The sequence below is a fragment of the Carya illinoinensis genome, chromosome 15 (assembly GCF_018687715.1).
Source record: "Carya illinoinensis cultivar Pawnee chromosome 15, C.illinoinensisPawnee_v1, whole genome shotgun sequence".
Lineage (NCBI taxonomy): Eukaryota > Viridiplantae > Streptophyta > Magnoliopsida > Fagales > Juglandaceae > Carya > Carya illinoinensis.
The window spans coordinates 31513682-31584860 of NC_056766.1; the positions used below are offsets into that span (position 1 = coordinate 31513682).

A 71179-nucleotide genomic window follows, 5' to 3' on the forward strand; every position below is an offset into this window, starting at 1 on the left:
GAAGTTGTCAAGAAGTTTCATTTTATCTTTTCTTTTAACACGCTTAACAAGTATATTATTAAATGACTTTACGGAAGTTGCCAAGGAGTTTCATTCTGTCTTTCCTTTTAACATGTTTGACTCACTTGCCTACAACAATTATATATAGATATTATGTGCATTTAAGTGTGGATTATTAAATGAAAAATAGTATATCTTATTAAATGATTTTACGGAAGTTGTCAAGAAGTTTCATTCTTTCTTTCCTTTTAACACGTTTGACAAGTATATTATTAAATGACTTTACAGAAGTTGCAAGAAGTTTTATTCTGTCTTTCCTTTTAGCACGTTTGACCCACTTGTCTATAACAATCATATATAGATATTGTGTGCATTGAAGAGTGGATTATTAAATGAAGAATAATACATCTTATTAAATGACTTTACGTAAATTGCCAAGAAGTTTCTTCTATATTTCATTTTAACACGTTTGACCCACTTGCCTACAACAATTATATATAGATATTGTGTGCATTTAAGTGTTGATTATTAAATGAAAAATAATACATCTTATTAAATGACTTTATGGAAGTTGTCAAGAAGCTTGATTCTGTCTTTCCTTTTAACACGTTTGACAAGTATCGTATTAAATGACTTTACGAAAGTTGCCAAGAAGTTTTATTCTGTCTTTTCTTTTAGTACGTTTGACTCATTTGTCTACAACAATCATAAATAGATATTGAATTTATTTAAGTGTGGATTATTAAATGACAAATAATACATCTTATTAAATGACTTTATGGAAGTTGCCAAGAAGTTTTATTATGTCTTTCCTTTTAACACATTTGACACATTTGTCTATACTATTCACTATATCATAGCATTATCAGAAAACCAAACCCCTTCATTGCTGATATGCAAATACGTAATTGCACCCATGTTAAAGTGCTGGTACTAATATTCATGCCTCAACTTCCACACGGGAGACAGACAGTAACAAGATACTTGGAATTAATTGGAATGGAAGTAATTTCTTTTGCTGGAATGCCATGTGGAGTAGGTAAAGACAAACGATCTTTGCTTGAATGATTTTTCGTTTTGTTAATTTGCTACGTAACAAGTTTTATCACTTTATATGCTACTTTGCAATCAAGTTTGCTTGAAATGATTGTGTTCTGGTACATGTTAGTGTTTTGAAAATTAGTGTTGAAAATTATCAGACCATCATTGTGAATGTAGGGTACTGTTATATGTATTAAAAAAACAAAAAATGTGAATGTAGAATCCTTATATTAAAAAGCTCATATGTTACTATCATTGTCAATGCAGTGTCCTTTGGGTAGAAACTTAATGACAGCAATCATAGCGAATGCTAGCCTATCTAGGTTCAGCTTGTAATTTTCTTTATTTCTTGTTCTAATTTTTATTCGTTCACATACGTTCAGCTTTAATAGGCTTTTGCATTTGCTTTCTAATGTTTCTAAGTCTCTATTTTGGATTATGTTTCTAATACTTTATTTTTAAAGATTATTTATAACATTTAAAAATATTTTATATATTTAAATATTATTTATAACATTTAAAAATAGTGAATATTATAAAAATATATTTTATTTTTAATCAAACAATCTTATATTATTCTTAGGTCCCATGACTCAGATATCAAAGGTTACAAATATTTGCAATGCAGTTCTCCATATTCCGCTTAGTCGAGGAATGGGGTTTTGTTAACTCTGTTGTTGAAAGAGTTGTGCGATCTCTTAGATTTGGGTCTTGAGAGATTTAGAGTCTAGATTCGACCATATCGATCACGGAAATATGTTGGGAAGCTATAAACGTTTGTAACTGTCTTATTTTTAATTCAAATTTGTATGTTCTCTCTATGAATGCTCTCTATGAATGAAAAGTGATCCGTTCTTAAAAATAAAAAATAAAATTAAAAAAAGGTAATGTTTATGTAAATGAGGGACGTGGGAGCTCGTGTGGGGACTCAGACCCACATACGCAGTTTCTGAACAACCATTACTATCAATTTCTAAACTTTGGTTAATTTTTAATTTATAGTAATTAATTTTTGCTTATAGACCGAATCAATCACTTTAAAGAGCATATATAAAGTAGAAAATGTATAATCATTGGGCAACATACGCATCCCCGGTACTCTCACCGTAGTGCTTCTAATTCTACTTAAAACCCATTACATTTATTAATTCATTGATTTTCAAATAATGAACTTTAAGGGTCGTTACCTAAAATCAAACTATCTTATCTTATCTTGTTTCATATCATGTAAACATTACAACTTTCACAAATTTTCATATAAAATATAATAAATAATTTAACTTTTTTTCAAATATCAAAGCAAAACTAATATTTAAATATTATATTATGATAATATTTTATTCAACTTAAAACAAAATATATTATCTTATCTCATCTCATCTGAATTGTGTAACCAAATGAGGTTTAAACTTAATTGTTGACCCTTATATGTACTTTGGTACTGCTATTTCATAAATTGATCGTCCAACATCAACCCTTAATTAATATTAGATGACGCCTTACAGAAGTTGCCAATAAGTTTTATTATGTCTTTCCTTTTAACACGTTTGACCCACTTGTCTACAACAATCATATATAAATACTATGTGTATTTAAGTGTGGATTATTTAATAAAAAATAATACATCTTATTAAATGACTTTACGGAAGTTGTCAAGAAATTACATTATGTCTTTCCTTTTAAAATGTTTGACCCACTTTTCTACAACAATCATAAATAGATATTGTGTGCATTTAAGTATGGATTATTAAATGAAAAATAATACATTTTATTAAATGACTTTACGAAAGTTGCCAAAAAATTTCATTATGTCTTTCCTTTTAACACGTTTAACCCACATGTCTACAACAATCATAAATAGATATTGTGTACATTTAAGTGTTGATTATTAAATAAAAAAATAATACATCTTATTAAATGACTTTACGAAAGTTGTGAAGAAGTTTAATTATGGCTTTCCTGTTAACATGTTTGACCCACTTGTCTACAACAATCACAAATAAATATTGTGTTCATTTAAGTGTGGATTATTATATAAAAAATAATGCATCTTATTAAATGACTTTACAGAAGTTGCCAAGAAGTTTCATTCTGTCTTTCCTTTTAACATGCTTGACCCACTTGTCTACAACAATCATATATAGATATTGTGTGCATTTAAGTGTGGATTATTATATAAAAAATAATACATCTTTTTAAATGACTTTACGGAAGTTGCCAAGAAGTTTCATTCTGTCTTTCCTTTTAACACGTTTGACCCACTTGTCTACAACAATCATATATAGATATTGTGTGCATTTAAGTGTGGATTATTATATAAAAAATAATACATCTTTTTAAATGACTTTACGGAAGTTCACAAGAAGTTTCATTCTGTCTTTCCTTTTAACACGTTTAACCCACTTGTCTACAACAACCATATATAGATATTTTGTGCATTTAAGTGTGGATTATTATATAAAAAATAATACATCTTATTAAATGACTTTATAGAAGTTGCCAAGAAATTTCATTCTGTCTTTCCTTCTAACACGTTTAACCCACTTGTCTACAACAATCATATATAGATATCTTATGCATTTAAGTGTGGATTATTATATAAAAAATAATACATCTTATTAAATTAATAACTTTTATTTAAAAGTAAAAATATTATTTGAAAATAATATATTTAATCAAGTTACTAATTTTTAAAAAATTAATTAACAGTCTTGTAATTTTCAAAACGAGTTTCTCTTATGTAGACACTTGACTAACTTCGTTATCTGATTATATTGCATAAAAAATAGATTTCTCACTTTGTTTCTTTATTTTTTGCTATATATGGTATTAAAAAAATCCAAAAGAGTTTATACATCTAATTATTAAATCATTAAATCATGGATCGAGAGGCATAACGTATACTTATTGTAATGTCTATGTATTTTGCTCTGTTTTCTATATAAATTCAGCATCTAACATCAGTGTCCCTCATAGAGTAATTACCTTTTTGTATGTTGTGCCAAAAATTACCATAAAAGTGCACCTAGATGATTTCTATAAGCCAAAATGGCATAACACCCAACCTCCGAAAGAGAGGTCGATAACTTCTATAAGATTACTCTGTGCATAGTATATTTAATACAGTCAGGACAAGAGCTTCTCATGTCTTTCCGAGAATGTTCTAATTTGACAATACCTAAACTTGTTTTATCATCTCAAGCACAAACATGCTTTGCAAGTAAGCTGGGTAAGCCTAAACAACCAGCGGCAACATCGACAACTGAATCCCAGTCTAGACAAAGGCATATAAGCTAACTCTTAAGAAAATTTATTTAAAAAAAAAAAAGTTACTGAACAAAAGTCATTTGATTTCCTTCCATGGTTGTAAGTTATTTGGAAGGGGGCATAGCACCAGTTAGAGAAAATGGTAGAATTAAGAAGAAACTAGTTTTCATGTTTTCTTTTAGTGCAAATTTCTTATGCAACAAATGGTCCTTTAAAATAGTAAGAGAGGAAATGCAATAAATGGGTAAATGAATGATCACATAAAGTGAGAAGGTTGGAATTGAAGGCACTTCACTCTTGGTGCTCTATCTTTTAATTTATTACCTCCCAATGAAACTATGTCTCTGTTCATATAGCTAAAGGGGAAGTAAGGTAGTGATGAAACATAACATTGAGTTTCTAAATTTTCAAAGGTTTCTTTCTATCAATGAATTTCTAAGACAAGTTTCCATGGCAGGTGCATATAACAGTAGCCTCATCTAAAATCAACCCTGAAGCAAAATATGCTAGTGCAAAATGGGCTACAAAGGAAGAAAATAGTGAGAAAAAAGAGTTTCCTATAAGCTGCATTACAATGTCGTTTTTTTTACAAGCGAATTTTCCTTTAAGATACTATGAGCCATGAGATCCCGAATAGATCTTTTTATCTAACTGTGTTATGCACGGACAAACAAAATTTCATGATTCACTACATATAACAACATTGCAATTTAATCTATAAGTATGAGGAAATATTTAATTAATTGAGCCAATTGAAACCTCATGTTCAGAGCTTTAATTACCTGTAGTACAGTTTTCTGAATAAAGTTATCAATGATGAGCGAATTGCTTTATCCATCAAGCAAGTTAGGTATCAAATACACTTTTATCTGATGGAAGTATTCGCCAATTAAACTCTATTGGTCAGAAATTCTTGATTTCGTCCGGAGAGTTTTCAATCTTGATAATGTAATGGCTGGTTCATTGTATGAATGCACAAATAAAAAAATTAATTTACAAGCTAATATAAAGGATACAGTACCATCCAAACTCTCACGTGTCAACAATATGAAATATATGTCATTCACGTCAACCTATGAGTAAAAAGAATCCACCATGGCAAGTGTGGACACAAACAAGATAGCTTGCATCTCTTGGTGTCTGATGTTAGGTATAACATATTCCTTCTTCACATGTTGATACCGTTTTATATTTTGGTATTGTGACTCTATCATATAGAGAACTACACTCTTTAGACTTCAATGAAATATGTTCATGAAGACTTAATTTTATCTTTGCCACTGAAATTAAGGTTTTCATTAGGGGTTTGATATTAAATTATTGAATTGATGGATTCTACGGTTGTCATTTGGGGTAACTCAGTTGGTCAGGCCTTATGTTTGCTCCCCAATAGTCACCAGTTCGAATTCCCCGGCCAGGATCACCGAAAGTTTACCTGGCCGTTAACTTTAGAGCTACATGGAATTAGTCGAGGTGGGCGTAAGTTGGCTGAACATCCATGTATATATATATACTAGTAAAGCAGCACGTGCGATGCACGTGTGCCCAGTCGATATTTTTCTTAAGCGTAACAATTTAAAAATTTTTCAATTTAGTCATAAATAGACAGAATTTTATCTATATTTTAACAACTTTTTTCCTCTTCATAATAAACATTATATACATTGTTTGCAAAATATTCATTGCTATAATACAGCACTCTAATAAACATAACTACAACTATACACGAGTACCCTGTCTTTTTTAGACAATGTGTCATCAAAATTGTTAAAATATCAGTGATTGGACCCCTGTCGATATAAACTTTCTAAATATTTAAATATAATTAAAATATCTTTTAACTTTAAGTTCTTTATCTAATGATATTATTTAATCGTTACAATTTTTAAAACTTTTAAAATAAAACATAAAAAAATGGAATTTATTGCATAATTTATAATTTTTAACATAACAGTATTGAGAGTGATGAATAAAAGAAGCCGGACATGATTAAAGCCACTTTTTAGACAATGTGTCATCAAAATTGTTAAAATATCAGTGATTGGACCCCTGTCGATATAAACTTTCTAAATATTTAAATATAATTAAAATATCTTTTAACTTTAAGTTCTTTATCTAATGATATTATTTAATCGTTACAATTTTTAAAACTTTTAAAATAAAACATAAAAAAATGGAATTTATTGCATAATTTATAATTTTTAACATAACAGTATTGAGAGTGATGAATAAAAGAAGCCGGACATGATTAAAGCCACTTTTTAGACAATGTGTCATCAAAATTGTTAAAATATCAGTGATTAGACCCCTGTCGATATAAACTTTCTATCCACCTTAGTATATTAAATTCAATATTTTTGTCTATAAGACAAGCAATTAAAGGGCTCGACCACCAACACACCATGTGATTTACGCGCATTATCGGCCCCATTCACCACCTAAAAGCTGGCCCACCAAGCCCACAAAGATAAGACTCCTCTACTTGGCGATATCCCATTGACTATTGATTTTATTAAATTATTTTTTCTTCATTCGTCGATTTTCACAAAAGTCAGTGTAATTCATATGCTTGGGCCCGCATTCCTTTATTTTTAAAAAATGTATTTAAAACATGGATTTATATTTGAAAGTGCCATGTATACTGTTTGTTCAATTATCCAACTACGTCACCTGCGATTTTTTTCTTAAATATATCTTATTTTATAGTTTTATAAAATGTCCAAGATCGGACACTTTTTTTTTTAAAATAAAATTAATTAATTAAAAAGTAATATAAGAAAGAAAAAAAATATATAATTTAATCAATAGAAGATACTGTTTACTTAAAATACAAATATATATTTTATGATTGAGGATGAAATGTCAATGTTAGGTTGATGGGGTCAATTCTATGATGCCATACATCCCTGTCACGTTACTAAAGCAAATTCCATGTTTTAAATTTGAAAGTGCCACATATACTGTTTGTTCAATTATCCAACTACGTCACCTGCGATTTTTTTCTTAAATATATCTTATTTTATAGTTTTATAAAATGTCCAAGATCGGACACTTTTTTTAAAAAAAAATAAAATTAATTAATTAAAAAGTAATATAAGAAAGAAAAAAATATATAATTTAATCAATAGAAGATACTGTTTACTTAAAATACAAATATATATTTTATGATTGAGGATGAAACGTCAATGTTAGGTTGATGGGGTCAATTCTATGATGCCATACATCCCTGTCACGTTACTAAAGCAAATTCATCGATCCCTACACCACTGTCAGTTGAAATCAAGGACCTGCATGTCAACTTGCATGCGTGGGCCTACAAAATAAAATAAAAAAATTGAAATAAATTCTTATCACTAAACATGTGCTTATCTCATCGGGCAGGATGTGTTATAGCACCAAGCACCAAAGCCACCTCCGTGGACAAGGACAAAACAGTTAGTGAAGAGTGGGGTCATCTCCATGACTTTCCTCTCACTTTTATTTTATTTTATGTTTTTTTTTCTTTAGTTCCCAGTTGTCCTCACGAAGCCACTGGATTTGCTAGTCTTTCACGCTGGAAACAGCATGGATGAGATGGAGGGTATCAGCGAGCCGTCGTGACCCACTCGTACGATACGTAGAGAGGGGATGCTTTGCCTGGGCTCAGAAGACAGAAACGGAGATTCCCTTCCAGTCGGCAACCATCTGGTGCATCGTGGTTACGTCGTGCGAGTACATGGTCTCATAGAGGGCGAGAACCACCCTTTGATTACTGAAATCGGTTTCCTCCAGTTCGTCGAGTCCCTACCAAGCATCATAAAAGATTATGCAGGAAATTTAGGAGATAATAAAGAAATTAAAATCACAGAGAGTGGAGGAATCGATTTTGGTGGAGCTGCTTCTCAGTTCTCTCGTTAGAAACCATAGAGAGAAATTAAAATCGGAGTACATGGTCTCATAGAGGGCGAGAACCACCCTTTGATTACTGAAATCTGTTTCCTCCAGTTCGTCGAGTCCCTGCCAAGCATCAGAAAAGATTATGCAGGAAATTTAGGAGATAATAAAGAAATTAAAATCACAGAGAGTGGAGGAATCGATTTTGGTGGAGCTGCTTCTCAGTTCTCTCGTTAGAAACCATCGATTTCGGCACTTCATTGCCTGTTGTTTGCAGAGGGAGTGGATCTTGAGGCTTTGGCAGAGAGCTGAGTTCGTGAGCTTCAGAGAGAGAGAGAGAGAGAGAGAGGTTCAGCAAGAAAAAAGTAGAAAGAAAAAAGTAAGCAAAAAGACATGGAGTTGAAATTACCACGATCTTCAAGCCAATCGGAGTGATATTTTCCTTCTTCTGCAAACAAAAATCACAGATCATCAAATTCATAAACAAAATAATAAATAAATTCAAAAACGGAGAGAGAGAGAATAGAGGATGAGTCTGAGTTTAGAGAGAGAACTTGAGAGGAATACGAAGACGAGAATGAAAGATTTGTGTGGTCTGAAATTCTTTTAAATGACACAATCTCACTAAAGACCAAAACAGAAATAAAAGCAAACTGTCCGTAATTTTGGAATAAAGTTAAGGGCAAAATTGAAAATAAAAATGTTAGACGAAAGTTCTGTAGCTCAAGCTATTGGCACTTATTAATATTAAGATATATATAAAAAAAAAAAAAAAAAATTTATCTTTGCCACTGAAATTAAGGTTATCATTGGGGTTTGATGTTAAATCATTGAATTGATGGATTCTACCCGTATGTTAGTTATTGGACGGCCAATCACCCCTAGCCTATTCCTAGCTCTTTCACTTGGGCGGTTCCCTTCCAATAATTTAAATTGTTAATGTGTTTTTTCTTCCTTTTATTCTAATTAATCTCCCAAATACTTTTCAGAAACTACTATAGATGATGTACTTGTTGCAAATATTTTCAAAATAATTATATATTATATATGTATTAATAATAATAATTTGGGTATTGTACACATTGTTTGGAACAGGGTTTATAGTAGTGTGGCAATGTAGAATTGACACCTTTTCTATAAATATATTTAATTTTGGGGGTGGTTAAGATTATAAATGAGAAATACTCTGACTACAAAGGGATTATAATTGGGAATACATAAAGAAAACTTCAGCTTTTAAAAATTATAATTGGGATGTATGATATTACAGGTAGTTCTTGTGTTCATTTCATCTTTATATAGTTAGCTAGGGGATAGATTGGGCCATTGATTTTGGGCCTAAAAAACTTCTTGTTTGGGTTGAATCCTTTGACCCAACATCCTATGATTTAAAGATCAAAGGCAATGTATGAGTCTAACCTTTGTTAACTATAACGTTAAACTTATTTATTGACCCTTATCTGTATTTTGATGCTGTTTTATAAATTAATAGAAAGTGGATTCCTAGACTTGTTTCTTGATTTCACAAACCATTAATTTGTTAAATGAATCCAAAAGATCTTATAATTTAAATCTAATTAAACCATTAATAGATGAGATTGTAATAAATCTAATTCCTAGACTCTTTTCTTGATTTCTTGCGGTATGTAATATAAAAGAAAAATAAAATACTTTATGCATATTTAAAACATTTAAAAGAATATTATAATAATTAAAAAGAGTGAATATTAAAAAAATATATATATTATACTTAATTAATCAAACATCTTATATTATTCTCAGGGGTTGGACTAGTTTCGCATAAATCAGACATCAAAGGTTCCAAGTATTTGCAAGGCAGCCGAATGGAAGAGTATTGTTTATGTAAAGGAGGGACAGGGGAGCAGTAGGACTCAGACCGGCCCACATACGCGGTTTCTGCATATACTATCGATGAGTAATGCTAGAAGACCCACTGAAAGATGGTCCCGACAGTATGTCTCGATTCTTTTTTTTAGTCATTGATTAAAGAAGTGTTTTTTTAATGATGTTGTAAATTTAAAAATATATATATTTAAAAATGATAAAAAAAAATACAATAGATGAAATAAGCTTCAAATGTATTAGTGTTGTAAGTCCTTTTTACAAAGATCTACTCGAAGTTTCTATTTATAGTAGTGTGAACTATAGACTTTGGTTTTCTTGATTGATTTCTTTTATCATGAGTAGCTAGTGTCTGCTTTATAGTGCTGTCATATGGAACCTATCAAAACGTAGCATTGAGATTCACAAAAGTATTATCATTGGAGAACACATAATTGCTCAGGTTGAAGGACCTACTTCTCTTTTTATATTTTTAATAGACTAGACGTTGCTGCTATTGCTGGATCAAAGAAAATTTAGCTACCTGCCTACCCGATTGAAACCCCGACCTTATACAATTGATCTTAATTATAATTTATAAACGATCCAAATTTAATCTTCCAAGTGGGATGATTTGGTGGAAATCAACATAGCAGATAATGGTGGAAATAGACTTTTACGATATTATATTGCCTACCTTTTGTAGTGGCCACGTACAGAAGACGGGACTGGTGAAAGCAAGTTGCTGATAAGAGGAACGATGCATGCCTTCCCTTGATCTCTTTATAATATTAGTAGACTGATGCGCATTCATGTATTTGTCAACATATATAATGATAAAAAATATAATATAATATAAAAGAAGGTGGAGAAGAGAGAAAGATGAGGGAAAGAGGCTTTGAAGATTACATCTTTGTTTTCTCATTTGTTATTGAATAAAATATATACATCTCTATGTATAAGAAAATTATATTGAGATGAGATAAGGTAAATATCTTAAAAACATTGTACTTTCTAAAAACTATGCAGAATCCAAATGGTGCTTGGACGAGTTATTGAAGATTCTTGAGTGCAGAAAAACATTCAAACAAACTGTTCTACCGATATTCTATGAGATAAAACCATCAGACGTACGAGATCAAAAAGGAAGCTTTGGAGAAGCATTCACTAAACTTGGAAAGAAAATCAAGGATGACATAAAGCTGCTAGAGTATTGGAAGGAAGCTCTAGAAGAAGTAGCCAAATTGGCCGGGTTGGAATATATAGCGTTCGGGTAAGCTTTGCCTATATGTTCTTCGCGTTTGTGTGTGAGCATACATATATATATATATGTATATATATATATATGATGCTATTGAGATATTAGGGGATCTAATATATATTACGACTACCACGTTAGTTTTACATCTAGTTCATTGGAGAAATAGAAGAACATGAGATAAATAAAAATACATATATTTTCGTTCTTTTTGCCTTTTGGGTCTTTTGATCATGAATTGCAAGCAAAATCAAGGAAATAGAGGAATCTATATGGAATTTCATCTATCAAATAACTAATCATCGATTGAAAAAGATAATTAAGAAGAAAGGTGGGAATTGTTTATTATTTGTGTTATAGCTAATGAAAGAATAAGATTTGGAGTACTGATGACAAGAAAAAAGGGCTTTAAATTATAAGGAGTACTGGTTTTTAGTTTCATTTTGTTTCAACATATAAAGACTCACAAATACTCTTAAATTAATGTAAGTCTGATATTCTAAGGGAGGGACAGATTCGAGAATGGAACCAAAAAAAGTTAAAAAGTTTATTAATAGATACAAAAAAGAATGAAAAAGTATGTCTACCCTTTGACGGCCAATGCACAATCTAATATTGAAACACTCAGATTAAGGATGTAGAAAGGGTACCTTTGTCACGGAGAAAAAAAAAAAAGTAGAAACAAGATATAATTTCACATAAATCATATTGATATATGTCATTTACCTGTGAAAAAAGTCTGACTCCTTAAAATTTTCTTCTCTTTTTTATTGATAGGGATGATGAGTCGGAATTTATCCAAAACATCATTGGGTGGATCAACTCAAGAATAGTAAACCAAACACCTCTAAGCGTTGCCAAATATCCAATTGGGATAGAGTCTCGTAAACAAGATATTTATCAGCATTTAAGTGTTGAAAAAAATGATATTATACGTATTGTAGGGATATTCGGATCCGGTGGAATTGGTAAGACGACTATTTCAAAAGATATGTATAACCAGATTTCCTCTCAATTTGAAGGAAGTTGTTTCTTGAGTAATATTAGAGAAATTTCAGAACAAGCAGGAGGTTTGATTCGGCTGCAAAATACCCTTCTTGTTGATATTTTAGGAACAAGTTTGGATGTTCGTGATACTGACAAAGGAATGAATATGATTAAGGACAGACTTTGTTCTAAAAGGGTTCTTCTAATTCTTGATGATGTGGATGAGTTGGTCCAAATTGAAAAATTAGTTGGAGATCGTAGTTGGTTTGGTTTGGGAAGTAGAATTATCGTGACAACAAGAGATCAACAATTACTAAAAATCTCCGAAGTTGATTTAATGTACGAGTTGAAGCCCTTGGATGAAAATGAAGCTCTTCGGCTCTTTAGCTTGCATGCTTTCAAGGAAGATGAACCATCTGATGAGTATGTGGACCTCGCTAAACAAGTAATACAATATGCTAAGGGCCTTCCATTGGCTTTAGCAGTGCTAGGTTCAGATCTAAAGGGTAAAAGTACAAATCAATGGAAGAGTGCATTGGATAAGTATAAAACCATTCCCCACAAAAATATTCAGAAAGTACTTTTAGTGAGTTATGAAGGATTAGATAATAATGAGAAGGAAATGTTCCTTGATATTGCCTTTTTCTTTAAGGGAGAACTTTTGGCTAATATCATGAAAATATTTCACAGTTGTGGTTTTTTTCCTGATGATGGTATCGACAGGCTTAAAGACAAGTGTCTTATTTCTATTGAATGTGGATATGTTTGGATGCATGACTTGCTACAAGATATGGGTCGAGAAATTGTTCGTCTGGAATCACCCAACGAACCTGGCCAACGTAGTAGATTGTTTTTCCATGAAGATGTCCGTCATGTGTTGGAAGAAAGCATGGTAAGTGTAAGAATAAAAATATTTAGTTTCACATTTATTTCCATTTTCAAAGTGAAATCTAGCAGAAAATTTTGGCCTTATGAATTAATATATAAATGAATATGTAAACATATATATAAATATATCCTGTAAATCAAAATGAATTTGTAGTTATATATAATATATCATTCTGTTTAATTAAGATTAGTCAAAGTCTCATCTGTATTTATTTTTAGAAAGTCGATGCTTAACTTTTGGCAGTAATTTTGGTAACACTTTTGTGTATTATCCTGCGTATCAGGGCACAAACAAAGTTTCAGGCATGATAATAGAAATGCCTGAAGGCGAGGACGCGATAAGCTTGAATCCTGAAGCATTTGTACAGATGAAAAGACTTAAAGTACTTATCAATCGTAATGCAAGTTTTTCAAGTGGACCTTATTATCTCTCCAACGAGTTAAGAGTACTTGATTGGTTTGAATATCCGCTACAATCTTTGCCACCCAATTTCCATGGAAATAAACTCATTATCTTTAAAATGTGTGGTGGCTTCATCAAGGAGTTAAGCTTCATCAAGTTTAAGGTATCTACAATTATAATCTTCAATAACTTTGTTTCTTTAATCTATGTGCTAAACTCCTTTCAATTCTTTTTTTTACAGAATTTGACAAGTATGTATTTCAGTGATTGTAATTTCTTGACAAAAGTTCCAGATGTTTCGAACATCCCAAACTTGAAGGAATTGATTGCCAGAAATTGTACAAATTTAATTGAGGTGCATGATTCCGTCGGATCCCTGGGGAATCTTTTTCTTTTGGTTTTTTGGAAATGCTCTAACCTCAGAATTCTTCCAAGAAGCCTCAAGTTGAGATCTTTAGATGTACTTGAATTTGATGGTTGCTCAAGCCTTCGTAGCTTTCCTGAAATTGGTTGTGAAATGAATTCTTTAACTAGTTTATATCTATCGGGCACTGCAGTGGAAGAACTACCATTATCAATTGGCAATCTTACTAAACTCGATGAATTATATCTAGATAAGTGCAAAAACCTTAAGCGTCTCCCAATTAACATTATTCTTCAGTTGCAACATTTAAGGAGGGTTGGGATATTCGTTGGTTGTACAAATCTAGTAAAGAAGATGGGGTCTACAACAATGGAAGATGAGATTTCATCGAATGAAGAACAACTCCAAGAATTGGCGCCTCCAACGAATTCAAGCAATGGAAGCAGTGCATTACAAGTGTTGAATCATCAGAATTGTTTCCAATCAGAATCAAATTTCTTTCCAATATCAAGTTTCTTTACCATGTTTAATTCTTCGGACACTTTGACTAATTTAAATCTACGGGGAAGTGAATTTGTTAGCCTTCCCACGAGCATCAAAGGATTTGTTGCACTTAAACGGCTCAACTTGGAGGATTGCAAGAAACTTGAAGAAATCTTAGAACTTCCACCAAATATAGAATTAGTAAATGTTAGCGGATGCAAGTCATTAGAAAAATTTTCAGAAGTGTCGAGGATAATGGAATTCAATGGAAGCCACATTAAATCGCTAGATAGAATTGACTTGAGTGGCTGCGACAAAATGCATGAGAAGATTTGGAATTATAAAGTGCCAAATCCATTACAGTGGAAGGTATGTATGTGTCTCAACCTCTCTCTCTCTCTCTCTTAATTATATATAGGATGCATGACTTTTAAATAATTGATAATGATGATATTGTTTTAACAGGGACATTATAATGGCACTGTGTTACCGGAAAATGAGATTCCAGAGTGCTTCTGGCATCAGAAAGAATTTTTAGAAAATGAAATTGCCAAGAGAGGGGATGATGATGTCCAATTGATAAGAAATGAAGAATGTGTAATAAATATTGAGGGGCCACACTATTTGGAGGATATAAACGGAATTATAATATATCTCGTTACATTTATTAAAGAAGATTTTAGTCAAATTCGTTTTTTTCCTGTTGTTGAGATATGCGGAATGTATACAAAAGAAAGAGTACTTTTGTCTAATCAAGATGAAGCTTATGATGATCGGTATAGAAGAAAGAGTATCATAGACCAATATGAAGTATGGATGTGGTACTTTGATTCAGAATCATTTGAGGTTAAGGTTTTGGACAATTTGAGGGTTGAACTTCGAGCTCATTTTTCTCCCGATCCATCTTGGGAGCAACTTTGGTATATAAGTTTCGGAGCCAATGTTGTATACAAGCATGAAAGTAAAAGAGAAAGTAAAAGAAAAGAAAAATGTATACAGGCATGAAAGAAGAGCACATGACAAAAGAAAAATGAAGTGAATTAAATGATGGCCAAGTGGAATTTCAGGTGAGATTTTCGTTTGTTCTCTCTGGTCTTTAATTAAGACTTACTTGATTTGGTATTTGCCATTCATTTATTAGCTCAATGATGTACTCATTTATTTTTGGATTTTCAAGAATGGATAAACCTGTCTTTATTTCTTTTGTAGATTTTGATAACCTGTCTTTATTTCTTTTCTAAAATGATCATTTTCAAGAATGCCAAGTCGATATTAATCATTTATGAGAATTCTGTGGTAACCATTAAAAGCTCAAATCGTGTATGCCAACTCGATACTAATCAAGGGGTATATTTGTCTAATTGTCAGGTAACGAATAAATTTGGATGCTATTATAAAGCAAGGTGTGGTACTCCCGGTGATAGTGCTTTTTAGCGGATGCCATATTATAGGAGTTGGGGAGCCAATATTGTATACAAGCACGAAAGCAAAGCACAGAAAAGATGAAAAATGGATTGAATTAAATGATAGGCCAAGTGGCCTGTTGCTACTATTTCTTTGGAATTTCAGGTGGGATTTTCCTTTCATTTTTGTTTGTGCTTTCTGGTCTTTAAGACTTGATTTGGTATGGCAAGAACAAGAAACTAGGAAGTTTGATAAATCTTGTAATTGTAGCATGATTTTTCAGTCCATCCAAATCAAAGGACAGAGAAGAAACTGAAGAAAGTGAAAATGGAGTGTTTGATGAAATGTCCCAGTTAACTTGAGAGCACCAAGAATCTTCATTTGGTAAGTCTTCATTTCTGGATATAGCAGTTGATGGATTATCGGTGTTATTAGATGGATAGTGACTCAAACTATCTCTTTATGGAGAGCTATACCGCTGTATTGTTGATACAAAAGTAGCTTTTGTGCATCCAGCATTGTACAAGAATTTTGGACTAACAGTCGAGGTAATGAGCAGCGGATTACCCACCTTTGCAACAGATTGGGGAGGCCCAGCAGAAATTATTGTTGATGGAATCTCAGCATTTCACATTGACCTCTATAATGGTGATGAATTGAGCCGTAAGATTGTTGATTTCTTTGAAATGTGCAAGGCGGATCCTGAAAATTTGACCAAGATCTCAAAAGCTAGTCTCTGGCCTATAAATAAATCGTAAGTATTTCACGACCAGATATAGAGAACTAACCATGACAATTTCCTTTGACACTTGGTTGTTCTTGGATTGCAGCTACACATGGAAGATTTATGCAAACAAGCTGCTGAACATGGATGAACCATATTTGGATAATGATGATGTAACGAATAAAGCCAGAGGCCAATATAATATTGGTGGGGCGCTCTGATTTAGAATCATTTGAGCAGCTGAAGGTTTCGGATAATTTGATGGTTCAACTTCATATTCTTCTCTATAATGGTGATCATTTGTGGGTACCATTTTATATAAGATGGGGAGCCAAGATTCTATACAAGCATGGAAGCAGAGCAGATAAAAGAAGAAAAATGGATTGAATTAAATGATAGGCCAAGTGGCCTGTTGCTACTATTTCTTTGAAATTTCAGGTGAAATTTTCCTATAATTTTTTTCCAACTTAATTTGGTATTTAGGGGTGTTTGTGGTATTGTTTTTGTTCATTCATTGGAAAGGAAGGATTATTTACCCTGCAATATTCCTACTTATGTTTTCTTCAAATTTTCCCTGCTAAATTTTGTAGGGCCTTCCATTCACTGCTATTGGTGTTGGGCTCAGCACATTTGACAAAGCATCTGTGAGTATATTATGCTATCTTGAATCTCCTTAACTTTCACAATTATAAAGTTGCATTGGATTAATGGGCCGGGATTTGTTGAATAATTGAATACATGTGTCGTATTTGCATTTAGGATTTATCGTATGTTAATTCGAGGAATTGGTAGACAATGGAATACAGGTCTTATTTACTGATAAAAAAAAGTGTAATGATCCAAGGAAAGTCCAAACCACAACTAGGCATATACTACAAAATCACTAATCAAAGTTAGAATTTGTTCAAGTTCAAATCATTATAAACCACAAGAACTTCTCCCTCTCAGGAAATGCATCAACCTTCTCATAAATATGTAACATGCCAAGTATTAAGTAATCGGAAGTCAGGGAGATGATTTTAGTTCAGCAAAACACAAGCAGTTTGTAGTTTCACTGATCCTAAATTACCGATACATTCTCAGTTTGTACAGAATCCAGAATTTGTGGATGAGGCTGTAGCTCTTTATCTGTTTGCATAATATTCATAATATTTATTTGTTTGGATATATATATATATATATATTTATTCAATAGGCCAAACTAAAAAATGTTTCTAGTAAACTGCTTCTTTTTTGTTTGCTGTTTCTTGCTTGCTTCATCTTCTGCAATTATACATGCATGTTTTGGCCATGCTATATCAGGAACATTTCTTATATTCTCTGGGATCAGGGGTTTGAGTGTTTGATTTGATTTGATTTAGGGTAATATCACAAAAAGAAGCTTGGTCGAATGAGGCATTTAATTTTGTCATATATGTCAAGTCATGATTCCATATATGATGTTCCACGTATATGCATTTTGATGCAATATAGGCATTTAAATCTGGGTTTTTTTTTTTTTTTTATCAAACCCAGATTTACAAAACAACAAACTAAACATAATTAATATGAATATTGTGCAAATTAAAGCAAAAAAGTAGTACTAGACCCAGGATTAATACAATATTGAAGAGAAAGAAATCAAACTGCTTGGTTTAAAAACGGACAATAAAGAGGCAACGGTTCAGCCATTTAAAAGATTATTTAGCAACTGAAACATAAGCCCAATTAATGATAAAAAAGAAACGATCAACTCATCCATAAGCACAAACTTTTATTAGTTGGAATTTTACTTCAACTCATCCATGTCCTAGGGATTGATTCTAAGACTCTGCATGAGGTAAATGCTACTTGGCCATGAGAACTAAAAGGCCTCAATTAAATTTGTGTGTGTATAGCTTCATAATCTAGCTTTTGATGCTGCCAGATGTGTGCCTTCTGAAATATCTATGCCATATTGTTTGTTTGTTCGAAGTCTAATTTGACCCATCAGAGCACAGTCTAGTGGTCAAATCGAGGGTAGGCTTGGGATGAGTTGTAAACATGGTTTTGGTGCACTAGGAGTTATCTTGGATACCTAATACATGGTTTTGGTGCTACGGCTACCTGCTGCCCCACCGAGGAGGTCATAGATCTACTCAGATAAATTGTGGTCCTCAATATGGCTTGAAGACTTAATGCTATAGCTCTGTTTCGGAAGTTTATTTAGTAAGATTCCTCCTAGTCTCAATTGTTTTTTCAGAAAAATAAATTTATATTGAAAAAGAAGGCACTTAATTAAGGCTGCTACATTTGATTCGTTATATTCGATCAACATTGACAGCAAAATCAACATATTAATCTAAAAGTAGCTAAACCAGGAAAATGTATAGATTCAATTAATATTTGAGAATGGTAATGCACCAAAAACTCAGATGTATTGCAGAATGTTCAAGAAAAATAGAGGGGAGAGGGAAGATAAAGTATCCTTCACAAGTTTAACACAAATCTGATATGCCCAATGTGAATTTATTGTCTACTTTGGATACAGAGTTACTCATCTCAATTTTTAATTACAATGCTCATTTTCAAGAATGCCAACTCGATACTAATCATATATGAGAATTCTGTGGTAACCATTAAAAGCTCAAATCGGATATGCCAACTCAATACTAATCAAGGGGTATATTTGTCTAATTGTCAGGTAACGAATAAATGATTTAGAATCATTTGAGCTAAAGGTATCTGCAACTTCCCGGTGATGGTGCTCTTTTGCGGATGCCATATTGTAGGAGTTGGGGAGCCAATATTACGTACAAGCATGAAAGCACAGCACATAAAAGAAGAAAATTGGATTGAATTAAATGATAGGCCAAGTGGCCTTTTGCTACTATTTCTTTGGAATTTCAGGTGAGATTTTCCTTTCATTTTTGTTTGTGCTCTTTGGTAAGTATTTCATGACGGGATATAGAGAACTAACTGTGAGAATTTCCTTTGACAGTTGGTTGTTCTTGCGCATTGCAGCTACACATGGAAGAGTTGTGCAAACAAATTGCTGAACATGGAAGCAGTGCCTGGATTTTGGAGGCAGATGAACAAGGAAAAAAAGTTAGCTAAACAAAAACATATCGACATGTTCTACAATCTCCAGTTTAGGAATCTGGGGAGTTTTTACAACTATTTTTAGAGAAATTGAAATCATAAACATTTTATATTGAGTTCTATTCATTGTATCACAGGCAAGGAGTTTGCTCATCCCAAGTGAAGAACCCCAACAACCAACACCAACTGCAAAGTCTAAAGCCTAAACAACCAGTGGCAACATCGACAACTGTATCCTAGTCCAGACCACGACATATAAGCTAACTCTTAAGAAAATTTAATCTTTTTTAGAAAAAGTTACTGAACAAAAGTTATTTGACCTCCTTCCATGGTTGTAAGTTATGCGGAAGGGGGCATAGAACCGGTTAGAAGAAATTAGTTTTCATGTTTTTTCTACTGCAAATTTCACTTTTGGAAATTAAATTCAAAGGATCTTTTATGCAACAAATGGTCCTTTTAAATAGTAAGAGTGGAAATGCAATAAATGGATAAATGAGTGGTCATAATAAAGTGAAAAGGTTGGAATTGGTGGCGCTTGATTCTTGGTTCTCTGTCTTTTAATTTATTACCTCCCATATGAAACTTTCTTTTGTTCATATAGCTAAAGTGATAGTAAGATGTAGTGAGGAAATATGTCACTAAATATTGAAAATGTATATTGTCAGGGAAGCAAGTCATTAGAAGGATTTCGAGTAGTATGAAGAATATTGGAATTCAGTGAAAGCCATATCAGATTGCTAAATTGTATTATCTTGAGCGGCTGCAACAAAATGCATGAGAAGATTTGGAGTTATAAAGTGCCAAATTCGTTACTGTGGAAGGTATGTATGTACGTGTCTCATCCTCACTCTCAATTCTATATAGGATGCATGACTTTAAAAGAAATGATGATGATGATATTTGTTTTACAGGGACACTATGATGCCACTGTTTTACTGGAAATTCAGATTCCATAATGGTTTTGGTATGAGAAAGAATTTTTAGAAAATGAAATGGTCAAGAGGGGAGATGAAGAAGGGGTAATAAATATTGAGAGGCCACACCATCTGGAGGATATAAACGAAATTATAGTATATGCCCCTATGTTTTTTAAAGCAGATCGTGAACTTGGGTTTATTTGTATCATGATGCCAAGGTAACCAACCATTGGCAGCTCAACTCGTGTAGGCCATATCGATCATAATGAAGTGCTATATTTCGTAAAGGATGAGCTATATTTGGATAATGATGATGTAACGAATCAAAGTTAAAACCAGTGGTCACTATAATGTTTTTAACACTAAAGCTGATGTATGCCTGCAACAGATGTGGCCAACGAAGTGCTCCTGATCTTGTAGCTGCCACTTCTCCTGCTTCAATGAACAATTTTCAATACAAGAAAATCGACACGCTTCAGAACCAAGTCTCTTCAACCCAATGGAACTTGGAGGTCTTGAGAAAGCAACAGAATCAGTAGTGTGACAATCTAGAATATGCGCTTTCTCTGTAAAAAGTTTTTATTTTGGGGAGATTGAGATTGGATCATTGGCACATATTTAATATCTCATTTTCTGTCATTTTCAGTCGTGATAGATCAAAACACAGAAAACTTTAGCATTTTAAAATTATAAGTGGGATCCATGAGGTCAGATGCAGTTTGGGAATTGGGATGTAATTTTCTTGGCTTAATCTCATCTGAAATCAAACATTATTACACCACATTGAGATGCATAACATATAGTAATGTCTCTGTATTTTGCTCTGTTTTCTATATAAATTCAGCATCCAACATCAGCCTCCCTCATATGGTAATTACCATTTTGTATGTTGTGCCAAAACTTACCATAAAAGTGCACATACACTTGTGACCTCTGTAAGATTATTTTGTGAATGGTATATTTGATACACTGTCAGGACAAGAGCTTCTCATGTCTTTCCGAGAATGTTCTTTGACAATACCTAAGCTTGTTTTATCTTCTTCTAGCACAAACATGCCTTGCAAGTTTGCTGGTAAGCCAACTTGCAGCCATTTACACGGTTTTGAAATAAAGTCATTCTGCATAAAACAATCTTCAGTACTAATTAACTTGTCCGCATGAACTTTAGATTTTGGAATTTTTCGACGTAGGAGGATTGAAGATTTATCACCTCTGACCCACATGATGAGTAATGATAGATATTAATTATGTGCATTTAAATTTGGAAATAATATATTTAAATTTGCACAAAGATGCATGGATGGTTCCTCAACTCTGTTCTTGATTTCTTGTGGCATATATTACAAAATAATTTGTTGCATGCCACAAAGGCGGACATTGGGGCATGGCTGTGCATTTATGAGTTTTCAAGTTGGTAAATTTGAGTATGTGTATTTAAAAAATGAAGCTATCTTTAGTGAAAGTCTCAAGCTCCACTTTTTGAATGATTTATTGTACAATATATCATGGTCATACGAATCAAGGCTACGTGGTTCTCATCCCCTCACCTGTAATTCTGTTTTTACTAAACTTGACTCAATACATGACTCATATTTCTCCTACTTGGCTTAAAACCTTTGGACTTTACATAATATCCCTTATAGACCCAACTCAAACTTAGAGCAAAGCAAAAGGAATGGTCACGACTCGTTTCTACTACTGTTTTTCTAAAATATAGCCTATATGTTGCGATATATATATTGGTATTAGTCATAAGTATTGACATATCATTTAAAAACTTATTTGTTGATTTAGCATATTACAAAAATTGGAAACATTGCAGAAAAGTTATCTAAAAGAACAAAAGAATGAAATGAGTCAAATTCACCATTCACCATTCCTTTTAACACGTTTCACAAGTATCTTATTAAATGACTTTACAGAAGTTGCAAGAAGTTTTATTCTATCTTTCCTTTCAGCACGTTTGACCCACTTGTCTATAACAATCATATATAGATATTGTGTGCATTGAAGAGTGGATTATTAAATGAAGACTAATACATCTTATTAAATGACTTTACGTAAGTTGCCAAGAAGTTTCATTCTATATTTCATTTTAACACGTTTGACCCACTTGCCTACAACAATTATATATAGATATTGTGTGCATTTAAGTGTAGATTATTAAATGAAAAATAATACATCTTATTAAATGACTTTATGGAAGTTGTCAAGAAGCTTGATTCTGTCTTTCCTTTTAATACGTTTGACAAGTATCATATTAAATGACTTTACGGAAGTTGCCAAGAAGTTTTATTCTGTCTTTTCTTTTAGTACATTTGACTCATTTGTCTACAACAATCATAAATAGATATTGAGTTTATTTAAGTGTGGATTATTAAATGACAAATAATACATCTTATTAAATAACTTTATGAAAGTTGCCAAGAAGTTTTATTATGTCTTTCCTTTTAACACATTTGACACATTTGTCTATACTATTCACTATATCATAGCATTATCAGAAAACCAAACCCCTTCATTGCTGATATTTTTAAAATTTAAAAGGGGTGAGGGGATGCTATTTCAAATACGTAATTGCACCCATGTTAAAGTGCTGGTACTAATATTCATGCCTCAACTTCCACACGGGAGACAGACAGTAACAAGATACTTGGAATTAATTGGAATGGAAGTAATTTCTTTTGCTGGAATGCCATGTGGAGTAGGTAAAGACAAACGATCTTTGCTTGAATGATTTTTAGTTTTGTTAATTTGCTAGGTAACAAGTTTTATCACTTTATATGCTACTTTGCAATCAAGTTTGCTTGAAATGATTGTGTTCTGGTACATGTTAGTGTTTTGAAAATTAGTGTTGAAAATTATCAGACCATCATTGTGAATGTAGGGTACTGTTATATATATTAAAAAAACAAAAACTGTGAATGTAGAATCCTTATATTAAAAAGCTCATATGTTACTATCATTGTCAATGCTGTGTCCTTTGGGTAGAAACTTAAAGACAGCAATCATTGCGAATGCTAGCCTATCTAGGTTCAGCTTGTAATTTTCTTTATTTCTTGTTCTAATTTTTATTTGTTCACATACGTTCAGCTTTAATAGGCTTTTGCATTTGCTTTCTAATGTTTCTAAGTCTCTATTTTGGATTATGTTTCTAATACTTTATTTTTAAAGATTATTTATAACATTTAAAAATACTTTATATATTTAAAGATCATTTATAACATTTGAAAATAGTGAATATTATAAAAATATATTATATTTTTAATCAAACAATCTTATATTATTCTCAGGTCCCATGAATCAGATATCAAAGGTTACAAATATTTGCAATGCAGTTCTCCATATTCCGCTTAGTCGGGGTATATAGAGCTAAAAGATTTCCTGAATTATTGTGGCTGCTGTTGTTTTTTATTTGAAGTAGTGTGGCTGCTGTTGCTGTTTATTTGAAGTATTGTGGATCCTGCTGTTGTTTATTTGAAGTATATGTACAAGTAGAGACACACGAACCAACCTTAAAGACATAATGTGTACAAGTAGAGACACATTTTCCCCTAGGAGTCACTTCTGAGTTCTGTGTCCTTTTGTTTTAGTAAATGCTCGACTGACCGAGGGTCTTCAAATTGATACAGAGGCAAAAGAAGTCAATTCTGGTCTTATACTGACATGGGGCTCTTATTTTCTTCACCTTATCTGCAGGCTTTCTTTTTCATTATCAATGCAGAGGTGACGTGAAAGTTATCCACTTCCTGATCATCAACACCATTACATACATCATTATCCAACTTTTTCAACAATGATTTAATTTCAAATCACTTAAATGCAAATGTTCTTACTTTTTAGCGTTGGACTTTAGTAACTGCTCAATTCAGCTTGTGGTGAATGTATATTTACATGAGAGTTTCAGTTTGATGCCATCCAGCTCAATTCAGCATGTAGAAATCTGCAGACGCATCTTTTGTACTGCAGAGTAAAACCCAAATGTGTTGAACATTAGTGATGACTTGTGTTTTTTTCAATGATGTTTTTTTGAGGTGAAAATGTAAGCTGTATTGAGGTGAAAACTCGCAGTACAGTTTTCTGAATAAAGTTATCAATGATGAATATATCGCTTTATCCATCAAGCAAGTTGATAGGTATCAAATACACGAAAGCATTTGCCCCTACGTTAAGCTGTATTGGACCGAAATATAGGAACTTGGAGGTGAGAAAGCAATGAATCAGCTTGTCTGAGTATTGGATTCGAAATAAAGCCTTGCCGAAGGCTCCTCTGCAAGCTGAAAGACTCGGATGGAATAAAAGATAATCGAGTGCATTTCTTTTGGAATATCGTGCAGCTGTGCCAAAGGAGAGTTGACGCTTTTTCTGTAAATCATTGTAGATAGAGCATCGAAACACAGAGAATACACGTACTTTAGAATTATGATTGGGATCCATGATATTAGTGGCAGTTCGAAATTGGGATGAATTTTTCTTGGCTTCCTCTCATCTGATATTAGTGGTAGAGCTGTATGTTTGATAAGCCAACTTACGTCCATTTACAGTACACGGTTATGAACTAAAGTCCTGCGTAAAACAAACCTCCGGATTCCCACTAATTAATTCTCCGAACCACCTTTACGACTTTTGAGATTTACATTTATTACCTTATTGATTTTTTTTTTTTTTTTAAGAAGAGCGGAAAGTCACATGTCCATGAGTGATCCCCTCCCATATTTATTAAAAACCCTCACTTTTGGCAGAGGAATACCGTGGAAACAAAAACAAAACCCAAGAAAAACCAAAAAAACCATACTCCAAAAACAAAAACAACGACAGACCTATAAGACAAGAAAAAAACCAAACCTAACATCTTAAAGATGCTAGGCCTAAACTATCCAAAAGGATCAACCCTCGCAAAAACCGAGGCATATTACAATGAGTATAGAACACCAACTCCTCCCCTGAAGCCCCAGATTTGGCTAACCAATCTGCCACTCTATTACCTTCCTGCAAAACATGTTGAAAATGGCATTGTATGGTTCGGGTCAACTCAATAATTTCCTCTCAAAAATCCTCTAGATACCAAACACCACATCTTCCTCTCATCCACCAAGAAATAACTACCTGTGAATCCATTTCAATAATCACCTTAGTGATATTTAAAGCTTTGCAAATCCTCAAACCTTGAAGAAGCGCCATAAGTTCTGCTTTATTATTAGAGCCAAAACCAATATGTGAAGCATAAGCCTGGACATGTCGTCCTGACTCGTTGCGAATTAGTCCCTCAATACCACATGAACCTGGATTGCCAAGACTACTACCATCCGTATTTAATTTATGCCACCCCAATGGTGGCTTAGTCCACCTTACTACTCTGCAAGAAGGGACATTTGGGGCAACCGGTTTTATCCTCAAGGCCTCAAGAATCATACCATCTCGATGAGACAACCGTTTGGGCCGTTTAATCATCTGACAAAGAGAACCAAGCCATACACAAATAGAATGGACAATAGTGTTATGGGACTCCAAAATACCTTCCATCCGAGCTAGACATCTTCTCCTCCATAACCGCCAAGAAACAATGATGGGCATGATACCCACAATAAAACCCACCTATGTAGAAGCATTAGCTCGCCTGAACCAAATCCCTGCATTCTGTTTCCAACCACTTCCAATAGGAATACCAAATATAGTGGCAAAAAAGGACCATATTTTTTTAGGGAAATCACCCTCAAATAACACATGATTCAAATCTTCAATATAACCTGCCATACAACAATCACATTTGGAAGCAATAGAAATACCAATACGTTGCAATCTATCATCCACACTCAAGGCCATATGCCAAGCCCTCCAAAAATGTATAGACATTTTTAACGGAATATATTTATTCCAAATCCAAGTATGCCAATCAAGAGAAGATCCCCTAACACGAATACAGTTCTAGGCAGATTTAGTAGTAAACATACCTGTCTCCATCGGAGTCCAAATCAGAACATCCTTTCCAGAATTAGGCCTTGATAATGAAATTAAAATTTCATCCACCTTCTGCCCCCCTACTAAACTTTCTAACATATCCACATCCCAACTGTCTGATAACCGACAATCTTTTATTTTAAGCAAAGGTGAGCCAACTGGGGACATATCATTTATAAGCGGGCATTCTCCCTCCATTTATCATACCAGAAACAAATATCACCTTCTCTAATCTTCCACTTCGAATTATTCAACAACAACGGTATACAATTTGCAACCATTCTCCAAAACCTAGACCCTTTTGGGGCTTGAATTAAGCACCAAGGTGTTGTGCCCACATATTTTGCTTTGAAAAAGTTGGCCCATAAAGAATTACCTTGAATAAGATTCCACGCAAAATGCATATGCAAAGCTTTCTGACAGTCCTGAAGGGCCCGCAAACCAAGCCCCCCTTCTTCCACCGGATTGCAAATATATCTCCATGCCACCCATTTTCTTTTATCCCGCCCATCTGATTCTCCCCAAAAGAAAGAACTCATCAACTGGTGAATCTTGGAAATGATAACTTGAGGAACCTGTAAAACAGCAAATAGGTGAATCGCCATGCTAGAAATAACATGTCGTAACAAAATGAGCTTTCCACCAAAAGATAGAAGCCTCATTTTCCAACCACTAATTTTTTGCCTCACTTTATTCATCATATCTTCTAAGTGAACCTGTTTAAGTTTTCCCAAAATAATCGGCACCCCTAAGTATTTGAAAGGGAAAGTCCACTCTCTGAATCCCGTGCTTCGTAACAATCTACGCTTCCTTCTAGAGGAAATTTTATTCGAACAATATAATGCTTATTTCTATATATTGATAGCCTGTCCCGACCACCTCTCATATTGGCTCAAAATTTGCTGAAGGACTCTAACCGATCTCTGGCTACCATTGGAAAAAATCATGACATCATCAGCATACATCAAATGAGAAACAATAGGTGTACCATGGGCCTATGAGAACAACCCAAACTTATGCTCATGAACACTTCTCTAGATCAACCGGGATAAGACCTCTTGTTGTATGATAAATAAATAAGGTGACAGTGGATCACCTTGACGAAGACCTCGGCCTCCCGGAAAGAAGCCCTTAACTGTACCATTCATCATTATCGAATACCAAGGGCTAGAAATACAAAAATGCACCAAATCACAGAATTGAGTAGAGAAACCAAACCTACGCCAGACTTTGATTAGAAAGGCCCAGTCCACACGATCATAGGCTTTTGCCATATCTACTTTTAGCATAATATTACCCCCATGAATTCTTCTATTAATGGAGTGAACCATTTCCTGAGTGAGGCTAATGTTCTCAAAGATGCTTCTTCCAGGAATAAAAGCACCTTGCTCCAGAGAAATCAGGCGAGGCAATAAACCTGTTAAACGAGATACAATAATCTTGGAGCAAATTTTATAAAAAACAGAGCAAAGGCTGATGGGTCGGAACTTATCAAAACCTGTAGGCGACTCCACCATTGGTATTAAAACCAAATTATGAAGCAGTAAAATACTTGGGAAGATTCTTTGACACAAAAAATTCCTTTACTGCCCTCCAAACGTCACCTTTAAGAATCTCCCAACAAGATGTATAAAAGCCCAACCCAAATCCATCTGGGCCCGGTGAACTCTGAGATGGAATAGAAGACACAGCCTCAAACACTTCCTCTATAGTGGGAGGATGAATGAGAGAGGTATTTTCCTCCTCTGAAATGACAGGCACAATATAATCTTCAAGACTAGGCTGCTCTGCAGGTGACTCCCTATGAAAAATAGAAGTGAAGTACTCTACTGCCCCTTGGTGAATACTTTCTGGCGTCCCAAAAACCACCCCATTTGACCGCATATGTAGAACTTTTTTCCTTTTTTTATTAGCAAGGCAAGCATGATAGAATTTATTATTCCGATCCCCCTCCATCTTCTATTTTAACTTAGCCATCTGAGCCAATCTCACCTCTTCCCGACGTCTCCAAAGAGCCAAATCTGAAACTTCCTCTTGTAATTCATTCCCCAAATTGTCTTCCCAAGATATTTGCAATTGCTGCTCAATATTCTCGATCTGTTTTTCAAGAGCATCAATACGACTCAAAGTATGGCCAAAGACCCTTTTGTTCCATTCTCAAAGAGCCACCTTTGTCATTTTTAATTTTCTAATCAGATTATAGATAGCCGACCCATCCATATGGACCTCCCAAGCTGACCGAACACAATCTAAAAAATCATGATGGTCCACCCACATCTGTTGGAAACGGAACGGAGCAGGGCCATAGGACAAAGGATCCTGCATAAGTTCAATAAACATGGGAGCATGATCTGAAGTCGAACGCGGTGTTCGAACGCGGTAAATAAGAACAACAAGCATTAGGAAACAAAGCCAAGAAAGAACTATCCATGAGAGTGCGATCAAGGCGCGCCCAAGGACGAGCAAACCCCATTCGCCCATTACACCAAGAAAAACCACTCCCTTTCATCACCATCTCCATCAAACCTCCTTGATGAATCCAATTATTAAAATCCTCCATAGCCATTATAGTCTGAGGCCTACCACCTCTTCTTTTTGAATCATTCCGTATAATATTAAAATCACCCACAAACATACAAGAGTCGAAACCCATATTATTAATGCTAAGTCCTCCCAAAGGAGCCGTCTCTCGGCCAATGTACACTTGGCATAAATAACAGTAAGCAAGAATGTCATATTACCTTCTCCAACCATAATTGAAATAAATTGCATACCCATCCGAGTGTTATTCCAAAAAATCCATATTTTACCCCCTTCACCCTCATTAGAAATAAAGTTGTCAAAATTTAGCCTTCGAGCCAATTGACGTGCACCCTCTTCATTTTGAAAAGGTTCCAAAAGAGCAACTATTTTTGGTTTCAATTTTCCAATCAACTTCTTTAATCTCTTTTGAGAGGTGCCAACCCCCCTAATATTCCATACGAAGATGGACTCAATCATAGGTTAAGTTTAGAAACTCGGGCATGAGCCCGTGAAGAACTACGCATTTTAACCAACATCTTCTTCTTATATTTTTTCTTACCTTCATTTGCCTCCAACTCCGTAAGATAGTCTTTCTCTTGATTGAAAACTTCTACTCTGGCTCTGGCTCCGAAACTGCATTATCAATCTCAACCAATTCCTCATCTCTTGGATTCTCGGTTTCCTCTTCACCCATCCTCTCCGGTTGCACTTCAACTAGACCTGTCCCATCAAATTGCACCTCCAGGAGAGGCACATTCTGATTTGTGTTTATCATAGTCTGTTCCTCGAGATCACCACATGTAGCAGAATCCACATTTTCCATCCTCCTCGCACTACCTCTATTTTCTTCATTAGCAGTTTCCACACGTAGCAGATCCTGTACAGCCTCCGGTTCTATAACTTCCACTCCGTTTTCAACCTGGTTAGTCACCAACACATTATTATTTTGAGTTTCCACCATCCCCACAGGTTCATCACATATCGGAATCACCTCCATAGATGCAAACAGCAGATGTAATTCCACCGTAGTCCTCTCTTCCATTGGACCCGTTTGCTCCTTGCCGCTGCTCTGCATATGTTCCACACTAACAACAGGCCTATTTATTTCCGTTTCTTTTTCTTTCATTCCCTCTCCATTAACAGCAACCGGTTGCCCTTTCTCTTGCTTATCATTCGTCCCTTTATGTCCATACCCGTGCTGCCCAAATTTTCCTCTGCATGTCTGAGTATTGTGTCCCTGCATTTTACACGAATTGCAATATGCCAGGAGAGTCTCATAAATCACCTCTTGCTTGCGGCTAGATGGTAAGCCCGGAGCCCCAATCCAGAAATGAGAAAGAGGAGGTTTTGCAGCGTCAACTTCTACACATAAACGTGCTCCATCCATACGTGTGGCACACCTGGTTGGGTTGTCATGCCGGATAAAATTCCGTATCGGCATCATGAGTATATTCAAGAAAGATTCTTGATAGAAGTTCAGAGGAAGACCTGGAAGGTAAACCCAGACCAGCACTCTTGAAGGTTCTGCATCTTCATCAAAATCTGGGGACCACCGAAACGGACGGTAAAAGCTTCCATTAATTTCACACACCTCCCTCGATAACGCTTTCGTGAAATCGGCTTCAGATATCATACGAACAAACACATGCCGAGGATGCCGCATGGAATATACAATCGGATTGGAAGAGAGTCCCCATCGGCTATGAATGAAAGATCGGACGGCATCCAATGAAGGTCTATGTTTCAGAAACTTCAGAACTACCGAGAATCAGAAAGGCTCTGCTGACGTTGCAATTTCTTCTTTGGTGAATTGAAAGAACACCTCACCATCAACTATCTTAGGAATCCTAGGAGCAAGAACCATCTCAGGGATGGGTTGCGGGACAGCAGCCACCAGATTGGCAAAAGAGGGCCGACTGGAGCCACCCTCAATGGCTGCCATGCAGCCTCACGTAAAGACTACCTTATTGATTTTGAACAACCACATACACGGTTTCTAAACAACCATTACTATCAATGGTACATCCCCACTTCTCACCTTTCTTTGACCCACTTCTCTATATTTGCACCTCTCTAGTGAACATTAGAAGATGAGTTCTTCCATGGCTTTACAAGGAGCTTCTTCCTCGCTCTTGTCCACTTCTTCTTCCATCCATTCGTGGACCCATGATGTATTCTTGAGTTTTAGAAGTGAGGATGTTCGTCAAAAATTTATTTCTCATCTATACTATGCTTTGCATCATATGGGAATCAACACTTGCATTGACAAGAATCTTGAAAGAGGAGAGGAAATTTCGCTAGAACTTTTCAAAGCTATTGAAAGATCAATGATTTTTATCATTGTACTCTCTAAAAACTATTCAGAATCCAAATGGTGTTTAGATGAGTTATTGAAGATCCTTGAGTGTAAGGAAAAGGTAAAACAAATTGTTCTACCTTTACTTTATGATGTAGCTCCATCAGAGGTACGACATCAAAAAGGAAGTTTTGGAGAAGTATTTGCTAAACTTGGATGTAAGATCAAGGATGAAGTAAAGGTTACAGAGTGGAAGGCAGCTTTGCAGAAAGTAGCCAATTTTTTCGGATTCACATTAGGGGACAGGTACTTTTAATGAGCTATCTTTTATATCTGTTTACACATGATGTTAAACAGAAGTTTATGGGGGAAATTTAGACAAATCCAGAATCTAAGATCAGTTCGCAAATTGATTAAGATAGCCTTGCCAAACTATTTGATATTTACCAGTCTTTTCGGCATTGAATTTTGTGCATAATATACTTAAATTAGAAATCTTTTCTTATTGAGGGATTTAATATCGTACTACCACATTCATTTCACATGAAATTTACAGAACAAATAAAATAGAAGAACATGAAACTATACAAATCGAAATCTTCTCTCTGTTTTTTTTTTCTTTATTTTTGGGTTCTATAAAGAATAAACAAAGGTTTTAAGCATCAATTTGTTTAGAGATATACATACTGAAAAATACTCTTAGTTATAAGTTTTAGAATTAAGACAAATTCAAGAATGGAAAAATGCAAGTATGAGAAGAGCATGAGGAAGAAGAAAGGCAACCTTTGACATGGTAATCTACTACTGTTATTTTGTAATGGATAAAAAGAAAAAAGAAAAAATGATATTTAACAAATCATCTTTATGTGTGTATTATGGTGAAAAGTCTTAACTATTTAAATTTCTCATTTTTTATATTGATAGGAATGAATAAGAGTTTATTCAGGACATCATTAAATGGGTGGACTCGATAATGGTGAATCGTACATTTCTTAATGTTGCAAAGTATCTAGTTGGACTAGAGTCTCGTGCACAAGACATTTATGAGCATTTAAGTATGGGAAGGAATGATATTATATGCATGGTAGGGATATTTGAAACCGGTGGAATTGGTAAGACTACTATTGCAAAAGAGATCTATAACAAGATATCTTATCAATTTGAAGGAAATTGTTTTTTGAAAAACATTGGAGAAAATTCAAAAGTAGGAGGTCTGATCCAACTGCAAAAAACACTTCTTTCTGAGATTTTGGGAATAAGTTTGGATTTTCATGATATTGACAGAGGCATCAATGTGATTAGGCATAGACTTTGCTCAAAAAGAGTTCTCCTAATTCTTGATGATGTGGATGAATTGGTCCAGCTAGAAACATTAGCTGGAGCTCTTGATTGGTTTGGTTTAGGAAGTAGAATCATCATAACAACAAGATATCAACATTTACTAAATATCTCTAAAGTTGATTCAAAACACGAGTTGAAGATTTTGGCTAACGATGAAGCTCTTAAGCTCTTTAGCTTGCATGCTTTTGAGAAAGATGAACCACTTGATGAATATGTGGAACTCTCTAAACAAGTAATGCAATACGCTTTAACAGTGGTAGGTTCAACTCTAAAAGATCAAAGCATTCATCAATGGAAAAGTGTATTGAATAAATATAAACAAATACCCGACATAAATATTCAGAGTGTACTTCGAGTAAGTTATGATGGGTTGGAAGATAATGAGAAGGACATGTTTCTTGATATTGCATGTTTCTTCAAAGGAGGACCTTTGGCTGATGTCATTAAAATATTTGACAATTGTGGTTTCTTTCCTAATTATGGTATCCAGAGACTTATAGACAAGTGTCTTATCACTGTTGATGAGTGTAATAAATATTTTTGGATGCATGACTTGCTACAATATATGGGTCGAGAAATTGTTCGACTACAATCACCAAAAGAACCCGGTGAACATAGTAGATTATGGTTTCATGAGGTTGTTCGTCACGTGTTGGAAGAAAATACGGTAAGAGACACAAAAAGTTCTTTAATTTTACATTAATTATTTCCTATTTTATTAGTGAAACCTACTGGAATATATATATATATATATATATATATATCTTGTAAATCAAACTGAAAGTATGAAATGTCCTGTTTGATTTCAAATATCCTATTATTTTATTTGTTTTGTGAAAATTTTTAGAGTCGTATGTGAGTTGGGAAAAGACATTCTTTAATTTTATTTATTTATTTATTTATTTTAATGCGAGACTATTTAGTATTTTATATTTCCGTAACAGAAAATACCAAAAATAGCTTTATTTTATGCATTAGTTTTACTAACACTCTTCTCATGTATTCTCTCACGTACCAGGGTACCAACAAAATCGAAGGCATTATAGTAGAAATGCCCAAAGGCGAGGAAACGATTATTTTGAGTCCCGAAGTAGTTGTACAAATGAAAAGACTCAGAGTGTTTATCAATCGTAATGCAAGATTTTCAAGTGGACCTAATTATCTCTCTAAGGAGTTATGAGTACTTGATTGGTTTGAATATCCGTTACAATCTTTGCCATCCAATTTTCAAGGAAATAAACTCATTATCTTTAAAATGAGTGGTAGCTTCATCAAGGAGTTAAGCTTCATCAGGTTTAAGGTACGTATACAATATAATTTTCAATAACTTTATTTCTTTAATTTATGTGCTAAACTCCTTTTGATTTGTTTTTTCTTTTTTAAAAGAACGTGACAATTATGGGTTTCAATGATTGTAACTTCTTAACAAAACTTCCGGATCTTTCAAGCATCCTAAATTTGAAGGAATTGATTGTTGAAAAGTGTACAAGTTTAGTTGAGGTGCATGATTCCGTTGGATCCCTGGATAATCTTTTAAAATTGAGTTTTCACGAATGCTCTAACCTCCGAATATTTCCAAGAAGACTCAAGTTGAGATCTTTACGCAACCTTAATCTTAGTGATTGCTCAAACCTTCATGAATTTCCTGAAATTGGGTGTGAAATGAAATATTTAAGTTCATTAAATCTACTTCGCAGCGCAGTGGAAGAACTACCTATATCTATTAGGAACCTCGCTGGACTTGATGCTTTAATTATAAACGGTTGCAAAAACCTTGTGCTTCTCCCAATTTTTCTGCTGCAAAATTTACGCAAGCTTGGAATTGGTGGTCCAACAATGGAAGATGAGATTTTATTGAGTGAAGAAAGACTCCTTGATTTGCAGCATCCAACGAATTCAAGCACTGCATTACAAGTGTTGAATCTTTCAAATTGTCCCCAAATAGAATCAAGTTTCTTTCCAAAATCTAGTTTCTTTACCATGTTTAATTCCTCGGCCACTTTGAGAAAGTTAATTCTATCGGAAAGTGAGATGGTTAGCCTTCCCTCGAGCATCAAAGGATTTGTTGCACTCAGTGAACTCTACTTGCGGGACTGCGAAAAACTTGAAGAAATCTTAGAACTTCCACCAAATATAAAAAGTGTAGATGCTACAGGATGCATATCATTACAAAGATTTTCTGAAGTATTAAGAATATTGAAATTTGATGGAAGCCATATCAGATCACTACATATGATTCAATTGGGTGGTTGCAAAAAAATGCATGAGAAGATTTGGAATTACAAAGTGCCAAATCCTTTACTCTGGAAGGTATGTATATATTTTTCTCATTCTCTCTCTCAATTCTTTGTAAGATGCATGACTCTTAAACTGATGATGATGATATTGGTTTAGCAGAGACATTATAATGCCACTGCGTTATCGGAAAATGAGATTCTAGAGTGGTTCCGGTATCAAAAAGAAATTTTAGAAAATGAAATTGTTAAGAGTGGGAATGATGATGATTTCCAACTGAGAAAAAATGAAGAATGGGTAATAAATATTGAAGGGCCACACAATTTGGAAGATATAAGTGGCATTGTAGTATACTCCCTTGTGTTTAATAAAGAAGTTCGTGAAAGTTCAGATTTTATTTATGATGCTGAGATAACCAGTAACAGCTCCAATCATGTACGCCTTATCTATTTCGATGAAGGGGTAAATTTGATTAATATTTATTATACAACTGGAAGCAGATATGACATAAAGGTTGGGTACTCCGATTTAGAATCATTTGAGCTAAAGGTTTTGGACAATTTGAGAGTTCACCTTCGTCCTCTTCCAAATGTTTGGGATCCTTTGCGGGTACTATTTTATAGATGTTGCGGAGCCAATGTTGTATACAAACACCAAAGCAGAGCACATAAAAGAAGAAAAATGGATTGAATTGTTTTGGGATTTTTAGGTGAGACTTCCCTTTCATTTTTGTTTGTTTTCTATTTTCTCTACCTTTTAGACTTGATTTGCTATTTGCCACTGGAAATAAGAACCCAATTTATTAGCTCAATGATGTCACTATTTCACAGTACTCTTGGAATCCAATCCGTAGCCGTATACAGAAGGAAAGAGGGATTCTTAAACTTGGGGCATCAACTTCCAGATCTGGTGCAGAAGGACTATGATGATCCAAAGGTAAACTTGGAGTTAGAGCTTTGACTTGGTATAAAGCATGAATTTCAAACATTAATTAGCTTGTAAGCATTTTAATTTGTTCATTTACTGATAGCCATTAGTTTGTTTTCTTGGATGATGAATTCAAGTGATTTGCTGCCCTGAAAGTCTTCTTTTATATCCTTATTACAGCAAGTATATGCTAAAAACACTCAGCTGAAAATTTAGAAAACACCTATTCTGTAACAGTCCGCTAGAAATTCAATTGTGAAATTTCTATTGACTTTAGGAACCTCGTGAAAACTCCGTAAGTTTACACGAATCAACTAATCGCATAAGTTTTAGCCTGTCAACATAGTTAGTGTTATCACTCACTATGGTGCCAGAAATACTATTTTAATTATTTGAGATAGTTAGAAGTGTCAGAATACATTATAGTCTACACCACTAGGCTTAATTGAATATTTAGGATTTTTTAGTACTAAGTTTATTACGTTTATTTTTGGAGTGAATAGTAACCTCGGTAAACGTATTAAGCGCAGTGTTTTCAAAATTATAGTGTGTAATGTCCAAATTAGGTTAGCGAAATTTTATTTGGACACATGGAAATATTTTAGCCACCTTACTCTTCCAAGTCTACTCCACATTTGGAAAATATCTTGAGCTGATTTTTATAGATATTATTGGATAGAATATTTTGAGATAATCTTTTATAGATATTTTGGGTAGGAGAAAACCACCTTCAACTCTCAAATCTAGCCTTATCATCTTCCTTATCTCATCCATAAGTATCTCCAGCCATCACCTACAAACTTATCTTCATTTACACGTTCCTTTAAAAGAATATCAAATACTTTCTCTCGGACAGCTTTTAGGAGTTCTTTTGCACGCCCATTTCGAAGCTTTTGTAAGTGTTTTATCATAAAGTCTGCTTCATATAAGTTGTTCCTTTTTGAGTCTACTTTACATGGATATCTTATTTGTCCCATTTGAAGATCATTTGGTCAGTCAAATATTATATAAACTATAGAAAGGTCATTCTAGGAGATAAACTAGAGAATATGTTATAGTTTGGAGTTTTTGACCAAGCTAATAGATAGATATTGGTCCGAAATTTTTATGGAGTATTTTTAACATGTATATATGACTATTGGTTGAGGATTTTTGCATGATTAAAGGTTTTGATGAAATATTTTCTTAGATTTAGAAACTTAGAAACTGGAAGAAGAAAAACAGTTTCTGTTTTGAGAAAAGTTAACTCTTTGGTGGTCTAAACCTATTCTAATGACTTTGATAATTTTATTGGAGGATCCTAAGCATCTTATATACATGTTATATTATTATTTTGAAGATATTTGATGTTAGTTTCAAAGATATGAAATTTTATGCAAAGAGATATTCAGATAAGCCAAAGTGTGGATATTCTTGGCTAAATTTATATTTTGGTTAATTTCTAACCATGTGATCTTGAATTAGAAGCTTATATATGTTTTAGGACATCTTTTTAAACCATGTGATGGTTTTGTTTGAAGATCATATATTTATAAGTCATAGATCAAGAGATTTATCAAAACTAGTTGAGGAAAAAGTTTCTGTTTTTGGACTAAGTGTAAAACCAAAAACTCCAAATGTTATTTTGTGATTTTGGTGACTTTATTTTGATGATTTAAAGCATGGTTGATGTTAGGATGATATTATGAATATGTTAGAAGTAAGATTTGATTTTTGAAATTCTTGGAGATGTTTTGATTTAAGGTCAAAACTTGTGATTCAAGTGCTTGGATCTTTTTACAAAAAAGTTTGGTGTTGATTATTAGCTTTTTCTAAATGGATGTTTTAAGTATGGTTTTGAACTTAGGATTGGAAGATGTTTGTTGCAAAATTTTAGTTTAAGCATGAGTTTTGAAGTTGGAAGGAATTGCAGCAAAAATGAAGGGAAATGGCCTATGGATGTTTCGGCCATAGTGTGTTTTCCATAGTTGTGTTTTGTTTTAAATTTTTCTGAGTTGATATTTAAGTTTAGGACAAAATTTACATGAGGAATGTAAATTTTAGAAACTTTTGGAGTTAGTATGCAAAATCCTTAAATTATGGGTAAAACGGTCATTTTTCCACATGTAGAGAGTAAAATGAAAATTTTACTCTTTAAGTTAGTATTTTCCATATTTCAAATTATTAGTGATTTAGTTCTAACTTTTAGAATCACTAATTACAGTTCCTCGTGATCACACTTGAAGTTTTATAAGAAACATGGAGATCGAGGTAAGTTAGCTTTTAACTTACTAGCAGTCTACTGTGTATGTGTGCTAAGTAAAGGAACTACAGTGTATGTATGTATGTTATTATATATGTCATGCCATGCCAAGTTATCACGTAATTGTCTATTATACAGAATTTATTCTATCATCAATTTTTATCTGTTACATAATATATTCTGTCATGTATTACTGTATATTATAAGTATGTCATGTTAAATATGTTGTCTATTATATGTTATGCCGTGTTACGAAATGTTTCTATCTCAAGTTGGTCATGTATTTCAAGTTATGTTCAAGTCACGTTATGTTACATCAGGGCTTCAGTCCTTTCATATTCTAGTCACGTGTCATCTTGAGTACATTCAGTTTGTGTAGAATACATGGGGCCACAACAACTGTAGAGTATGTATTTAACTACATTGTGATGTGTAGAATACATGGGGCCACAACAACTGTGGAGTATGTATTTACACGTAAAATACATGGGGCCACAACAACTGTGGAGTATGTATTTTTCATGTTAAGTCAAGTTTGTGTAGAATACATGGGGCCACAACAACTGTGGAGTATGTATTTACACATAGAATACATGGAGCTACAACAACTGTGGAGAATGTATTTTTCATGTTAATTCAAGTGTCAGAGCAAGTTCATACTAAGTCAAGTTTCAGATCAAGTTCATGTCAAGTCAAGTTCAGTTCGTGTTTCAAATTAAGTTATGTCAATTATGCTATGTTGTATGCTAAGTTATGCTTTAATTACTTATGAATTTGATTATGCATTTATGCTTTTACTGTCATCCATGCATCATTAGCCTGTATGGAAGTTTTTTGTTAACTTGCTGAGATTTGTAATCAAATCTCACTGTGGTAGTCCCAACTACCATTCCCCCTGAATGGTAGATCTTGTTACAGGACCTGAAGGAGGATCAGGAGCTGACCAACTAGATACAGTCGACTGAACGGTGGTGCGTCGTTAATGTTAATATAGTAGTTAAATTACTACTTGTACGATGGAGTTGCATCTCCAGTACTTTTGGATCATAACTATTTTGGACTAGTGCTGTAATCTTAGTTATTTAATGGATCTTTATATATGAAGTATGTTTTAAGTATTTGGGATATTTTCAGTTTGGTGCATAGTATTGCTAAAGAAAAAAAAAATTATTATCCGCTGCGAATATTGCATAATGTTATATGCATGTTAGGAATATTGCATCTTATATGTCATGAACGGGGGCAGGTGATCTTGTGTTGCATGTCTCGACGCTTCAAATGTCCGTCCGATCCCAAACAGAATTTGGGGGCGTCACATATTCTCATTCCATTAAAAAATTTCCATTAAGTTTGAGTGCAACATATACTACAAAACGAATAAGTATTCATCAATATGCATGCATAATATATATTTATCGTAATGTCTCTGTATTTTGTGTTGTTTTCTAAATTCATCATCCAACACCAGCCTCATATTGTACTAATCCTCTGTATTTTGTTCTTATTTCAATTTTGTATACCCCCTGGATGCTGGGTGCAAAATTTACCATAAAAGTGCGTCTAGACTTGTAGCCTTTGTAAATTAGGCATAGTTGTGACGCGACTGTGTTTCGAAAAATTGGATTCCATTGTTAAGATTCCTTGATGATCAATTTTAGAAACTGATGATGATCTAAATATGCCAACAATCTTTATGATTTATTAGAAATTGAAATTGTTAAGAGTTTAGTTAATACCCAACTGAGGGGAAGAGAAGCATGGGTAATAGATGTTAAAGGACCACTCTATTTTGAGGAGATAAGTTGAATTGTATTGTATCATGTTCTGTTATTTTAAGAACATGGTATGTCTAGGTATTTTATTTATGGTTTCCCAATGATAATCTAGGGATGGGTACTGTTTTAAGCCAATATGGTTGGAATATCTTCATCTCTCTTCAACTTTAAATGACCTTGGAATCCAATCCTTAGCCTTAATCAAGAGAAAAGAGGTATTCTTCAACCTGGGGCACCAAACTTCTAGATCAGATGGAGAAGGACCAAGCGATAGCAAAGGAAGAGAAAAGGAGATAGGCGAACAAAGGTGAAGCGGCTTACTTTTCTTTCATTCCAATATCTCCTGCGACTTCCTCACTCCTCAGCACTTGGGAGTATGTCACCTGGTCTGGCCTGGCTGATGAAAGATCTCGTTTTTACTATGATGATTGAAAGGTAGAGTTGGAGTCAGAGCTTTGACTTGGAATCAAACACATTCCATTCTTTGAAATGGATGAATGACTTGCACGTTTAAAACAGCTGAATCTTAAGAACACTCCATTACTGCCACTGTCATCCATCTCTCTTTCTTTTTCTGTCTCTCTCTATCTCTGGTTATTTATACAGTTGAACAATTTGGAGTTAGACTTCAACCTTGCTAAAAGTGGGGAATCTTCCTGCTACCAATTAGTTTGTAAGCTTTTCACTTTGTTCGTATGCTTATAAACATTGGCTTGTAAGCTTTTCTTGTTAGATATAGAGATATTTTTCAAAAATTTATAGTTTTTTAAAACTTTTCTTGTAATTTCATTCCTAAATATTACTCTAATAGAAAAAATATCTATTTCAAAATTTCGAGTTTTCATCTAATCATTACTTAAACAAAAAATAATAATACAATTGTCAAATTTTACAAATTTCAAAACAAAAGATAATCTTAAAAATTTATATTCATACAACTTTTCAATTTTATTAATCCACTTTCACAAACTTCAGTATAATCCTTATTTTAAAATTAAGCAATTTTTCTTCAAATTTTTTTCTCTTCTTTCCCGAAACTTAATCTCAAACATATTTCAAAATTCTCAAATTACCCAACACTTTTGGTAACAAAACTTAACTTTCGAACTTTTGAATAATAATTTTTGGAGGTATTTCTGTAAAGAAAGTCGACTTCCTAGTTATCTCTAATACGCCTTCTGAGAAAGCTGTAATTTGTCAATACCCAATTTTTTTTTTTTTTTTTATCTTCTTCAAATACAAACATGCATGTAAATATGGAAATGTAATCAGATATTTAAAAGAAGAAAGAAATTCGGACAAAGTACTCCATCTCTTTTAATTAATCCCCATAATCCCTCTCAATGGAGTGGTATGATTGAAGCAGCATGGTCAATCACTTCTTCCATGGCCTTTCAATTAGGAGCTTCTTCCTCTTCTTCATCCTTTTTTTCTTCCATTCCTTGGTATGAGGTATTCTTAAGTTTTAGAGGCAAAGATGTTAGCCACAAATTTATTTCTCATCTATATTGTACTTTGCATAAAAGTAGAATCAACACTTACATAGACGACAAACTTGAAAGGGGAGATAGAATCTCACTAGCACTTCTCAATGCTTTTGAAGGATTAATAATTTCTATCATTATATTCTCTAAAAACTATGTATAATCCAGATGATGTTTTGAAGAGTTATTGATGATTCTTGAGTGTAAAGAAGCAAGGGAACAAATTGTTCTACCAATTTTCTATGAGGTAGATCCATTGGAAGTACCACATCAAAAAGGGAGTTTTTGCGACAGAAAAATTCATTGCAATGTTCAAAATTTGTTGCAGTTTTGAAATTGGTCTTTTGCAGCAATTTTTATACTTTTAGCGATGATAAAAGATAAAAAGCTTGTTGCGACATAAATGACCCGATGGAATTGGTGTTTTTTAAGAGCAAATCACTCAGGTTCCTTATTTCCCTCCAATCCACAAACTCGATTTTAGCCTGTACAATCCCCAATCTGTCTTTCTTCCCTAACTTCTTCTTCTCCATTTTCATCAAACTTGCAGACCAACCCACCCCATTACGTTGCCTCACGACAAAGAGAGGTAATCGCTTGGCATTTCCTCGAGCATAGCATTTCTTCTTCACTACTCTTCCTCTTCTCCTATTCATTTGAACTATAGAACTGGACTCGGGCCTATCATTTCCAATCGGTGGCACTGGGAGGTAATCGCAGCCGCTCTCTCTCTCTCTCTCTCTCTCTCTGAACTTTGTAATGCTGGAAGGGAATTTTTCTTGGGCTTCCTAAATCGAATCCAGAGTGTGACTGAGGCTTAAATTCCTTCCTCAAAGCTTTTGTTAATAAAGAGTCTCGGATTTATATCGTAGATTCATGTGAGGAAGGAAACCTAGGTTTCTCTATGCAACAAAGACAGTTTGGATCCAGCATGGTTTGCATTGATTAGTTGTAAAAAAAAAAGTTTCTCTTATTTATTGGTTAACTGCAAATTTCTATGGTGTGGTATTGTGCTAAAGCTTGTAGAGTTCGAAATAGAAATATTGGGATACTGATTTTTGCTTGGTGATAAATGTTTTGAGGATTAATCTGTTGGAGTTGTCATGTCTAGGAGGCTAGGTCATAGTCGAATTTCTACTGATACATGCCAAATAGGCGAATACATTCGGGTGTTTACGAAGGTTTAAAACAACTTTTTTCATTGCCATTGAATAACTTATTCATTTGTGGTGTTCAAATTGAGAAGAAAAATTTTTAAATGCAGAAGTGAGTACTGGAACACCAATTACTGTACTTGTACCCAATACTTATCAAAGACGACATGCGAGTATTGACTTTTATGTGTGCTTATAGTACAATATGTTTGAAGAGGAAATGTTAATGAGTATAAACAGTGAATATGGAGGGTTAATGGACAGACCATTCTCAGGTCTTTGTTTTCTTCATGTATTCTATACTCAACTAATTCCAAATAATTGGGCACCTGTTAAGGACTCTTTAGGTCACGGGGTGCATGTGGATATCTCATGGAGACAATCCTTCAAGTGCTTCTTACATTGCATTTGGAATGAATTTTCCCATTGAATAATTGCAGTTGACATAGTATTAATTGTTTATAATCATGGCTTCTATGATGATTCATTTCTAGATGCTATCGTTATTTTATTCGAGGGTAAACACAATGGAATATTTTCAGCTTCTTGGAGCTTCTTGGAAAATTTTCATTTATTTAGAATGCTGTGATTTCTTGCCTAGCATATTATTGTAGTTTAGGATGGTTTGAATTGATTTCTTACCCATTTAGTATATGGACACACTGATTCTTGAGCAAATTGATATCATTTGGAACTGTTTTGTAGCTTTTGTGGTTCTCATAAGATCTCAAATGGTATTGTTTCAGGATTATAGTGAAATGTCAATAGCCAATAGATCATTTCATGCAGATGCAATTTATGACATGAAGTATGGTGTCAGGGCAGCGCAGATAACACTTTTCCCATTGAAGTTTAAGTTTGATGGGAATTGCATTTTGGAAATTTAAACATATTGGTTCAACCTATAATTGAAGGGTGGTGGTAGATCTTCAACAAGAGAAACTATTGAGAGAGTTGCTGCTGGGGCCGTTGCTAAGAAAATCCTAAAGAGCCTCACTGGAACTGAGGTGCATTTGTGGTTTTGAGTTGCAGGTTCAAACACTGTCTGTTGTCCATTTCTTTGTGATTATAAGGGTCTCAATTAATAGTGCATACTCTTGTATTCAATGCTCACGATTTTATCATCCTCTTGGTGTGTCTGTTTATATTTTTCAAGTTCATTTTATTTGGTTTTTTTATTAGGAATTGTATAGCAATATAAACGTGCATGAAAAATCTTGTTGGCTAAGTCACTTTAAGATGTATATATTTGTTGCACACAATATGGTTTTAATATATCATTGGAAAAGTGCATCCATAAATATATTATATGCTACAAAGAGATGGAGTGGCACTGTCAAGGGTTGCTACCAAGTTCAGAATTATAGAATATTTCCTGTGGCATCCAAGCGTAGCGGGCTGAAAAGGTTTTGGAATTATATTCTAATCTGCAATTGAATATCAGCAGCGAGTGCATTTCCATCCCTTCCCCCTTCATCCCTTCTTTTGGCAAGGAGACTGAGTCTCATTTTCTCGAGGGCTTGGGCGGCCTGGTCAGCGAAGGCATCCATTTGATTTATGCAGACCTGGCGTATACCAGTGGCACATGCCAATTTGGAGGTCTCAAAGGTCCCATGGAGGGAGGGGCGAGCTCACCTCCAGGGCCTAATGGGAGTTCTCTATTGCGGTGTGTCTGTTGCCCTTGGGGAATTCACTATGGTGCTTCCTCCTGGTTTGCCAATGCACAAGCTAAGGCCACCACCTAGATGGCTAGCTGGCTAAAGGACTAGCTTTTTGAGGTAATGTCATGATTTTTCCTCTTATTTCTTGTTTGTTTGTGATTTTGACTTGAGTACCATGTATTTTGGTAGGGAATCAATGACTTGGTGACTTGTATTATGGCAGACCGGGCTCATCTGGAGGAAGAGGTTAGGGAAAGGCGGAAGCTGTGCTTTGTTGCCAAGGCTGCCTTCAAGAGATGGAGGGTGGAGAAGGCGGAGATGGAGGAGCTCTCTGAGAGAAAAAGGGAGTTCGAAATATTGTTAGAACAGACAAAGGGCTATTCTCACTCCTTGCATGGCGACCTAGAAATTCTTAAAAACGAAGTCCTTGGGCTTCGTGATGAAGTACCCCATGCCCAAGAGGTGAAGGTCAGGGATGACTTCGCATCAAGGCTTCTTAAGTCGGAGAGAGACTCTACTAGGGCTTAACTCTCCTGTGCTCAAAGGGACTTTGAGTCTGAGCGAGGTTGCCTCAATGTTGACCTCCTCACCCGTACTAGGGAGTTAGAATCTGTTCGCTAGGTGCTAGCCCATTCTCAAGAATGCAATCACGGGCTGGTACAAGAGTTGGCAGTAGCTTTGGAAAAGGGCCACCTTACTTCACTCGATCTTTCCGAGGCACAGGGGACTTTGACAGAGCTTCAACGACAGCATGCAGTATAAGGAGAGCTAGAAGGACTCTAGCGAAGAGCACAGGAAGCTACAGCTGGTCTTTCTCACAAAGGACCAATAGTTGACTAAGAAAAAGAATGAGTTGGTTGCCGCCCCGATGGAAGTTACTCTTGCGTGCCCAGCTAACTTCTGTCCCTACGACCAGAGATCATGCATTCGCCTATTGTTATGGTGTCGGTATCCTGAGGCTCAGGCCTCGTTTGATTATTGACCCCTCTATCGACCTCGGGGCTTTGGATCAAATTCTATTTCACCCTTACGCAGCTACTCGTTGCCGTGTTGACACATTTAGCTGGGCTGAAATGCTAGATGCCTTCCGCATGTGGACATGTAGCCCCTAGCAAGCCCCCTAGATATCATCTGGATCTCCCTTATAGGTGCCCTATTCCTATCGCCCTTTAAGGGCGTCCTGTCCCTATTGTCCTTATGGGCATTAGTTCTGTATTCCCGTCGCCGATTGGGACTACTACTCCTTCTAGAATCGCGTCTAGAATCATGGCACCTTTTGGGCTATGAGCATTCTGCAACCATTCGCTCCAACTCTCTTATTCCCACCAACTCAGCCACCCTCTTTTTCATAGTTTTGCAATCTTCAGTCTAATGTGACCCTGTTTGATGATACTTGCAGTAATGACAGTCTATCCTAGCTTGACGTCATTCCTTGTTGTCCTTCTCATCTTCTCGTATGCTCAAATTGTAGTGTATCAATCTAGGATTGTGGTCTTCCCACCTTTCTTTTTCTTTTATCCTAATGATTTGATCTAGGCTTCCTGTCAACTTGCCCATTCCTCCGTTCAGTCCTATTTTGTTCTTTCCTTAGATCTACCAATGCTTGTAAGGTATCTTCGGCGTTAACAAAATCATCCTCCCTATCCATAAATTCCCTTAGGTTGGTAGGGGTCTTTCCAGACAATTCAACCATGAAGGGACTACACAGCCAGATCCCACCCAGAAGGGTGGCAAGGGTAATCTTCTTGTCCTGGTCATCTGTTGTTAGCATTTCCTTGTTGAAATGGGTAAGGTAGGCCTTTAGGTTTTTATCTTTTTTCTGTTTGACTGTTAGCAGATAGACAGCTGGGTGCCTATGTCTCCTGTTGGGCATGAACTGCATCAGGAGCTGCTTAGCCAGTTGTTTGAAACTGTTTATTGACCTCTGCTTGAGGGTTCCGAACCACCCTCTTGTTGTCACCTTTAGGCTCAAGGGGAAAGCTCGGCAAGCAATTTTTCCAAGGAAACAATGGAGTGTGATGTGGGCTTTAAAGTTCTCTAGATGGTCCACGGGATCCTTAGATCCATCATACATATCTATTTGAGATACCTTGAATTTTGGCAGGAGCGGCATGGCAATAATCTTTTCACTATATGGCAGATCAGTTTGGTTTAACTGGCATTTTACCGAGGAAGACCTTCCTATTTTCTTCTCCATCTCTTTATATTTTCCTGCCAGACTTTGCAATTCGTAGTGCATCTTTTTATTTTCTGCCTCTCCTAGGCTTGTTTCCCCACTATAATGCGCTTTGCCTTCACCTTGCTCACTGTGGTTGGGTGCAATTGTATTATTGAGCTCTACGTTTCTTTCGCCACAAGTCATCATTTTCTTTCTTTAAACCCTCCATGGCATCCAACGCCTTCTTCAACTTTTCCTCTGTTGTTGCCAGTCATGCTTCAATGGCTATTGGTAACGTATCTATTTCACAGTTTGCTAGAGAACAGGTTACAGTCGACATGTGAGAAGTAAGAACCACGCTGGAACCCAATTAGAAACTAGACTCAAAATCCCACAGACAGCGCCACTGTCAAGGATGTGTCCAACCATCAAATGTAATTGATCACCTACAATATGTGAAGGAATGTCGGTGTTGCATGCCTACAACCACTTTGATGCTTAAGTCAGTGAAGAGTAACATACAACTAATCAAGAATTCAATTGAATATGTCTTTGAGTTACCTGGTATATATATAGGCATTAGGTTGAATTGAATCAACATTGCAGTTGGATCACTGATGCGGTACATATCTCACGTGATACTTATCAGCCTAGATTATCCCTGAATAATTGGAGTGATCATAAAAGCTCATCGAAATTCTTATCCCTCAATGCAAGGCGGAACATAAAGCCCTGTTGGGCCTTGAACCTCCAGCTTGGGCTGTGTGACTGAGACAATTCCCTATTGGGCCAAAAACACTAAATGGACCCTCTAGAGGGATAGGGGAGTAGTAGGACTTAGACCCACATACACAATTTCTGCATATAATAAGTAATGCTAGAGAAATGAGTTTTTTCACACTTTTTCGTAGTAAAGTCTACCTTTTTATAAAAGGCTTGCGTGAGACATATACGGCTTATATAAATCATTATTTAATATTTCTACAAGCCCCATAGAGACAAGTTTTGTACAGACCCTTTATAAAAAAGTAAGTTTCACTGAAAAAAGAATTTTTTTTTACACTTTTTTAACGTGGGGTCTACTTTTCTATAAAGGCCTACAAGAGGCTTGTCTATTTGAGATTTGTGTAAATGATTTCTCTATTTATAATAGTGTGAAATATAGACTTTGGTTTTCTTGATTGATTTTCTGAGTTGGGGATCAATTTTTAGCATGAGTAGCTAGTGCCTGCTTTATAGTGCTTTCAGATCGAACCAATCAAACGTAGCATTGAGATTCACATAAGTACTATCATTGGAGAACACATAATTGCTCAGGTCCTTCATATATTTTTAATGGACTAGACGTTGCTGCTATTGCTGGATCAAAGAAAATTTATGCGATGCAATAAACTACTTCAAATTAAACTCACTTGTCCCGCATTACAGATAATTGAATAATGAATGGTCCGGACTTTTTTTTTTCCCTACAGTGAAAAGTAATAGAATTTATAGTTGGTACCCACATGCTAGTGGGCCCACTATAATAAAGGTCCAATAGTCGAGAGTAAGTCTAAGGATGGTCTTATTAATATACATTGAGGATAATAGATAATACATTCGACTGATCAAGAAAATGATCACTCTAATTAACGAGAAGAGTCTTCAAAATAAGATATGTATTGGAGAATGGTCATCTTTACCTCGCAGAGCCTCTATAAGAGGAACGATGCAAGTTGCTGATAAGAGGAACGATGCATGCCTTCCCTTGATCTCTTTAGAATATTAATGGACTGATGCGCATGCATGTACTTGTCAGCGTATATAATGATAGAAACTAAAATATAATATAAAAGTAGATGGAGAAGAGAGAAAGAAGAAAAAAGGCTTTGAAAGATTACATCTAATTTACTTTATCAATTGTTATTGAATACAATACATACATTCCTATTTATAAGTAAATATTTTAAATATTATAAAATTCAAATCAAAATAATATCAAATCAAAATAATTTGATAATTATGAAAATTAAATTAATATAATATCAAATCAAATTATTAATTTGATATTATCTTCAACATCCCACATCAAACTCAATGGGGAGAACTTTGGAATCTTAAGTTTGAAATTTGAGAGTAGCCTTCATATTCATTAATTGATCGTCAATAAGATGATGGTGTTGGTGATGAAGTCGTTGCTGGCAACTGGAACATCAAATTTGGAGCTGTGGCCTACAATGAGTTATATTTGGCCTTGGTCAACTATTAGACCAAAATCAAAAGGCCAAAGTTGGATCTGGGGCTTCAAACAATGCTAACAACATATCAAAACCCAATAAAAAAGGTCTCATAGCTAAAAGAGATACTCCAAATGTATTAATTTGAGATGACACATAATTGAACAGCGATAAAAAGTTTGTGAGAGGTAAACCTAGCATAAGAATAAATATTCCACGTAATCGAGCCTAGCTTTAAACAAAGGCTCTGATATTATGATAGAAAATAAAATCTAAAATAAGATGGAGAAGAGAGAAAGAGAGAAAGAGGCATTGAAGATTACATCTTTGCTTTCTCAATTGTTATTAAATAAATACAATACATACATCCCTATTTATACCGAAATTACATTGAGATGAGATAAGATAAGGTAAATATCTTAAATATTATGAAAATTAAATCAAAATAATATCAAATCAAAGTGATTTGATAATTATGAAAAATATCAAATCAATTTACTGATTTATTATTATCTTCAACATATAATATATAAGTCAAATTGATAGATAATGCACAAATTTTCTTGTGCATTTTTAGGAGCATTACTACTTTAGTACATGTGATTTTCTACATCTAGTATTATATCTTTACAAGAACTAATATTTGTAGTCGAGAGGATAGTAGTCTTTGCGTAGTCTTTAAAAAATTGAGTAAATTTAAAATTCACATGAAAATATTATTTTTTAATAATGATCCTTACTTTTTTTTAAAGAAAGCACACAGGGACTGCTAACTCCAATTGTATATAGCATTAGTACCCTATCATCACATGCGGGATTATATACGAAATGGGTTGGTCCTCGCAGACACGCAAGCCATCAATTGGTGTTCGTTTGAATCATAATATAATAAGGTCTAAAAACTTATCGGCTAGATGGCAAGTTTTTAAACTTTTAAAAGAATATTATAATATTTAAAAATAGTGAATACTATAAAATATATATTATCTTTAATTAATCAAACATCTTATATTATCCTCGGAGAGCACTGGACTAGTTTCGCATAAATTAGAGATCAAAGGTTCCAAATATGTGCAAGGCAGGTGCATCGAAGAGTACTGTTTATATAGAGGGATAGGGGAGCTCATGTGGGGACTTGGACGAACCATTGCTATCAATAGTACATCCCCCACTTCTCACCTTTCTTGAACCACTTCTCTATAATTGCACATATCTCGTGAGTCTTAGAAGATGACTTCTTCCATGGCCTTACAAGGAGTTTCTTCCTTGCTCTCGTCCCCTTTTTCTTCCAACCGTTCATGGACTCGTGATGTATTTTTGAGTTTTATAGGTGCGGATGTTTGCCAAAAATTTATTTCTCATCCATATCGTACCATCCTTTGCATCATAGGGAAATCAACACTTGCATAGACAAGAATCTTGAAAAAGAATAGGAAATTTAGTCAGATCTTTTCAAATCTATTGAAGGATCAATGATTTCTATCAATCTTTGTACTCTCTAAAAACTATTCATAGACTAGATGGTGTTTAAATAAGCTATTGATGATCCTTGAGTGTAAGGAAAAGGTAAAACAATTGTTTTACCCTTGTTTTATAATGTAACTCCGTCGGAGGTAGGGCTGTTCATATGGGCCAGGTTTTACCCGGCCCAGTCCGGAATCTGGACAAACCGAATTCTGGTTATGGGTTCTGGACCGGAATAAATCCGGTCTGGTACCCGCATCTTTAAATTCGGGTCTATCCGGCCCGAATGCGGTTTTAAAACCCGAGTACCAGATTTAAAACCGGTACCCGAGTTTAATATAAAAGCAAATTATTCATGCCCCGCTTCTTCGTCCTTCCCCCGGCGCCCCCCCCCCCCAGGCCCCAACCCCACGGTTACACTCTCACAGACAGACAAGACTGCTCTTATCTCTTCTCTCTGCTCTGCTCTCTCTCTCTGTGGTCTACACCTTCGGGTTCCATTTTAGTTAAGGCAATGGAACCACACTGTCCGATTCGGATTATCTCTCAGTCTCCGACAAACCATATCCCGGTAATAGAAAGTGCGAGCAAAATGTTCGGACCGGAGGAACCAAACTCCGACAGCTTACTTCCCAAGTCAACGGGGCCACAGGTAGTAAAGAAGGAGAAGGAAGGAGATGAGGAGGAGGCGGAGGCAGAGGCGGAAGAAGAGAGAGTGGTGGAAGCATTGGATCACGGACTTCGATGATCTCGATCGTTCCTGGCCGTTGGATTAGGTCTCCTCTGTCTCGAATCACAACGATGACGATAAGAACAATAACCAGTACCCCATATCACCGCTTTACCACTTTTGCTCTGACCAAGGCTTCTCTCCTCTCTGGGCTTTCCTTGACAGAAACGACGACGTATTGTATGACAACGATGGGAATATTAGCAGCAGAGAGGTGGTTTCGGATGTGAAGTTTGAGAAGGAAACCCATGTCAAAGACATTGAAGGTGAGTGCCCAGTGTGTTTGTCAGTCTTTGCCGATGGCGAAGAAGTGAAGCAGCTGAGCGTCTGCATATAAGATTAGGCAGCTTGCTTTTAAAGCGAAGAAAAAAAGAAAAAAAACCGAGTTCAATCCGGAACCCGGAATCCGGATTTTACAAAACCCGGGTTCATCCGGGTTCTGGTCCGGATCTGACCCGGACTAACCCGATCCGGTTTCTGGCCCAGATTTCAAATCCGGGTTCCGGTTTGGGTGTACCCGGGTTCCCGGGTCGAACCCGGATGAACAGCCCTAGTCGGAGGTACGAAATCAATAGAACAAAATATTTTTTTTAGGGGCATTACTTGGAGTAGGGGCCTTAGGCAGCTAGCTGCCTACCCCATTGAACCCCCGACCTTATACAATTCTTAATTATAATTTATAAATGATCCTAATTTAATCTTCCAAGTGGGATGATTTGGTGGAAATCAACATAGCAGAGAATGGTGGAAAAAGACTTTTACGATATTATATTGCCTACCTTTTGTAGTGGCCACATACAGAAGACGGGACTGGTGAAAGCAAGTTGCTGATAAGAGGAACGATGCATGCCTTCCCTTGATCTCTTTATAATATTAATAGACTGATGCGCATTCATGTATTTGTCAGCATATATAATGATAAAAAATAAAATATAATATAAAAGAAGATGGAGAAGAGAGAAAGATCAGGGAAAGAGGCTTTGAAGATTATATCTTTGTTGAAGATTACAAAATCAAATCAAAATAATATCAAATCAAAGTGATTTGATAATTATGAAAATCAAATTATCTTCAACATATAATATACAAGTCAATTTGATAAATAATGCACAAATTTGATAATTACTACTATACGTGCATGTCACTACAAGAAATCAGGTCATTTTTAGCGCTTAAAATCGTTGCAAAAAACCATCTAAACTGCTGCATATACTCATTTCCAACAATTTCAAATTCCTTGCACATTCGTCGCTATTATCGCGTCTTTTTTGCTCACAGCAACGATAAAAAAAATTTCACTGCTTAAAATACTTTTAGCAACGATTTTTTTTCCTTACTAATTCTCCCAACATCATTGTAATTGTCATCATGCCCATAAAGATATATCACCAAGAAATCTCAATTACAGCATTTTAAATCCTTACAAATACTCTATAAATCGCTGCAATTGATGTCTGGTATTTCTAGCGAAAATTTAAAAAATTGTTGGAAATAATATTTTGCAGCGTAATTTGAACGTTGAAAATTTAACCAAAAGCGCTATAAATAGAAAAAAAACTGTTCAATTGTGATCATTAATGTCTGGAAAATTGTTGTTGAAGTGTAATTGCAGCATTTCAAATCGCTGCAATTACTATAAAAAGCGCTGCAATTAATCTGCTTATACCAGCGATTTATTTTGGAATTGTTGCAAATAATCATTTGCAGCATAATTTAAATGCTGAAAATAGAATCAAAAGCACTGCAAATAGGAAAAAAACTGTTGCAAATGTGATCATCTAAGTATGAAAAATCGTTGTTAAAGTGTAATTGCAGCATTTACAATCGCTGCAATTACTCTAAAAAGCGTTGCAATTAATGTCCTAATAGCAGCGATTTATTTTTGAATTGTTGTAAATAATCTTTAGTAGCGTAATATAAATGCTGAAAATAGAACAAAAAGTGTTGCAAATAGTAAAAAACTGTTGCAAATATGATCATCCAAGCATGGAAAATCGTTGTTAAAATGTAATTGCAACCTACAAGCACTGCAAATTATTGCAAAAAATGATGCTGGAAACCCACAGGAAACCTATGACCAAACACCTTTTCTAGGTATTGTTATTCAAATCAACATGCTTCTGGTTCAGCTACAAGAAGTTCTATTTGCTTAATACTCAAATTATCTAATACACACAACTAATTGAGTAATCCAAACACAAGAAGCAGATACACAACCAATATACCTCAGGCAAACGCACATGCACATCAGTTTCACATCACCCAAAAAATACAAGTGTACATCAATAAACGACAACTTTTGTAATGCAACCTACTCGTAAAGGGGTTTCATAAATTCAGTGGCAATAAGAGATACCTAGAGCCTTGTTTGATCATTCTTGCAAAACAAAGGACTGATAACTTCGGACTAGAAATGGAGGGCTGGAATCGTCTATTCCAATTAAGGTGGAAATGTAGTCCTTCAGCTTCCCAAACGAAGACAATAACCAAATTAAATGGAAGGTTGTGTGCACACTAGGGTTTACGATTGGGAGATCAAAATCTTCTTTGAATTTGGTGAACCAAAAACGCGAATAGGAGAGAATGGGAGAAACGCGACAGTGGCTAGAGGTGGAGGAGCTCAAGCGGAGCTACGATATTGTTGGTGGGAATGTATCGAAGTGCAGAAGGTTGGGGAAATTGGTCGGAGTGAGCAAAAATGGGGAAAAAAATGTTGGGGGAAATTAAAAGTGAAATTGGTGTTTGGCGCGGCAGTTTCAGTTGTAGCGAAGATTAGTGCGCTGCTAAAACATAACTCTACCTCCGACGGCAAAAGTCGTTGTATTAACACAAAAAATCACTGTAATTTTTGGCAGTGAACAATAATTTTCTTAAGCAGCAATAATTTTCATTGCAATAAGTCAAAAATCGTTGAAAAAAATTAAAAAAGAAAATTACTGTTTTAAAAGTCTGCAGCATACAGAAATCGCTGCTTTTAATATGCTATTCCAGCGATTTTATTTTCAACAAAAATAAAACCTTGGAAAAATCCCGATTTCTTATAGTGTGTGCAAACTTTTTGTATAAAAAGTAAGTGTCACTAAAAAATTAGATTTTTTTAACACTTTTTCAATGTGTGGAATCTTCCTGTACATTGAATCCAAATCTTGAGAATGAATATTCAAATGGGAAGTGCATAAAAAATATATATTCCATATCGGTTTAACTCTTTCAAAATGTTTATTGCAGAATCAGGAGATCTTTAGATACAACTGGTTCGCAATATATTTTAAAGAAGTAAAAAGACATTTCTCACCCTCTATTCTTCGGTTTTTATTTATTTTTAATAAGAAATTGGTGGATATTGATGGATAAGATATCCTCCCTTCAAAGGCCCATTATAAAAGTTTTTGGACTTTTCAGATATAAACCTTTTTTTTTTTTTTTGAAATACTGATCTCATTAACCATGAAATAAAGGGGTACAATTCACAAAGGACTAAAGTGACATAGATCCACTCGGCTACATCATTTCCCTGTGTACAATATGAAAAATACAGCTCGGGCATCTCTCAACCTCGTAGACATCTTCAACCACCTCTGCAGCCACCTTTGCAAGCTGGTGTGCTGCCATATTTGCCTCTCTATGGACATGGGAGGCTGTCCAGTTGACACTTGAATCCAATACTCTTTTAGCATCTTCAATCAGACACCCCCCTAAGCTCCAGTCCACTGCTTTGCCCAGTAAGCCATCCACCACACGCTTTGCATCACCCTCTAAACAGACCTGTTGCAACCCCAGGTCTCTGCAGAATTCAGCTGCAACCAACAAACCGTAAGCCTCACCATCGAAAGGAGTCCCTCTTAAAGGTCTTTGAGCTCTAGCAGTGCCAACTACTTGTCCTTGGTAGTCCCTGACTATCACCCCTATCCCAACTCTTCCCTCATTTGCTCTAATTGCTGCGTCCCAATTGAGCTTATAGGAATTCTGCACTGGTTTGACCCACCTAAGTTCTGCTGATCCAACCTGTTTCCTTGTTCCTTTGTCTGTTAGAAGAGATTCTCTGAAGATGGATACTTCTTCTATGGCCTGTTGATACAGCCTAGTGGGATGGGTGAATCCTTTCCCATGATACAGCTCGTTTCTTCTAGACCAAATCCTTTTCAATACAACTGCAGTATCTTCAAGCTCAATAGCATCTAAGTTATTCACTAGCAAGGACCAGATATCTAAGAAGAGGTCACTATGGCAGGACATCTTCTGAATCTTTTTACAGCTTGTTTTCCACACATCCTGGGCCGCAACACAGCTCCACAAGGCATGACCAGATGTTTCAATGGCTTGGGAGCAGATAAGGCAGTTGCTGTCCTCTACAACCTTCCTTCTCTTCAGGTTAGCTAGAGTTGGCAGAGCCTCACTACAGGCTCTCCACACGAACTGTTTGACACTTGGGGAGGTCTTTAACTTCCATATGCTCTTCCACACATGCTTGGCCTGAGCTTTTTTTGATGACTCCCCCTGGAGATCAGCCTCCATCTGCCTGTGAACATGGTACCCACTCTTCACTGAATACTGGCCATTGGTGGAGAAGTGCCAAATTATCCTGTCTTCCCTTCCCCCAACACTGATGGGGATTGCTTTTACAGCTTCATACTCTTGTGCAGTGAACAGCTCCTGAATGAGAGGATACTTCCATATTTTTAGATCACTGTCAATTAGATCACTTACTTTTTCACACTCACAGCCCACTGGTCGAGTAGAGGCAACTCTTTTTGATGGAAAGGATGTTAACCACCAGTCCTTCCAAATGTTGATATTGTGCCCATTACCCACTCTCCACACAAGTCCCTCTCTTAGAATTTTCAGATCTGCACACACTCCCCTCCACGCAAGAGAAGGCCTTGTCCCCAGTGTTGCATCTAAGAGACCAGTTTTAGGAAAATATTTTTGCTTTAAAACCATGGCAGCTAAGGAGGATGGGTTCTGTAAAATCCTCCATCCTTGTTTAGCAAGTAGAGCCAAGTTGAAGCTTCTGAAGTCTCTAAAACCAAGACCACCAGCCTCTTTGCTGTAGCTTAGTTGGTTCCACCTTACCCACTGAATCTTTGAGGTATCCTCATTGTAACCCCACCAGAATTTTCTTATAAGTTGGTTCAGCCTGTTTGTTATCGAAGTTGGCAGTAGGAATATCCCCATTGCATAAGAGGGAATGGCTTGTAAAACTGATTTTAAGAGGACTTCTTTCCCTGCATTTGACAGAAATTTGTTTTTCCAGTTAACCATTCTTGCCCAAGTTCTGTCAATGAGTGTGTGAAAGGTTGCCACTTTCTGCCTTCCCACTACAGCTGGGAGTCCCAGGTACTTCTCGAAGTTGCTTGTTGCTTTAACACCTGCTTGCTGCAGTATCTGAGTTCTGCATGCTGTCTGTGTGTTCTTGCTGAAAAGGATTGAAGATTTTTCTTTGTTTAGGACTTGACCCGAGGCCTTTCCATAAACTTCAAGGACTTTGAGGACACATGCTAGTTCCTTGGGTGTTGCTTGACAGAAGAGGATGCTATCATCTGCAAAAAACAGATGATTAACTGTTATGGGGCCTCTTCCAACAGGTGCAGGGGTGATCTGTCCAGCTTGTTCAGCCCTTTTCAACATTGAGGAGAGAGCTTCTGCACACATGATGAAGATGTAAGGAGACACTGGATCTCCTTGTCTAAGACCCCTCGAAGGCTTGAATCTCCTTTGTGGCTCTCCATTAACTAAGATGGAATAGGAAACTGAACTAAGGCAGGACTGAATGAGTCTAATCCATCTCAAAGGGAATTCCATCTTGACCATTACAGCTTCAACAAAGCTCCACTCTATCCTGTCATATGCCTTACTCATGTCAATTTTAATTGCCATACACCCTCTTTTTCCTTTCATTCTTGAGTTCATGGAGTGTAAAACTTCATAAGCTACTAAAATGTTGTCTGAAATGAGCCTACCCGGGACAAAGGCACTTTGGTTGGGTGATATAAGGTTGTGAAGAGCACCTTTCATTCTATTTGCAAGGGTTTTAGACACAATTTTATACAACACATTACAGAGGCTAATTGGTCTGAACTCACCTACTCTCTTGGGGTTTTTCACTTTGGGAATTAGGGATATGTAAGTGTCATTAACATCTTAGAGGGACCTACTACAGTTTAGGACTTCGAGTACATAACAGCCTACTTCCTCCCCCATCACTTCCCAATGTTTTTGGTAAAAATGAGCTGGAAATCCATCAGGTCCAGGTGAACCTAAAGGATTCATCTGAAACACAGCATTTTGTACTTCCTCTCGGGTGAAAGGTTTAGAGAGCCAGGACTTCATATCTCCTGTCAATTTTGACTCCAAGCCATGCAAGCATTCATCAAAACCAATGGGGCAAGAGGTGGAAAATAGTGTGGAGAAATAACCTGTGAAAACTTCACCTATGCCTGCCTGGTTAGCAATTGCTAGCCCTTGTTGGTCCTCAATGCTTCTGACTGTGTTGGTTCTTCTTCTCTGAGAAGCCTGCTGATGGAAAAAGTGGGTATTCCTGTCACCATGTCTTAGCCAGTGTTGTTTTGCCCTCTGACGCCACTTCATATCTTCTGCAGCCAGGGATGATTCCACTCTCCTCTGAAGTTGTTGCATTTCTGTTAAATGGGATCCAGTGCCATTGTTCTGAAGGTGGCTTATTCTTTGTAGAGTCTCAGCTACATGCTTATGGTTATTCTGCTGTGATGTTTTCCTCCATTGCTGTAGTGCCCTTTGGCATGTTTCCAATCTTTGCCTCATTGTGCAGCCTGAGAGGCCAGCTGGTCTGGTTCCATTCCACCCATTTGCCACTACAGTAGGACAGTCTTCATGTAGATCCCACGCAGCCTCATACCTAAACCCTGGAACCCACCTTTTCCTACATTGGTTTGGGGACTGTCTGCTTATGTAGAGTGGGGAGTGGTCTGATTTCACTGCTGCTAGTGCAGTGCATGTTGCTCCTCTGAAGAGTTCTTGCCATTCCTTGTTAGCCATGGCCCTGTCTATTCTTTCCTTGGTAAAGTTCTCATCCCTTCTGTTGTTTGACCATGTATAGAATTGTCCCAGGTGATGCACATCATATAGCCCACATTTCTCAACAACTTGTCTAAATGCTTCAATTTGGTTATATGGTCTGCTGGATGCTCCCTGCTTTTCCTTTTGATGCAACACTTCATTGAAATCTCCTGCACATAGCCAAGCCACTGATGATTGAGGCTTTAACTTCTCAAGTAGCTGCCAACTGCTCTTCCTTTTAGCTGTCTCGGGATGGCCATAAAACCTAGTAAAATGCCATCTTCTGTCATTGATCTCTTCCTTAACCACTGCACTGACATGCCACCTGGTATAGCTGACCACTTGGACGTCCCATTCTTCTTTCCACAGCAACGCAATGCCTCCACTCATACCAATACTTTCAACATCAAAACATCCATCCATCTTCAGAATTCTCCTAATTACCTCCATTCTTTGTTTACTGCACTTAGTTTCCAAGAGGAAAACTAAGAGTGGGCCCTTTTCCTTAACCAGTTTGCTAAGGATCCTAACTGACCGAGGGTTCCCAAGCCCTCGGCAGTTCCATACTAAGAGGCTCATTGTCCTTGGCAGGGCTGGAAACCAGCCTCTACCTTAATGTTACTGTTCTCCATGAAACCATTCTTCCTCTTTTGGCGTCTGGGACTATCATTGTTCACTTTAGTTGTCCTTTTTAGACTATTTCTGGTTCTGCATTTGAGTGGTAGGTTTGTTACTTCTTCCAAGGCCCCGGCTCCCCCTCCTCCATCTTGGTTTAGACCCCCTCTAGCAAGCCTTTTCCATTTCTTTCCCCGTGTAGTCTCAGTTCCTCTAACTGATTCCTTTTTTATTTTTTTGTCATTTGAAAGGCCTTCAACTGATTCTCCTTTGGTCATTAGTTCCTTATTACTTTCATTTAAATTGTTTTCTACTACAATCTGACCACCATTAGTCTCTTCAGTTGAAAGAAGATCCAACTCCATGCTAGAGAGAACTGTAGTATTTTGCAACTCAGATTCAGTTTTCAGAGATGTTACCTCGTGTTTGTGTTGTGGTTCCTGATCTCTGCAGGTTTGGCTGTCCAGCTGTCTCGTGATGTGAGGTTCATCCATATGTCTAGTTGCTTTCCCACTGGTCAGTTTCACGCCCATAACGTCCTGCTTTCGACTGACCCCGTAGACTTTTTCCTGATCTCCTGTTTAGTCAAATCTTGTTTTGGCACCAAAAGGTCATGTTGGATAGCATGGCTTGTTGGCCTAGCCTGCTCCTCTACATGTTGCTCATAGCCTCCCTGTTGTTGTCGATACTGGTTGCCGCCCTTTGCGCCGCCGTACCTGCGTCCGTTTGAGGAGTTATTGTGCATAGGTTGAGCTCTGAGCCATGCACCAAACTGCTGGTACTCTGGTTCACCACCTTGTTGTTCATAGCGCTGCCTTATACAGTTCTTCCCCTTATGAAATAACGTACCACACTGGAAACAGAAGCTCTGTAACCTCTCATACTTAAAGGAGATCCAGACTTTTTGTTCATTAAAAATCAGCCACTTTCCCCTTAATAGAGGTCTGTGGAGGTTTACTGCAACCCTAACCCGAAGGCATCTTCCCCATGCACGACCATCCACTTCAACCTCTACTCTGATGACATGCCCGATGGATGCCCCAAGCTTTTCTCCCACTTCTTCTGTCATTGTGTCTAGAGGCAGGTTGTGCAGTTGGACCCAAAAGGGTTCATACCTAAACTTCAGACCATTTATGGACTCCGTGCCATCTAACTCTTGTAGCGTTAGTAAGCTTCTGTCATAAAACCATGGTCTACCGCTCAGCACTTTATCTTTATCTTCTCTGTTCTGAAACTCGATCAGAAAACTTTGATCTCCAAGGTCCTTGAAGCTAACCCATCCCTCTAGCCTCCACACTTGGGACATTGTTTCTCTGAAGCCCTCGCTATTAACAGTCTTTTCGGATAGTGCTTTACCCACAATGCAATGTTTCCCTTTTCCGCTGGTATTCCTGAGATTTTCTTCTTTTACGTGGAAGCATTCATTTTCCTCCGTAGATAGTTGGATCCTCTCCCATCTTCTCGCTAGTTCGTCAACCTCCATTTGTTACCTAAAAATCTTTGGACACTAAAACCAGCCGGCCACAATAACTGAAACTCACAAGATGTGAGACCTGAAGCTTTTGGAGACCAAAAGCACTAAAGTTTTACTCTATCTCACGAGAGAAGAGAAAACACCGAGTATCAGCTTTTCTTCAGATATAAACCTTAAGAGTAGAGAGTTCAACCCAACATACCATGTAATCAATCCAATCACAAAAATAATATGGGAGGCCTTCGGGCCGGACGTGGTGTAAAGACCGTTTTTACACCATTCAATAATAAAATGACACTTCAGCTTATCTATTAGCTTTGGAAAAAATTGAGATATACAAGATTTACTTTTTTTCCCACACTCGTTTGTTCTCTCTCCCTGCAATCTCTCTCTCTTCCTCTTCTTTTGTCAGTAGCGATGATCTCCCAAATTCTTTGATGTCAATAGAATGTAAATCCATTTCTCCATTTCACCTAATGCATGTACCTACCATTTCTCCAACCGCAATGAAAAATACAAACACCAAGAGTCACCGACTTAATCGAAACCCAGGTAAATGAAAAAGAAATTAACAAAAATCAGAGATGGAGAGGGAGCAGAATAGTTTGGTTTGAAAGGAGTAAGCTCATGCTTTCAGTTTTACAGTGAAACGCATGTCGACGAGGAGAGAGTCGGTAAAACAAGAAAGAATGTGATATTCTATTTTTCTGAAATAGGAAATGATCAGGTGTGTCTGAGTTTATTGCAAAAACGTTTAGAAGCTAACGTGTCAGCGTTTTAAAGCGTGGTGTACATAGCTCTTTTTCACCTGATCCGATTTGAAGATTTTCTCAAATAATATATACTCAAGACCAGCTACTCTAGAGGATGTGAACCACTGGTCAAGGCCACTTTCCCCGGCCAAAAACTTGTACGTGAAACTTCCCATTAACCTCGATTATACTGCACCCAGCAGTCTTAACAATGCCCGAGTCATTCATCTTGCGGCCTGCATTTTATCAAAAAAATCAACCGCCTCGGAGTAGAGTTGATTGCGTATATAGGCTCTTACCATTATATTCCATGACATAATATTCTTTGCTGGCATCTCCTTGAATAACGTTTGTGCTTCAACCATGTCTCCAGCATTGTTACACGAGACAGTATCTTTTGCAGGGATGTTACAGGGCTTTGAGTTCGCCAAGAGAATTTGAAAAATTAAAAAAACATAAAAACAAATAAATACAAAACGAATTGAGGGCATTTCATTTCCACAAATAAAAATAATAAAAATATTATAATAATTAAATATTTTATTTAATAAAAATGTTTGAAACTTATTTGAAAATAGTTATTCTAACCTTTTTTATATAAAAGAATAGTTTATCCATTGCATGCTTTATTTATTATTTAATTATGGGCCTTCTTTCTTTCTTTATTTTTCTAGTATAATGGAACAAAATATTTTTGTTTTAGGGGATTACTTGGGGTAGGGGCGGCCTTAGGCAGCTAGCTGCCTACCCCATTGAACCCCCCAATATCTATTACAATTCTTAATTATAATTTATAAACGATCCTAATTTAATCTTCCAAGTGGGAAGATTTGGTGAAAGCAAGTTGCTGATAAGAGGAACGGTGCATGCCTTCCCCGCGTTGATCTCTTTATAATATTAATGGACTGATGCGCATGCATGTATTTGTCAGCGTATATAATGATAGAAAATAAAATATCATATAAAAGAGAGAGAGGGAAAAAGGTTTTGAAGAATATTAGTGTCGACCTTGGAATCAAGACTTACGTGCTTTACATCAAAGTATGACAAAATAATATTAAAAATTATATTCTAACAGTATTTTAAATTTATAATATTTTTATTGAATTTTTTCTTTTTCATTTTTTAAAATTCAATAAAAATTTTAAATCAAACTATTTCACTATTATTTAAAAAATATTTCACCACTAATACTACTATTAACATATTTCTCATCTCTACATCTTATTTGACTATCCAAACGAGGCCTTATTTTCAATTTCCTGCCATGTAAACTTAGAAATTTGAACTTAAATTACTTCACTATTATTTGCAAACTTTCTCATTACTATTCACAAATTTTTCATCTCATCTCATATAAATTTCAAGGGAGGCCTTATTTTAAAAAACACTCTTTATTCTCTCCTTTCACATCAAAGCGCATGGAAATCGAACACATTTTCCTTTATAAATTAACCAACAATTACAAACTCAAAGGAACATCCCCAGTTCTCTCCTTTCTTTTGACCCACATCTCTATAATTGCATCTCTCTCGTGAAACATTTATCACACATACAAAGAAGATTACCACTTCTTCCATGGCCTTACATGGAGCTTCTTCTTCTCTCTCGTCCTCTTCTTTCATCCATCCGTGGACTCACGATGTATTCTTAAGCTTTAGAGGTAAAGATGTTCGTCAAAAATTTATTTCTCATCTATACCATGCTTTGTATAAAAGGGGAATCAACACTTATATAGATGACGAGCTCGAAAGAGGAGAGGAAATTTCACAAGCACTTTTTCAAGCTATCGAAGGGTCAATGATTTCCATCATTGTACTATCTAAAAACTATGCAGAATCCAGATGGTGCTTGAACGAACTATTGAAGATCCTTGAGTGTATGGAAACAGTAAAACAAATTATTCTACCAATATTTTACGACATAGCTCCATTAGATGTAAGACATCAAAGAGGAAGTTTTGGAGAAGCATTTGCTAAAATTAAAGACAGATCCGAGGGCAATGAAGAAGTGCTGAAGTGGGAGGCAGCTTTAGAAAAACTAGCCAATATGTCAGGGGTCGAATTAAAGAATTACAGGTACTTCTGATTTCTTTGAATATATATATTTGTGTGTGTGTGTGTGTGATGTTAAAGTGAACTTTTTGAAGAAAACCCAGACAATTTCAGCATTGATAAAGATATTGTACTACCTCATTAATTTCACCTTAATTAAATCAAGAAAAATACAAATTTAAATCAAGGAATAAAACAACTAAATCAAGTGGAAAAAAATAAGTAAGAAAAACGATGGGGATTTCTTTTATTTCTTATGAGGTGAAATCATACCCTCATAAGAAAAATAAAACAACTTTAAATAAGCACTGTTTTTTAGTTGCAATTTGTTTCTAGATATAAAGATTCATAAATACTGATCTTCAATTATAAGTTTTAGATTTAAGGGAGATCCGAGAATGGAAAAAAAAAAAGATTTAAAAAGTTTGTTTATACACACAAGAGAATGAAAATGTAAGTCTAACAAGGGCACGAGAAATGTACAAATTAATATATAAACATTCAGATTAAGGAGAAAGGCTACGTTTTGACATTGTAATCTACTGCTATCACTTTGTTATGAAGAAAAAAAATGGAAAACCATATTTTATTATTATTATTATTATTCATGTGTCATTTACTGTGAAAAGTACTCTTACTCAATAATTTATCTTATCTATTATATTGATAGGAAAGAGTCAGAATTTATTGAGGAAATCATTCAATGGGTCAACTCAAGAATAGTAAGCCAAACACCTCTAAGTGTTGCCAAGTATCCAGTTGGGATAGAGTGTCGTAAGCGAGACATTTATCAACATTTAAGTATTGAAAGGAATGATATTATACGTATTGTAGGGATATTTGGAACCGGTGGAATTGGTAAAACGACTATTTCAAAATATATCTATAACCAGATTTACTCTCAATTTGAAGGAAGTTGTTTCTTGAAAAACATTAGAGAAACTTCAAAACAAGTAGGAGGTTTGATTAAGCTGCAAGAAATACTTCTTTTCGAGATCTTAGGGGAAAAACTGGATATTTATGATGCTGATAGAGGAATGAATGTAATTAAGCATAGACTTTGCTCTAAAAGGGTTCTACTAATTCTTGATGATGTGGATGAGTTGGTCCAAATTGAAAAATTAGCTGGAGATCGTGATTGGTTTGGTTTGGGAAGTAGAATTATCATGTCAACAAGAGATAAACAATTACTAAAAATCTTTGAAGTTGACTCAGAATACGAGTTGAAGCTCTTGGATGACAATGAAGCTCTTCAGCTCTTAAGCTTGCATGCTTTCAAGAAAGAAGAACCACTTGATGAGTATGTGGAACTCTCTAAACAAGTAATAAAATATGCTCAGGGCCTTCCACTGGCTTTAACAATGCTAGGATCGGATCTAAAAGGTCAAAGTAGACCTCAATGGAAAAATGCATTGGAAAAGTATAAAAACATTCCCCACAAAAATATTCAGAGTGTACTTCGAATAAGTTATGATGATTTGGAAGATAATGAGAAGGAAATGTTCCTTGATATTGCCTTTTTCTTTAAGGGAGAACCATTGGCTAATATTAGGAAAATATTTGACAGTTGTAATTTTTTTCCGGATTATGGTATTGACAGGCTTATAAAAAAGTGCCTCATTACTATTGAACATAAAAATGTTTGGATGCATGACTTGCTACAAGATATGGGTCGAGAAATTGTTCGACTAGAATCACCCCTTGAACCTGGTGAACGTAGCAGACTTTGGTTTCACAAGGATATCCGTAGAGTGTTGGAAGACAGCACGGTAAGAGAAAAAAAAAAACTTGAGTTTTACATTTATTTCCATTTTTAAAAGTGAAATCCAGCAGAAAATTATGGCCTTATGAGTTAATATATAAATATATATAAATGAAATATGTAAACATATATATATATATATATATATATCCTGTAAATCAAAATGAATTTATAGTTATATATAATATATAATTTTTAGAAAGTTGATGCTTAACTTTATTCGGTAATTTTGCTAACAATTTTGTGCTTTCACTTGCGTACCAGGGTACGAACAAAGTTGCAGGCATGATAATAGAAATGCCTGAAGGTGAGGACGATGTGGTAAGCTTGGATCCTGAAGCATTTGTACAGATGAAAAGACTTAGAGTACTTATCAATTGTAATGCTAGCTTTACAAGTGGACCAAATTATCTCTCCAATGAGTTAAGAGTACTTGATTGGTTTAAATATCCACTACAATCTTTGCCACCTAATTTCTATGGAAATAAACTCATTATCTTTAAAATGCGTGGTAGCTTCATCAAGGAGTTAAGCTTCATCAAGTTTAAGGTATCTACAATTATAATCTTCAATAACTTTGTTTCTTTAATCTATATGCTAAACTCCTTTCGATTTTTTTTTTAACAGAATCTGACAATTATGGAATTCAGTGAGTGTAATTTTTTAACAAAAGTTTCAGATGTTACAAGCATCCCAAATTTGAAGGAATTGATTGCCCCAAGGTGTAGAAGTTTAGTTGAGGTGCATGATTCTGTTGGATCCCTAGAGAATCTTTGTCAATTGGATTTTTCCGGATGCTCTAACCTCAGAATTTTTCCAGCAAGCCTCAAGTTGAGATCTTTATGCACCCTTTATCTTAATCATTGCTCAAGCCTTCGTAGCTTTCCTGAAATTGGATGTGAAATGAAGTCTTTAACTACATTAGCTCTATCGGGCACTGTAGTGGAAGAACTACTATTATCAATTGGCAATCTTACTAGACTTGATGAATTACTTCTATCTTCAATATTTGGTGATTGTAAAAATCTAGTAAGGAAGATGGGGTATGATAGACAATCCATTCTAGCTATTGGGTCTACAACAATGGAAGATGAGATTTCATCGAATGAAGAACAACTCCAGGAATTGGCGCCTCCAACGAATTCAAGCAATGGAAGTAGTGCATTACAAGTGTTGAATCATCAGAATTGTTTCCAATCAAAATCAAATTTCTTTTCAATATCAAGTTTCTTTACCACTTTGACTTTTTTAAATCTATCAAGAAGTAAATTTGTTAGCCTTCCCACGAGCATCAAAGGACTTATTGTACTTAAGCAGCTCTACTTATGTTATTGCAAGAAACTTGCAGAAATCTTAGAACTTCCACCACATATAGGATTTGTAGATGTTAGGGAATGCAAGTCGTTAAAAAGATTTCCAGAAGTATCAAGAATAACGGAATTCAATGTGAGCCACATTCAATCTCTACGTTGCATTCGCTTGCATGGTTGCGACAAAATGGATAAGATTTGGAATTATAAAATGCCAAATCCATTACTGTGGAAGGTATGTATGTGTCTCATCCTCTCTCTCTCTCAGAATTCTATATAGGATGCATGAATTTAAAATAAATGATGATGATGATATTGGTTTAACAGGGACATTATGATGCCATTGTGGATAGGGGGGATGAAGAATGGATAATAAATATTGAGGGGCCACACCATTTGGAGGATATAAGCGGAATTGTGCTGTATGCCCTTATGGTTTTTAGAGATCCTAATATTTTTGACGATTATAAGAATGTTGCGGTAACCATTGAAAGCTCAAATCGTGTACACCAACTCAATGTTAATCAAGGGGTATATTTGTTTAATAGTGAAGCAATAGTGTGCTACTCTAATTTAGAATCATTAGAGCTAAAGGTTTTGGACAATTTGAGGGTTCAAATTCATATTCCCGGTGATGGTGCTCTTTTGCGGATGCCATATTATAGGAGTTGGGGAGCCAATATTGTATACAAGCAAGAAAGCAGAGGACATAAAAGAAGAAAAATGGATTGAATTAAATGATAGGCCAAGTGGCCTATAGCTACTATTTCTTTGGAATTTTAGGTGAGATTTTCCTTTCATTTTTGTTTGTGGTCTCTGGTCTTTAAGACTTGATTTTCTATGGAAAGAACAAGAAACTAAGAAGTTTGGTAAATCTTGTAGTTGTAGCAGGATTTTTTAGTCCATCCAAATCAAAGGACAGAGAAGAAAGTGAACACAGGGTGTTTGATGAAATGCCTCAGTTAACTTGAGAGCACCAAGAGTCTACTGCTTCTATTTATAATGTGCATTACATCAATATAAGAGACATTGTGCCATTGGAGACTTGTGTCTATAGAATCTTTAGCAAATGGAGATGCGTTAGCCACCATTGTGGCTATTGCCGTGGGAGATGGGTCTTCATTTGGTGAGTCTTCATTTCTGGATACAACAGTTGATGGATTATTGGTGTTATTAGATGGATAGTAAGTGCTCTATTTGTTTAATTTTGTAAAATAAAATTGTTTATATTGTTAGAAATGCCACCAACTGAAAAAGGAACAAAAATGCATCTTGTTTCCTAGCTCAAGAAATTAAACCAGAGATGGATTTCTGGTCACTCTTTGAGGTGGCGTCCATGCCAATCTTGCAAGTCCTCTTGATCTGCATATTGGGAGCATTCTTAGCAACTGTGTACGTAAATCTTCTCCCTTCAGATGCTCGGAAATCCTTGAACAAGGTAATGCATGCATCCACACACTTAGTAGTTACGATTAGACCACTTCAGCAAATCTAAGCTTCTTGTACGTTTGGCATTGCGAGGGAAAAAAAGTTTATGCTTTTCTAGTCCTCTTTACAATCTTAAATCTTCTAGAATCTGAGGATTTTTCGTTGATTATGTAGATCGTCTGCATGGTGTTCACTCCTTCACTCGTATTTGGGAGTCTGTCCAACACTGTAATGCACAAAGACATCATTTCATGGTAGGTTACTCTTGTACTAGTCTCTGTGACTCTCTCTTTTTCCCCTGTTAAATTCGGCATCCTTTCGACATTCTACTTGTCTTTCTACCTCTTTGTAACAAAATGAAATGCCTTGGGAAGCAGTAGTTTTGATATTCATTTCTTTATTTTGGAAAATAAAAATAGACAGAAAAATCCAAGTGTGTGTAGTCACAATTTCCATGGCAGGTGCATATATATAACAGTGGCCTCATCTAAAATCAATTCTGAAGCATAATATGCTGGTGCCAAAGGGGCTACAAAGGAAGAAAATAGTGAGGAAAAAGAGTTTCCTAAAGGTGCATTACAATGTCGTTTTCTTACAAACGAATTTGCCTTTAAGATACTATGAGGTCCTGAGCTAATATTTTTTGTCTGTTTGTGTTATGCATGTACAAATGAAATTTCATGATTCACCACATATAACAACATTGCAATTTTATCTATAAATATCGGGAAATATTTAATTAATAGTGCCAATTGAAACCTCATGTTCCTAGCTTTAGTTACCCACAATATAATTTATATTTTGGTATAGTGACTCTATCATATATAGAACTACACTCTTTAGACTTCAATGAAATATGATATTGAATACTCAATTTTATCTTTGCTAATCTTGAGGGGTAGCTCAGTTAGTCAGACTTTGGATTTGCTACCAAATGGTCACCAGTTTGAATCTCTTAGGACCACTGGAGGTTTACTTAGTTGTTAATTTTAGAGCCACATGGGATTAGTTGATATGTGCACAAGCTGGCCCGGATCCAAAAAAAAATAAAAATTTATCTTTGCCATTGAAATTAAGGTTGTCATTTGTTTGATGTTAAATTATTGAATTGATGGATTCTACCCGTATGTTGGTTACTGGATGGCCAATGCACCCCTATTCCTAGCTCTTTCACTTGGGTTGTTCCCTTCTAATAATTTAAATTGTTAATATGTTTTTTCTTCCTTTTATTCTAATTAATCTCCCAAATAATTTTCAGAAACTACTATAGATGATGTACTTGTTGGAAACATTTTTAAAATAATTATATATATGATATATTTATTATTAATAATATTTTGGGTATTGTACACCTTCTTGTTTGGAACAGTGTTTATAGTAGTGTGGCAATGCATAATTGACACTCTTTCAGTAAATATATTTAATTTTGGGGATTGGTTAAGATTAGGTCATCAGCACCTATTAATTATAATTAGAAATACACAAAGAAACTTCAGCTTTTGAGAATTATAATTGGGATGTATGGTATTAGAGCATTCACATCCCATCCCCATCCCCATTTTCAAAATAATTATATATTATATATGTATTATTAATAATATTTTGGTAGTGTGGCAATGCATAATTGACACTTTTTCAGTAAATATATTTAATATTGGGTCATCAGCACCTATTTATAATTGGGAATACCCAAAGCAACTTCAGCTTTTGAGAATTATAATTGGGATGTATGGTATTAGAGGTAGTTCATGTGTTCATTTCATCTTTATATAGTTAGCTAGGGGATAGATTGGGCCATTGATTTTGGGCCTAAAAAACTTATTGTTTGGGTTGAATCCTTTGACCCGACATTCTATGATTTAAAGATCAAAGGCAACGTACGAGTCCAACCTTTCTTAACTATAACTTTAAACTTATTTATTGAATTTTGAAGTTGTTTCATAAATTAATAGAAATATAAAACCGAGAAAGAATATAAATAGACACATGACTAACTCCGTTATATGATTATATTGATTCCCAGACTTGTTTCTTGGTTTCACAAACCATTCATTTGTTAAATGAATCCAAAAGATTTTATAATTTAAATCTAATTAAACCATTAATAGATGAGATTGTAATAAAAATGGTTTAATTTCACAAAGATGCATGCCTAGTTCCTCAACTCTTTTCTTGATATGGCATGTTTCTTGAAAGGAGGACCTTTGGCTGATGTCATTAAAATATTTGACAGTTATGGTAATTTCTCTTCAAACAATGGTACCCGAAGGCTTATAGACAAGTGTCTTATCACTGTTGATGAGTGTAATAAATATTTTTGGATGCATGACTTGTTAAACGGGCATCACAAGTATGTTTGATAAGCCAACTTGCACTTATTTACACGAATTCAATCTAAAGTCCTGCGTAAAACAAACGTCCCTAACCCAATATCCACAGTAATTTCCCTTATGAACTTTAGACTTCTGAGATTTAAATTTGAGAAATTCTTATAAGAGGAATTAAAAAAAATATCATTATTTTATAAAACTAGTCACGTTGAAGATCTTCTCATTTCTTTGTGGACCCTTACCGTGTGACTGAACAAAGGAATCCAACAACGTACAAAGAAAGTAGAGGAATCATAATGTTACTTTACAGCCTACCAAACTTGACTTCCTAAAAATTAGATGAAACCCATTTTGTGGTTTTGGCGTTGTGGGTCAGGGCTATCTACCACCACATTACTTTTGTAACAATTAGTGATGTTTTTTCAATGTCTAACACGGTATATGCCATATGGTCTGGGTGTGTCCCATTCCATCATTGCAATTTGGCTACCCCGGCCCTGGCGTGGTTCATGTGTTTATTTTGCTCACTTCTCCGAGAAGATTAGCTTTTCCCAGTAGCTGAGGATATTTTTTTCTTCTTGTTTTGTTAACTTAAGGTCCCTTTTGGAATTTAGATTAAGTTGAAATCAACTCAGTTCAGTCTAATTTTAAACCGACTCTAACATTTATACACTCAACTCTCAAATTACTAAACTCATATTAACTCAAAACCTCTTTACACATGGGACTCATAATATTTTTCATGAACTTTCTATTTTTAGCCTTTACCATTTTCTTCTCCCATCATTAGGATGCTCCTGTTAACTCAGGTCTAATCCATCTTTAATTTCCAGATTCTTATTTTGAAAACTCTATCCTTCATGAGCTAACCAAACGCCATTTTGAATTGTTTATAAACAAGTACGAAGATTCAGATCATGCTAAATGTAAGGAATTAGACCCCAAGTATCACTTTTCATGTCAGCTCACAGCTGATATAATTTCGATGAATTGTTAGAAGGTTAGGCTTCTAAAGTTTCTTGTAGCCTCTCAGTTACGTTTTTAATTTACGCACATCCAGCATGTGCTAAAAGTATCGTCATAACAGTTTGGGTGATGATACACCCACAGACTCTTGGCACATAGGCTCTACCAAGAGTACTCTTCATCGATAAGGTTACCGTTATTTTTTATTTTTTAAATATTAAAAAAAATCATAAAATATTATTTCCATAGGGAGGGACTGAAAGTGATTGTCCAACATCAACCCCTAATTATTAGATGTTGCTTAGAAATTTCCTTTTGTCTTTCCTTTTAACACGTTTAACTTACTTGTCTACAACAATCATATACATCTTATTAAATTAAAGATTCCAAATATTTGCAAGCTGGCAGGTGTATGCTTGCAAATATTTGGAATCTGCTTGCTCATTCAACTCAAAAAGGTACACTGCTTGCTTTTATCTTTATTATTGTGACTTGGACCCTTTGGGTGTGGAGATGTAAAGCATGTATGGAAGGTAAACGTGTTGCTGTGAGCTCTCTTTGGATTCGATTAAGGCAGCCATTACATGGGTGGGTGTCCGATTACGTGCTAGTAGAAAGATAACTGATGGAGATGAAAGAGTGTTAAATTATTTCTCTATTCCAGTTAAACGTGTGAAGAGGAAAAAATTTCTTTTTGTGAATTGGATGAAACCGAACTCGGGCTGGTTTAAATTAAATGTGGATGTGAGTTCTTTGGGAAATCCAGGTCGCATGGGTG

At 35.4% G+C, this 71179-nt stretch overlaps 8 protein-coding genes and 2 long non-coding RNA genes across 12 annotated transcripts; 7 read left to right on the forward strand and 3 right to left on the reverse strand.

The window, feature by feature from the left end:
* Window positions 1-7445: 7445 nt before the first annotated feature.
* Window positions 7446-8933, reverse strand: LOC122295999. Its single transcript, XR_006238354.1, has 2 exons — window positions 8591-8933; window positions 7446-8502 (listed from the first exon to the last, which is right to left on the reverse strand). It is a non-coding gene; the product is annotated as an uncharacterized LOC122295999 (long non-coding RNA).
* Window positions 8934-10120: 1187 nt separating this feature from the next.
* On the forward strand, window positions 10121-21327 carry LOC122296808 (disease resistance protein RPV1-like). The gene is made up of 14 exons (XM_043106605.1): window positions 10121-10154; window positions 11053-11296; window positions 12059-13160; window positions 13441-13722; window positions 13801-14775; window positions 14872-15473; window positions 15775-15975; window positions 16081-16194; window positions 16327-16564; window positions 16641-16972; window positions 17125-17178; window positions 19197-19402; window positions 19494-20415; window positions 20506-21327. Exons 1-6 carry the CDS (start codon window positions 10121-10123, stop codon window positions 15409-15411), a joined length of 3177 nt encoding a protein of 1058 aa, XP_042962539.1. The 3' UTR covers window positions 15412-15473; window positions 15775-15975; window positions 16081-16194; window positions 16327-16564; window positions 16641-16972; window positions 17125-17178; window positions 19197-19402; window positions 19494-20415; window positions 20506-21327.
* Window positions 21328-31082: 9755 nt separating this feature from the next.
* LOC122296809 (TMV resistance protein N-like) lies at window positions 31083-31604 on the forward strand. Its single transcript, XM_043106606.1, has one exon. It carries the CDS (start codon window positions 31083-31085, stop codon window positions 31602-31604), a length of 522 nt encoding a protein of 173 aa, XP_042962540.1.
* LOC122295997 (disease resistance protein RPV1-like) lies at window positions 31154-40416 on the forward strand. The gene is made up of 5 exons (XM_043105351.1): window positions 31154-31594; window positions 33648-33929; window positions 34016-35573; window positions 35718-35800; window positions 39921-40416. Exons 2-3 carry the CDS (start codon window positions 33885-33887, stop codon window positions 35021-35023), a joined length of 1053 nt encoding a protein of 350 aa, XP_042961285.1. The 5' UTR covers window positions 31154-31594; window positions 33648-33884; the 3' UTR covers window positions 35024-35573; window positions 35718-35800; window positions 39921-40416.
* Window positions 31604-33809, forward strand: LOC122296811 (TMV resistance protein N-like). Its single transcript, XM_043106607.1, has 2 exons — window positions 31604-33296; window positions 33648-33809. The coding sequence occupies exons 1-2, from the start codon at window positions 32262-32264 to the stop codon at window positions 33807-33809; spliced, it is 1197 nt and encodes a 398-aa protein (XP_042962541.1). The 5' UTR covers window positions 31604-32261.
* On the forward strand, window positions 35675-44635 carry LOC122296812 (chorismate synthase-like). Its single transcript, XM_043106608.1, has 4 exons — window positions 35675-35800; window positions 43193-43261; window positions 43361-43453; window positions 44297-44635. Exons 1-4 carry the CDS (start codon window positions 35675-35677, stop codon window positions 44633-44635), a joined length of 627 nt encoding a protein of 208 aa, XP_042962542.1.
* A 991-nt stretch (window positions 44636-45626) lies between these two features.
* On the reverse strand, window positions 45627-46304 carry LOC122296813. The gene has a single exon (XM_043106609.1). The coding sequence runs from the start codon at window positions 46302-46304 to the stop codon at window positions 45627-45629; it is 678 nt and encodes a 225-aa protein (XP_042962543.1).
* Window positions 46305-56816: 10512 nt separating this feature from the next.
* On the reverse strand, window positions 56817-58289 carry LOC122296814. Its single transcript, XM_043106611.1, has one exon. The coding sequence runs from the start codon at window positions 58287-58289 to the stop codon at window positions 56817-56819; it is 1473 nt and encodes a 490-aa protein (XP_042962545.1).
* Window positions 58290-62129: 3840 nt separating this feature from the next.
* On the forward strand, window positions 62130-66263 carry LOC122296815 (disease resistance protein RPV1-like). The gene is made up of 6 exons (XM_043106612.1): window positions 62130-62629; window positions 63276-64374; window positions 64632-64916; window positions 64995-65912; window positions 66005-66157; window positions 66255-66263. The coding sequence occupies exons 1-6, from the start codon at window positions 62130-62132 to the stop codon at window positions 66261-66263; spliced, it is 2964 nt and encodes a 987-aa protein (XP_042962546.1).
* A 13-nt stretch (window positions 66264-66276) lies between these two features.
* On the forward strand, window positions 66277-67829 carry LOC122296000. 3 transcript variants are annotated; one of them, XR_006238355.1, is made up of 5 exons: window positions 66277-66460; window positions 66560-66803; window positions 66914-67115; window positions 67280-67359; window positions 67567-67829. It is a non-coding gene; the product is annotated as an uncharacterized LOC122296000 (long non-coding RNA). The 3 variants fall into 3 exon arrangements; XR_006238356.1 differs by having other exon boundaries at window positions 66277-66803; XR_006238357.1 differs by having other exon boundaries at window positions 66277-66803; window positions 66961-67115.
* The last annotated feature ends 3350 nt before the right edge of the window (window positions 67830-71179 follow it).

Excerpts from the sequence above, each read along its gene's own strand:
- LOC122296812 (XM_043106608.1), top strand. The coding sequence starts at position 35,675 with ATGATGTCACTATTTCACAGTACTCTTGGAATCCAATCCGTAGCCGTA. Across the intron at positions 43,262-43,360 it reads TTTATGACATGAAGTATGGT|GGTGGTGGTAGATCTTCAAC; the intron begins GTCAGGGCAGCG and ends CTATAATTGAAG. Across the intron at positions 43,454-44,296 it reads AGAGCCTCACTGGAACTGAG|GGAATCAATGACTTGGTGAC; the intron begins GTGCATTTGTGG and ends GTATTTTGGTAG.
- LOC122296815 (XM_043106612.1), top strand. The coding sequence starts at position 62,130 with ATGGCCTTACATGGAGCTTCTTCTTCTCTCTCGTCCTCTTCTTTCATC. Across the intron at positions 64,375-64,631 it reads GAGTGTTGGAAGACAGCACG|GGTACGAACAAAGTTGCAGG; the intron begins GTAAGAGAAAAA and ends CTTGCGTACCAG. Across the intron at positions 64,917-64,994 it reads TAAGCTTCATCAAGTTTAAG|AATCTGACAATTATGGAATT; the intron begins GTATCTACAATT and ends TTTTTTTAACAG.
- LOC122296814 (XM_043106611.1), bottom strand. The coding sequence starts at position 58,289 with ATGAGCCTCTTAGTATGGAACTGCCGAGGGCTTGGGAACCCTCGGTCA.
- LOC122296809 (XM_043106606.1), top strand. The coding sequence starts at position 31,083 with ATGAGTTCTTCCATGGCTTTACAAGGAGCTTCTTCCTCGCTCTTGTCC.
- LOC122296811 (XM_043106607.1), top strand. The coding sequence starts at position 32,262 with ATGGTGAATCGTACATTTCTTAATGTTGCAAAGTATCTAGTTGGACTA. Across the intron at positions 33,297-33,647 it reads ACGTGTTGGAAGAAAATACG|GGTACCAACAAAATCGAAGG; the intron begins GTAAGAGACACA and ends CTCACGTACCAG.
- LOC122296808 (XM_043106605.1), top strand. The coding sequence starts at position 10,121 with ATGCTAGAAGACCCACTGAAAGATGGTCCCGACA. Across the intron at positions 11,297-12,058 it reads TTGGAATATATAGCGTTCGG|GGATGATGAGTCGGAATTTA; the intron begins GTAAGCTTTGCC and ends TTTTATTGATAG. Across the intron at positions 13,161-13,440 it reads ATGTGTTGGAAGAAAGCATG|GGCACAAACAAAGTTTCAGG; the intron begins GTAAGTGTAAGA and ends CCTGCGTATCAG.
- LOC122296813 (XM_043106609.1), bottom strand. The coding sequence starts at position 46,304 with ATGGAGAAGAAAATAGGAAGGTCTTCCTCGGTAAAATGCCAGTTAAAC.
- LOC122295997 (XM_043105351.1), top strand. The coding sequence starts at position 33,885 with ATGAGTGGTAGCTTCATCAAGGAGTTAAGCTTCATCAGGTTTAAG. Across the intron at positions 33,930-34,015 it reads TAAGCTTCATCAGGTTTAAG|AACGTGACAATTATGGGTTT; the intron begins GTACGTATACAA and ends CTTTTTTAAAAG.